This window comes from Aulonocara sp. 'chitande type north' Nkhata Bay, linkage group LG23, assembly GCF_057382095.1.
Source record: "Aulonocara sp. 'chitande type north' Nkhata Bay isolate Kocher_YH1m ecotype deep benthic linkage group LG23, A_spYH_male_GT1.1, whole genome shotgun sequence".
Classification (NCBI taxonomy): domain Eukaryota; kingdom Metazoa; phylum Chordata; class Actinopteri; order Cichliformes; family Cichlidae; genus Aulonocara; species Aulonocara sp. 'chitande type north' Nkhata Bay.
In genome coordinates, this window is record NC_141365.1 from 50531006 (window position 1) to 50603094 (window position 72089).

Below are 72089 nucleotides of genomic sequence, written 5' to 3' on the forward strand. Positions count from 1 at the left end.
CCATCTGCCCTGAACAATGTGAACCATGATTCATCCGTGAAGCGCACACCTCTCCAACGTGCCAGACGCCATCGAATGTGAGCATTTGCCCACACAAGTCTGTTACGGCGACGAGCTGGAGTCAGGTCAAGACCCCGATGAGGACGACGGGCATGCAGTTGAGCGTCCCTGAGACGGTTTCTGACAGTTTGTGCAGAAACTGTTTGGTTGTGCAAACCAATTGTTCCAGCAGCTGTCTGGGTGGCTGGTCTCAGACGATCTTGGAGGTGAACCTGCTGGATGTGGAGGTCCTGGGCTGGTGTGGTTACACGAGGTCTGCGGTTGTGAGGCCGGTTGGATGTGCTGCCATATTCTCTGAAACGCCTGTGGAGACGGCTTATGGTTGAGAAATGAACATTCAATGCACGGGCGACAGATCTGGTTGACATTCCTGCTGTCAGCATGCCAATTGCACGCTCCCTCATTGCTTGTGGCATCTGTGGCATTTTGCTGTGAGACAAAACTGCACATTCCAGGGTGGCCTTTTGTTGTGGGCAGTCTGAGGTACACCTGTGCACTACTCATGATGTCAGATCAGCATCCTGATGTGGCACACCTGTGAGGTGGGATGGATTATCTCAATATAGCAGATGTGCCCACTACCACACATTTGGACTGATTTGTGACCACTGTTTGGGAGGGATGGTTATATTGTGTATCTGGAATGAATTTTAGGTCTCTACGTCCATGCCATGGGGAATGGGAGCAAAAACAAAAGTGTTGCGTTTATATTTTTGTTGAGTGTAATTTTGTAGTATATTAATATAGAAGGTCTAGTTACATGTGCATAAAAATAGATAGTAGAACTGTCTACTTTTTACTTTCGTACTTTGAGGACATTTCAGAGCCTGTAATTATTCACTTTTGCTCGAGTAAAGAACTTGAATCAGTACTTCAACGTTCAGCATTGGGGCCGGTTAATACTTGGATGGGAAACCTCCTGGAAATACCAGGTGCTGTAAGCTTTTTCACTTCGACACACAAACTGCAGAGGGCGCTGCTGATATCTATTGTAGCTGGAGACACAGTTCAGTAAGACATGGTCAGACTGTATCAGTCCTTACTACAAACCAGGAAGGCAACAAATATTTTTTTCACAGTACTGTAAAACAACACAGAGTTACACACATTGTGTGGTATCATCGTAATAGTTACTAATTGTGTTGAGCAGGTGTTCATTTTCAAATTAATGTCAGCAGATTTTTGCTAATTTACTGTATAGAGTAGGTAATAGATAGCCATGCAGTGATACAAGCAATCCAAAACTACATGAAACACATGACATTAGACATAATAGGCCTTCCTCATTGGAGACGTGTTGACTTCTTAGTCACATGATTAGCAACAATGATCATGCTGATCTGTGTGTGCCTGTGAGCTGTTGGCAAAACTTATTGTTGCTGCTGTTTCCTTTTTACCCTCTTTTTTCTAAGTTAATCAGAAAAAAGTTTTTAGCCATAATTTTCTTTATTACTCCATTTACATAAATTCTTTTTATTTATTTATTTTTTTGTATTTTCCAGAATTATATATTTTTTTTAATTATAAGGTTAACCAGCAACACTGAGAAAGCAAGAACAACACTCAGTTGAATTATGACAGTGACTCACAAACTTATTTTAAAGGCGACAACTAGGTTAAAAAAGAAGGACCAGTTCTAGAGGTCATGGCACAAAGTCCACAAATCTAAGTTTATTGTCAGGCTGCGAGTCACACATGTGAAGGAAAAAGGCAACGCAAACAACTCAGTCAAGGGGAAGTTAAAAGTTGGAGCAAAGATGGATTCGTTCACCAAGAAAGTGAAGAAAAGTAAATCTCACAAACAAACAAAAAAAACCCATCACTGCCAACAAGATAAGTTACAAAGAGCTCCCACGATCAGTTTCTTAACTGCCTATCTATTGGAGCCTATGTGTTTAACCACTGTTACAGAGTGAGAGGGTACATCCTGCTCATGCTGAAAGTCGGTCACCAAAAATAATAATATGCTCTCACATCCACACATACACCAATTATTTCACATAAAATATAAATGTGTTTGTAAAAATGTTAAACATATACAGATATCTCTAACTATAATATTGCCATGACTGAATACTGAATGTCCCAAAAGCCCACAGTAAGACTCTACTTCAACTAATAAATCACTAAGATAACATAAGAAGGAAATTCAATATGTCCACAGGATCCGCTGTGTGAAAACAGCGAGCTGTAAATGAAAAGAAAAAGCTTCAAAACTTCAGAAAGAAGTTTGACATATTTTACAGGAACCTCACATATAATCCCCAAAATATTATGACTTTTGAACTTGTTGCTATCTGTGACATCATGCTAGGAAGTCTTGATATGCAGGGAAACTCAAAAAAAAGTATGATACAGAGGGGCAGTCACACTTTACTATATGAAGAGATCAAGACTAAGCTTACAGTCAATTAATGCATGAATCAGTGGTTTGGAACTGGTTTGGGGAAAGTTTAACATTTTCCCCAAACCAGTTCCTCATTTTTTAACTCCTCCAACCACTGCATGGCCAACATTAAGTACGGTTTCAGCAGGTACTATCAGAAAAAATAATGGATTAAACTCCTCAGCTTCATCTCTGGCTTCATTTTCATATCCGGCCTGAATCTTGCGTCTTTCTTCCTCCAGTTCTCTCTCACACTTCATCTTTAACTTCTTCATCTCCCATTCTCTCTCATCCATCTCTCTCTTTCTCTCCTCATTCATCTCCTCTCTCTCCCTCTTCCTCTCCTCCTGTCTCTCCTTCCTCTCCCTCTCTCTCTCAGCCTGGAGTTGTCTTTTGTATTTCTGCATCTCTTTCTCATATCTTTCCCGTATTTCTCTCTCCATTTTCACTTTTTCTGTCTGTATTTCTTCTTCTTTCTCTTTCAGGATGCGTTGTTTGTCCTCTTCAATCGCCCTCTTAGCCTTTTGGAACATCTCGTTGGTGTAGTGGCTTCCTCTGTTCTTCTGGACTATCTCTCTGATCTTCTGGATCAGCTCAGTAACCTGAGAGTGCTCCTTCAATTTATTGTTGAAGATGTGGTACTGACCGTTACATCTGGCCACGAGTTCCTGAAGGTCTGAGCTTCCTTCTAAGAACTCTTCAATAGTGGTGCCTTCAAGTTGGTCCCCATGGGTAAAGAGAACCATGCTGTATTTGTCTGCTGCGTGGCCAAAGATTTTTTGAATCCTTTGCACCGTCTGTTTTTCCTCTTCAGTGAATCTGCCCAGTCTGATGACCACCAAGAAGATATGGGGTCCTGGAGAAGCATAGGAGATGCACTGGCATATACACTCAACAAAAATATAAACGCAACACCTTTGTTACTGCTCCCATTCCCCATGGGATGGACGTAGAGACCTAAAATTCATTCCAGATACACAATATAACCATCCCTCCCAAACAGTGGTCACAAATCAGTCCAAATGTGTGGTAGTGGGCACATCTGCTATATTGAGATAATCCATCCCACCTCACAGGTGTGCCACATCAGGATGCTGATCTGACATCATGAGTAGTGCACAGGTGTACCTCAGACTGCCCACAACAAAAGGCCACCCTGGAATGTGCAGTTTTGTCTCACAGCAAAATGCCACAGATGCCACAAGCAATGAGGGAGCGTGCAATTGGCATGCTGACAGCAGGAATGTCAACCAGATCTGTCGCCCGTGCATTGAATATTCATTTCTCAACCATAAGCCGTCTCCACAGGCGTTTCAGAGAATATGGCAGCACATCCAACCGGCCTCACAACCGCAGACCTCGTGTAACCACACCAGCCAAGGACCTCCACATCCAGCAGGTTCACCTCCAAGATCGTCTGAGACCAGCCACCCAGACAGCTGCTGGAACAATTGGTTTGCACAACCAAACAATTTCTGCACAAACTGTCAGAAACCGTCTCAGGGACGCTCAACTGCATGCCCGTCGTCCTCATCGGGGTCTTGACCTGACTCCAGCTCGTCGCCGTAACAGACTTGTGTGGGCAAATGCTCACATTCGATGGCGTCTGGCACGTTGGAGAGGTGTGCGCTTCACGGATGAATCATGGTTCACATTGTTCAGGGCAGATGGCAGCTGAGAATGTCCCAGTTCTTGCATGGCCAGCATACTCACCGGACATGTCACCCATTGAGCATGTTCGGGATGTGCTTGACCGGCGTATACGACAGCGTGTACCAGTTCCCACGAATATCCAACAACCTCGCACAGCCATTGAAGTGGAGTGGACCAACATTCCACAGGCCACAATTGACAATCTGATAGACTCCATGCGACGATGTGTTGCACTGCATGAGGCAAATGGTGGTCACACCAGATACTGACCGGTTCTGGGTCCCCAGACCCCCAATAGCGCAAAAAACTGCACATTCCAGGGTGGCCTTTTGTTGTGGGCAGTCTGAGGTACACCTGTGCACTACTCATGGTGTCAGATCAGCATCCTGATGTGGCACACCTGTGAGGTGGGATGGATTATCTCAATATAGCAGATGTGCCCACTACCACACATTTGGACTGATTTGTGACCACTGTTTGGGAGGGATGGTTATATTGTGTATCTGGAATGAATTTTAGGTCTCTACGTCCATGCCATGGGGAATGGGAGCAGTAACAAAGGTGTTGCGTTTATATTTTTGTTCAGTGTAATATCAGTACATGAGAATACAAATGTTAAATGCTGTTACTCTTTGTGGATTAAACTCAACAAGATGTAACCTGATGTTTCACAGCTATCTTGGCTGAGTTCCATTCCCTACACTAAAGGTATACTGTAAACTGTTTAAAGTTGGTATAATGACTGAGTTCAGTGAATGACTCTAAGCATCATCATTTTAAATGTAAATGAATTAATAATTAGAATAATTAAAATAACGTGTAAGCACTGGCGCATTAGCATTAAACCTTGTGAACTGACTGTGTGTGTACGGCTCATTTCCTATTTAAATAGCATCTCCTACAGTCCACAGATATAACCTCTCTTCTTTCTCTCCTGTCCTGTCTTTTCTTACATCTTTCTGGGTGAAGTTAGCTCTTTTTCTTTTCTCTCCCTTTGACCCCTTTGACATACAGCAGCTGGACCTTTAGCTAGTGTTGTGGATAGGCGTAGCTTTGGGTCACGTGGTGTCGGTGATTGCTATATCACCTGTTCACGTCCTGAGGGAATTTTTGTGAACGAGTGGGTGATGGGGGAAGTCGACTTTTGCTGACCGCTCAAGCTTAGAATGTTTTTGATCACTGTTTTTCTACGGATTTTAAGGATTTGATAACAAATAAAGGAGTTTTAACCTGGAACTTTGACTTACGTTTTAAACAGCGGGCGCGTCAACATTATTCCCCTATTCAGCTGCTCGGCGACTCAAAGGCTTGACAGTCGCCAATATTTGTCAGCAAAAAGTGCGACGGCAATGGAGCCTCCCGCAATCAGCGCTGAATAAACGCCGACGCGAGCCCACACACCGCCGCCACTACACCCATAAAAGCGGCTAGTCTGACAGATAAGGAGAAGACGACGGTGGTATGTAAACTGTGTTTTTGTGCTGCGTGTTGTTTGTTTGAACGCAGTTTGGATTCTGACCATACGAAGATGTTTTTGTGACACGCCCACCGCTACGTTTGCTGTTGGATTTGGTGTGTGTGTGTGTGTGTGTGTGTGTGTGTGTGTGTGTTGTGGCTCGTGGCTCGTGGCTCTGCAGGCGTTCAACTGAGTTTGAAGGAATCGCTGTTGCCTTTGTTTTGGATTTTGGCATGCTGCTTATGTTGAATGCTTAAAATGAGTGGATCGCAGGCTGCATCTGTTGTTGGAAAAACTGAAAAGGATAAAAGATTAATTTCCCTCACTGAGAAAGCTCTTGCAAACAAAATTGAAACCATCCAAACAGATTGGAAAAGGCATGTAAACAAAATGAAAAGTGTTATTATGTCTCTTAAAGAGCAAAGATGATAAAAATCATTCACGAGTCAAATCACAGTTTGTTGAGTTAACACACCTGTTTAAGGATGCCAGTGCATTGCATGAATCTTTACTTTCTCTAATCTCATTTGATGAGAAAGATAAACAAAATACATGGTTCTCAAGCATCGCTAAATACAATAAAGGGTTTATGGAGGATGTTAACATATGGCTTTCTGAAACTGATAAATGTTCGGGGAGGCCATCACCTGACAAAGCACAGTTACAGGAAACTTCCCTGGGAGGAGAAATGGAGGTTCGAGAGCACACTGGAAAAGAACCTCAATCATCTCTTAATCCTCAGAATGATGTTAATGGTGACGTGTTGCCATCCGACAGTGTGTCAAATCAAGGCAGCTCAAGAGTATCATCTACTTCATCTGCACATCTCAGGGCAGAAGCTGAAATGGCCGCCTTGCTTGCACGTCAACATATGCTGAAAGAAAAACACTCTCTTGAAGAACAAGAGGAACAATTGAGGAGAAAGAAAGAACAACTTCAGCTTGAAGCAGATATAGCTGCAACTGTTGCAAAGGTGAACGTGCTGAGAACTGGATCCACTATGCGGAGCGTCGCTCCACGGAAATCTAATGGAATGGAATCATATTTTAAAACAAAGGGAAACAGCCTTGAAATTCTTAATGCGGATGCAGAGACTTTTGTTCCACAGACGCTTACAAAAGGAAATGCAATCACTGGGAATGCAGAGCTTCAAGTAAAAACAGTGCAACAGAATATGAAAAGTTCAAAAAAAGCGCCCCTCGACAGCCAAACCCATCTGTTCTCTGATTGGATTGTTACATTTGTGATTGACATGACATTGACCAATCAGATGAAGGGAAGAAAAATAGGGTCAAAATCCGTACTTGTAACTTGCAGGGTTGTTTTTTTTTTTGTTTGTTTTTTTTTTAAGTCCACACACAAATCTTTTTTACAAGTACAAAATATTTATGACCACATTTTGAGCCCATATGATATTCACTGCACATGCCCATATTAACCTTAACCAGAGGGTTTAAAAACGGCTTCTGCCGTGGCCTGGTGGACAAGAAATTGGTTAAGGGTTCCCCGAGCTTTCACGCCCCTCATGTTCTTCATGTGCCCACCACTAGAAGCATGCCTATGGAAAAAGTGCGCCGGCACACAGTGCAGTGCGCTTTATAGGTGTTATCGTGCACTTTTCCAGCCAGGTGTTTTCCTTTTCCCATTCCTCCCTGTACTTTTGCAGCCTTTTTTTTTTTTTTTTCTTTCTCTGAGGGGAACAAACATCCATCCATCCATCCATCTTCATCCGCTTATCCGAGGTCGGGTCGCGGGGGTAGCAGCCTAAGCAAAGAGGTCCAGACCTCCCTCTCCCCAGCCACCTCCTCCAGCTTGTCCGGGGGAATACCAAGGCGTTCCCAGGCCAGCCGAGAGATATAATCTCTCCAGCGTGTCCTGGGTCTGCCCCGGGGCCTCCTCCCGGTGGGACATGCCTGGAACACCTCGCCCAGGAGGCGCCCAGGGGGCATCCTTGCCAGATGCCCGAACCACCTCAGCTGGCTCCTTTCGATGTGGAGCAGCAGCTGCTCTACTCTAAGCCCCTCCCGGATGGCCGAACTTCTCACCCTATCTCTAAGGGAGAGGCCAGCCACCCTTCGGAGGAAGCTCATTTCCGCCGCTTGTATCCGCGATCTCGTTCTTTCGGTCACTACCCACAGCTCGTGGCCATAGGTGAGGGTAGGGACGTAGATCGACCGGTAAATTGAGAGCTTCGCTTTTACACTCAGCTCCCTCTTCACCACGACTGACCGGTGCAGCGTCCGCATTACTGCAGCCGCAGCCCCAATCCGTCTGTCGATCTCCAGCTCCCTTCTCCCATCACTCGCGAACAAGACCCCGAGATACTTGAACTCCTCCACTTGGGGCAGGAACTCATCCCCGACCCGGAGTGGGCACTCCACCCTTTTCCGGCTGAGAACCATGGCCTCAGATTTGGAGGTGCTGATCCTCATTCCCGCTGCGTCACACTCGGCTGCGAACCGCTCCAGTGCGAGCTGGAGGCCCTCACCCGATGAAGCCAACAGAACCACATCATCCGCAAAAATCAGAGATGAGATTCTGAGGCCACCAAAGCGAAAGCCCTCCGCCACTTGGCTGCGCCTAGAAATCCTGTCCATAAAAATTATGAACAGAACCGGAGACAAAGGGCAGCCCTGGCGGAGCCCATCACCCACCGGGAACGAGTCCGACTTATTGCCGGCAATGCGAACCAAGCTCTTGCAACGGTTGTATAGGGATTGAATGGCCCGTAGCAATGGGCCAGACACCCCATACTCGCGCAACACCTCCCACAGGACGCCCCGAGGGACACGGTCGAATGCCTTCTCCAGGTCCACAAAACACATGTAGACTGGTTGGGCAAACTCCCATGCACCCTCAAGTATCCTCGAGAGGACAAAGAGCTGGTCCAGTGTTCCGCGACCAGGACGAAAACCGCATTGTTCCTCCTGTATCCGAGGTTCGACTAGCGGACGAACCCTCCTCTCCAGCACCCTGGCATAGACTTTCCCGGGGAGGCTGAGGAGTGTGATCCCCCTGTAGTTGGAACACACCCTCCGGTCCCCCTTCTTGAAGATGGGGACCACCACCCCGGTCTGCCAGTCCACAGGTACTGCCCCTGATCTCCACGCAACATTGCAGAGACGTGTCAACCAAGACAGCCCTACAACGTCCAGAGCCTTCAGGAACTCGGGGCGGACCTCATCGACACCAGGGGCTCTGCCACCAAGGAGTTGTTTAACTGCCTCAGTGACCTCGCCCCCGGAAATTGGTGGGTCACACCCCTCATCCCCAGACTCTGCTTCCTCCCCGGAAGACGTGTCAGTGGGATTAAGGAGGTCCTCGAAGTATTCCTTCCACCGCCCGACAATTTTCTCAGTCGACGTCAACAGCGCTCCGCCAGCACTATACACAGTGCAGGTAGAGCACCGCTTTCCCCTCCTGAGACGCCTGACGGTTTGCCAGAATCTCTTCGAGGCAGTCCGAAAGTCTTTTTCCATGGCCTCTCCGAACTCCTCCCACACCCGAGTTTTTGCTTCAGCCACTGCCCGAGCCGCATTCCGCTTGGCCTGTCGATACCTGTCGGCTGCCTCCGGAGTCCCACAGGCTAACCAAGCCCGATAGGCCTCCTTCTTCAGCCTGGTGGCTCCCTTCACCTCTGGTGTCCACCATTTGGTTCGGGGATTACCACCACGGCAGGCACCAACCACCTTGCGGCCGCAGCTCAATGCAGCAGCTTCGGCAATGGAGACGCTGAACATGGTCCATTCGGACTCAATGTCCCCAGTCTCCCTCGGAATGCTGTTGAAGCTCTGCCGGAGGTGTGCGTTGAAGATCTCGCGGACTGGGGCCTCTGCTAGACGTTCCCAGCACACCCTCACTACGCGTTTAGGTGCACCAGGTCTGTCCAGCGTCCTCCCCCGCCACCTGATCCAACTCACCACCAGGTGGTGATCAGTTGACAGCTCAGCCCCTCTCTTTACCCGAGTGTCCAGAACATATGGTCGCAGGTCTGGTGATACGATTACAAAATCGATCATCGACCTACGGCCTAGAGCATCCTGGTGCCACGTGCACTTATGGACACTCTTATGTTCGAACAGGGTGTTCGTTATGGCCAAACTGTGATTAGCACAGAAGTCCAATAACAAAGCACCGCTCGGGTTCAGATCAGGGAGGCCGTTCCTCCCAATCACGCCCCTCCAGGTCTCGCTGTCGTTACCCACGTGAGCATTGAAGTCTCCCAGCAGGACAACAGAGTCTCCAGGTGGAGCACCTTCCAGCACCCCCCCCAGGGACTCTAAGAAGGCTGGGTACTCCGAACTGCCACTCGGCGCATAAGCGCAGATGACAGTCAGGACCCGTTCCCCGACCCTAAGGCGCAGGGAACAAGCCCTCTCGTCCACCGGGAAAAACCCCAACGTACCGGCAGCAAGCCGAGGGGATATAAGAATACCCACCCCAGCCCGCCGCCTCTCACCAGGGGCAACTCCAGACTGAGACAGAGTCCAGCCCCTCTCCAGGAGACTGGTTCCAGAGCCCAGACAATGCGTAGAGGTGAGCCCAACTATATCTAGCCGGTACCTCTCAACCTCACGCACCAACTCAGGCTCCTTCCCCACCAGAGAGGTGACATTCCATGTCCCTATTGCCAGTCTTGGCAGCCGGGGGTCGGTCCGCCAGGGCCTCCGCTCCTGGCCGCCACCCGGCTCACAATGCACCCGACCCCTATGGCGCCTCCTGCGGGTGGTGGGCCTGCGGGAGGATGGGCCCATGTCTCCTCTTCGGGCTGTGCCCGGCCGGGCCCCATGGACTAAGGCCCGGCCACCAGACGCTCGCCCTCGGGCACCCTCCCCGGGCCTGGCTCCAGGGCGGGGCCCCGGTAACCCTATCCCGGGCAGGGTAAACTGTTCCCTCGATATTCTTTTCATGGGGGTCTTCTGAATCGCTCTTTGTCTGGTCCCTCACCCAGGACCAGTTTGCCATGGGAGACCCTACCAGGGGGCAAAAGCCCCCAGACAACATAGCCCCTGGGATCCCTGGGACACACAAACCCCTCCACCACGATAAGGTAGCGATTCAAGGAGGAGAGGGAACAAACATTTTGGCCCAATATGAGCCGATTTTTGATTCGTGCGACCGATTTGGTGATCGGCCCGATTTTGGCCTTCATCGTGTGTCGTGTAGTATACGTGGGGTAACGAGAAGCGATTACCACCTCACGACCAGCTCCCGATCATCAATCGCTCGTGAGGGTGTCACCGCAGCCGCTCACACTGCTCACGCGCAAACACGTAAACGTCGGTGAAAAAGACGGAGCAGCACAGCAGTGCAGCGTGTGATCTGGACACGATTGATGGAGGCACAACTTGTAGAACTTTGGAAAGCTCATCCGAGCCTTTTCGATGTGGCATCACAAAATTATCACGACCACAACAACCGTGAAAATAGTTGGATTTACACTGCTGCTCAATCACAGCTGCCTGATCAATGTTTTTCATTAGCAATTTAGCAAAGTTGATGGTGGTGGTGTGTCTGTGTGAGTGAAAGGCAGAGAGAGCGAGCGACAGATTTTCTGTTATAACCTTCATTTTATGGAGGCACAGTGTGAGCACTCAGGTCGCATCAGAGCATCGGGCCGTATAGTGTGAGACCTGCATCGTGACCTACGAACTTCTAACCCCTGCGAGTCAATCGTGCAGTTTGAACAGGAGCTGAATAACGCGACTGAAAAAATCGCACAGTGTCTGCCCAGCTTTAGGTGTACTGTCGTCCGAGACTTGCACCGCAGTGTCGGCGTTTGTTCCCCTGTTGGCCATGCTTCTTGTTGTGGTCATCTGTTGTCTTCCGGTATTTTCTCTGTAAGCGACCTTTCCTCGACCAATGAGATGAGCAGTAATCTGAGTTGTCATACTCGAATTGTCATAAGTGTGCTGACAGCTCATTGGTCACAAAGCAGGAGAGGGGCTGGGAATTATGTTTTCAAACAAAGCGTTAATTCCATTAAAAGTTATAGACTACTTTTGATTCTCACTGTATTACGGGACAAAGTGCGTCCCTTATTAGCTCAATACGGGACGTGTGCTTTTGTTTCTAAATACGGGACGATTCCGTTTTTTAAGGGACGGTTGGCAACCCTAGTTGTAGTATTCCGCATTATAGCTGCTCACCACTGACTTGAACCTGTTAAAATTTTAAAAAAAAGTAAAATTATTGTAACAATTACAGGGAGTGCACAATTATTTGGCAAGTCAATCAATCAATCAATCAAAGCTTTATTCGTCACATGCAGGTTGCCCTGCAGTGAAATAGGACCCCCCCCGACCTTACACATATAGCACAAACATTACATGGGGATACAGGTCAGAGATTGGTAGAATCAGAAAAAAAAACATTGAAATGTACACTACACTGGGGAAAGTACAAGAGGAAAAAAAGAGACCCCTACTCATGCTATGCTTCCATGGTAGGACAGCATGAGAACAGGAAACAAAAAAAACTCCTCTGCACAAGAAGCACATAAATGTCCACAGCACAACATTGTGAAGACATGACAAGCCACAGGGGTGGGTGGGGGTTAAGGAGTAATCCGAAGCGAACACAGCAGCCACCCTGCACAGCGCTACCATTCCAGCGCGGCACACAGACCCGCCGTGCTGCCCCTTCAGGAAACAAGCATCGAAGGCGTTTGGAAGGGAGGGGGGATGAGTGTGTGCTTATCAGTGTATGTGTGTGCGTGTCCAGAGTTCAGCGGAGACAGTGTCCTTCGCTCTATCAGGCTAAGTAAACAGTCTGCCAGCCAACCCAGGTGGCCTTCATGGGACGGGAAGAATAGTCATCACACAGTCGTTATCAGGGAGTTGTTTTGGTGGGCTCCAGCCTTGGGCCTGCAGCTGGCGCCGTGGTGTCCGAATGTTGAATATTGTTAATAAGTTGTATTTTTGAGGAATAATGTTATTATTGAACAACAACCATGTTCTCAATGAGCCCAAAAAACTCATTAATATCAAAGCTGAATGTTTTTGGTAGTTTTTAGTTTTAGCTATTTTAGGGGGATATCTGTGTGTGCAGGTGACTATTACTGTGCATAATTATTAGGCAACTTAACAAAAAACAAATATATACCCATTTCAATTATTTATTTTTACCAGTGAAACCAATATAACATCTCCACATTCACAAATATACATTTCTGACATTCAAAAACAAAACAAAAACAAATCAGCGACCAATATAGCCACCTTTCTTTGCAAGGACACTCAAAAGCCTGCCATCCATGGATTCTGTCAGTGTTTTGATCTGTTCACCATCAACATTGCGTGCAGCAGCAACCACAGCCTCCCAGACACTGTTCAGAGAGGTGTACTGTTTTCCCTCCTTGTAAATCTCACATTTGATGGACCACAGGTTCTCAACGGGGTTCAGATCAGGTGAACAAGGAGGCCATGTCATTAGTTTTTCTTCTTTTATACCCTTTCTTGCCAGCCACGCTGTGGAGTACTTGGACGCGTGTGATGGAGCATTGTCCTGCATGGAAATCATGTTTTTCTTGAAGGATGCAGACTTCTTCCTGTACCACTGCTTGAAGAAGGTGTCTTCCAGAAACTGGCAGTAGGACTGGGAGTTGAGCTTGACTCCATCCTCAACCCGAAAAGGCCCCACAAGCTCATCTTTGATGATACCAGCCCAAACCAGTACTCCACCCCCACCTTGCTGGCGTCTGAGTCGGACTGGAGCTCTCTGCCCTTTACCAATCCAGCCACGGGCCCATCCATCTGGCCCATCAAGACTCACTCTCATTTCATCAGTCCATAAAACCTTAGAAAAATCAGTCTTGAGATATTTCTTGGCCCAGTCTTGACGTTTCAGCTTGTGTCTTCTTCAGTGGTGGTCGTCTTTCAGCCTTTCTTACCTTGGCCATGTCTCTGAGTATTGCACACCTTGTGCTTTTGGGCACTCCAGTGATGTTGCAGCTCTGAAATATGGCCAAACTGGTGGCAAGTGGCATCTTGGCAGCTGCACGCTTGACTTTTCTCAGTTCATGGGCAGTTATTTTGCGCCTTGGTTCTTCCACACGCTTCTTGCGACCCTGTTGACTATTTTGAATGAAACGCTTGATTATTTGATGATCACGCTTCAGAAGCATTGCAATTTTGAGACTGCTGCATCCCTCTGCAAGATATCTCACTATTTTTGACTTTTCTGAGCCTGTCAAGTCCTCCTTTTGACCCATTTTGCCAAAGGAAAGGACGTTGCCTAATAATTATGCACACCTGATATAGGGTGTTGATGTCATTAGACCACACCCCTTCTCATTACAGAGATGCACATCACCTAATATGCTTAATTGGTAGTAGGCTTTCGAGCCTATACAGCTTGGAGTAAGACAACATGCATGAAGAGGATGATGTGGACAAAATACTCATTTGCCTAATAATTCTGCACTCCCTGTATTGTTCACAGGTTCATTCAATGGGTTGTTCAGTGGCTTATTTAGTGAGTGTCGTTCAGTGGGTGTCGTTCAGTAGCCCATTCACTGAACGACCCATTCAGTCGGATACCAATTCATTTTCTATGGCGGCAACTTTTGACCGGGAAGTTTTTCAAAAGTGATTTCTTACACTTACCAAACAGACCCTATATAAGGGGATCAGTGCTCAGCTCAGTCATTCTGGCCGTGAAACTCAGAGTAGCAGTGTCTCTGGATTTTTGACCACAGCGTCTTGGTTAACTAAGACACACAACCTTTTTATCTGCTCTCTTTAAAGACTGTATTTACAGTACAGGTAATATTTTTGCATATTCTTAACTGTTGCAAATTGCTATTTCCTGTTCTTACTTACTTGATTTTAATGTGTTTTACTTACATGATTACACTGTTTTTGCCTTTCCTGGTTTAACAGTTTTTTAATTACATTGTTTCACTTTTTTTTCTTTTTTTTCTTTTTTAACTTACCTGATTATACTTTCTGTTCTTTCCAGAACACAACAGCCATGGAGGACGTTGGTGTTGAAAATATGAAGGGTTTGGCGGATGCTTTCGCCAGATCTAAAAGCGTTGAGGATTTCCTCCTGGACCCCAACATTTTCATTCCATTGCAGGCAACGACAGTTGAGGATCCCACGAGACTTGTTCAGAGTAAATTTGATTATGACGGAGTGGTGGTTGAACTAAAAAAAACTTGAAAGGCCTGCATATACCCTTTTCTAGGTTGAACATGGCACCCTTCAAAATGCACCAGTTGAAAAACTCCTGGCACACCATAAAGAAACACTTTGACCTTAGTAAGGTGTCTGTGGAGGGCTTAAAAGTGCTGCGAAAGGTAAGAGGCTTTGATTTTGCCTACCTGGACGGGGGATTCAAGTTAGAAGCTATAGTAATTCCCAAGTCCCTTGTGGTGGTGGACAGAGTCTGTAAAATGCCTGACTATTTACCAAGGCACACGGTGGACCTTGTTAATGGCATCTTAACAAAATTTGTTGAGTTGCTCAAAGACCTTCCACTGGAAGACCTGACCAGACCCACGCTGCAGAAGACCATCATTCAAAACAAAGGGAGCATGAACGTATTGAGCAGGATCGAACGTTCATGCTCTCCAAACTTGATGAAGCGAAGAGGATGTTGCCGGAGCATCCAACATTGGAAGTCCGGTTCTTTGTCTACAAATTTTGACAAAAGACAAGGAACCCCTTTCATTTGAGGGAAATAGCTAACCCTGATGATGTTGTGCGGTGTTCTCTGTACGTGGCCTGCAACTTAATACTACTGGACCCTCACACCACACTTTTCTGGTCAAGAGCAGGACTGGAAAGGATGTTTAGACCCAGAGCTAGGCTCTTCACGTGCATGTCCATGCATGAGTGTGTTAACGTGCAGACAGAACTCGACCAGCACCCACCGGACATCTTGCCAGCTTTGGCAGAGATTGTCACTCGGCCTAATGTCACCTTCTGGCAAGTTTATGTGGACAGCCCACACACTCATTATATGTCCACATTCCGGCACCCCATTAGCGGCTTGATCGTCACTGGTGGCCTCGGCCACCCAAATTACGTCACAGGCGGTGACCACCAGAGCTGAGGACTACTACATCCACATGATGGACTTGGCCAGGAAGGTAATTATAACCAGAGAATAGAGATCGTGAAGGGGATGGAAGGGAAGGAACTGGCAGACTTTACAGACGTTTTTTCATGCTCATTCTTCAACTTGAGGAAATTGCATAAGTGCCTGATGGACTTCCCCCTCGTTGTCCCCTTTAAACGGGAACAGCCAAGCGTGAATGAGATACTGTCTCGCTGTCTAAAGTATATGGCTGACCAGCTCCGGCAACTCGGGGAGAAGCACATAGGCAAAGGCGGCTTTCTCCCAGTGTGGAAGGCATTCAAGCTGGAGCTTGCGCTGGAGGAGGCATTATACGGGCACCCCTTGTACAAAATGGACAGACAGTACTCGGCAGCACTGGGGACCAGCTCGCTGCATGAGTTCAGTGCAACCAACATGAGGGGCTTCATGGGCCTGGGTGCAGCAACTGGTGCAGCTATTGAGGACTGCCCACCACCTCTGGCACACTGGATAAGGGACACACTCCAGATGAAAAGAATCGAGAGGCTATTTGCTCTCACATTGACTCTCAAGTGCAAGTCTTCCGTGCTGGGACCTGAACTTGTAAAGCTGCTGCTGAAAGACCTCTTCAGGAGGAATGACGCCATCTTCATCTCAGAGTTGCAAGGGGAAAAATGCCCAGAGAATCTCAAGGGACACATTAATCTGGCTGCACTGACGGAGAACCTGGCCACCAGAGACTCCTTCCCGACCCCATTCACCTTTGCCCGGGCGAGGAAGCTTGTTGAAAGGCAAGGCAAGAATGTACAAGAATGCCTGAGAGCAGGATTCCTTGAGCTGAAGATCAGGTGGTTCCCGGACATTAAGTACCGTGATATAAAGGGAACAAGGAGGGCTTCTTGGAACTTGATGGATTATGTAGAGATGCATAATGACGGCAGGGAGCCTTCCATCGAGTCCCAAGCCATGGCCATAGTAGGGGATGTGGCCATGGACTGTGCTACGCCAGGACCCTTGAAAGGTACAGAGAGCATGGAATGCAATGGCTGCCCCAAGTGATGAAGAGGATTCCGGGGAAGATTGAAAAGCACATGCGGAACAAGGTCTTGGTGCTGGTCAGCTCAGTGGGACTTATCATGAATAAGGATTTTGTGTCCTATGAGAAACTGAAGGACCAACTCCTGGAGCTGAAGATGACACAGGCAGAGCTCCAAAAGTACAAGATACTTTTAACATCAGTCTGTGAAAAAGTTTTCGGCTTCACTCTCTATAAGCTCCACTACGATATCCTTTATCGAATGGGGAACCCAAAACCCCATACGGAGAAAAAGTTGCCTCCAGATCTCCCCCTGGTGATGGAGGAAGAGGATGCGCCTGTACTAGAAGAGGATGAGGAACCTGTCCTATTGCAGATGAGAGCTGTGTACATGCCCGCTCAAACCAGCAGACACTGGACACAGCAGGAAAAGGGATTTATCAACCTTGATCCAACAATCTCCACTGGCGTGGCATACAAGGAGTATGTTGGACAATGCAAAGCAGCAAGACTACCTGCAAGGTCGTACAAGGGCTTTGGGAGAAAGCGAAGAGACCTTCTCAGGGATGCATAGGCATACAAGTTGATTTCCTTTTCTAATCATGTCCTTTTTTCTTTTTTTTTGACTTTATGCTTAGAACTAACAGAGTAGGACATTTTTGTTTCTTTTGTATCCACTTTAAGACAAGTGTGAATTTGATTTCTGTTGTAGTTGATCTTGAAGAAGTGTGATCTCAGTTATGTTGTTCACAGGTTCCACTGTAAATACAGGTTCAGTTCAGTTCAGTTCATTTTTATTTCAAACATTTCAAACATGTGCCTTCACAATCATTACAAAATATCATTCCATTATTTGTTTGAAAAGGAGTAGGCTGAAGTATTTACTTATTTGTCCCTACCCCCTCAAGTTTTACCTCTCATTCATTTAATTTTTTTTTTTTGTCTTAAATTAAACAAACAACATATGAAACATATAAACATATGAAGTAAAACAAAACATAACATACATAAATCAAAAACAAGAAATTAGCAAGCCCCACCACAGTATAGTTTCTTTCATATGAAAAATACAGAATGTGTATATTTGCAGATACACAAGTTATGGAAAAACAACAAAACAAAACAAAAAAAAAGAACCACAACACCATTACCAGCTACATTACCGTCCTGGGTTAACCCCGTTTTCTTCATTCTTATACTTATTTAAAATTAGGTTTTTATATTTTACTTTAAACTGTTTTATGTTTTGACTGTCTTTTATTTCTTCTGTTAGACTGTTCCATAATTTAACTCCTGCAATTGAGATTGACATAGTTCTTAAAGTTGTTCTAGCACTTTGTATTTTTAAATTCCACTTCCCTCTTAAGTTATACCCACCTTCTCTTTCTATGAACAATTTACAGATTTCTTTGGGAAGCAATTTATTTCTGACTTTATACATTATTTGCGCTGTTTTAAGCTTCACCAAGTCTTGGAATTTAATAGCTTGCATTTTGACAAAGAGTGCATTTGTATGGTCCCTGTACCCTACATTATTTATTAATCTAATGGCCCTTTTCTGTATTATAGTTATTGTTTGTGTGTTACTTTTGTATGTGTTTCCCCAGACCTCTACACAGTAGCTCATATATGGCAGTAGTAAAGCACAGTATAAAATGTGCAGTGCTTTCTGATCCAACATATGCTTTGCTTTCCCCAGGACGGCAATGCCCCGTGCCAATTTCCCCCGAACATAAGTAATGTGTGGCTTCCAACAGAGCTTGTGGTCAATGATCACCCCAAGAAATTTTATTTCATTTACTCTTTCTAAATATACATTGTCAACACATATTTCTACTTCGATGTTTTTCTTTTGGTTTCCAAACAACATAAATTTGGTTTTATCGAGATTCAATGATAATTTATTTATATCAAACCACTTCTTTAATATCGTTAATTCCTGTGTGATCATTTCCAAAACCTGTGGCAACTCCACACCTGAACACAGTATATTTGTGTCATCTGCAAATATTACAAACTTTAAAATCTCCGATACTCTGCAGATATCATTTAAGTACATAATAAACATTTTTGGACCCAGTACTGAACCTTGAGGTACTCCACAAGCTATATCCATCAAATTAGATTTATATTCATTTATTTGTACATATTGTTGCCTATTCCCTACATAGCTTTTTAACCATTCCAAAACCACTCCCCTAAACCCGTACTTTTCCAGTTTTTTTTAATAGAATTTCATGATTAACAGTATCGAACGCCTTCTTTAGATCTAAGAAAACTCCGAGCGCATACCTCTTATTATCCATACATTCCGTTATCTTTTCCATTAAATCTATCAGTGCCAAAGCTGTTGATCTGTTGCTTCTGAACCCATACTGACTATCTGTCATTAATTCATATTTTTCCACAAAACTGTCAAATCTTTTTATGAAGAGTTTTTCCAGTATCTTAGAGAACTGGGAGAGTATTGACACTGGTCTATAGTTTGTAAAATGATGTCTTTCACCGGTTTTGTAAATGGGAATAACTTTAGCAACTTTCATTTTTTGTGGAAAAACTCCTTTTTGAAACGACAAGTTGAATATATATTTTAATGGTTTTACGATACCATCAATAACTGTCTTTACCGTTACCATATCAATATCATTCCAGTCTGTACTGGTTTTGTTCTTAAGTCCTCTAACCATGTCATAAATCTCTTTCTCTTCCACTGCTCTTAAAAACATTGAGCTACTATTCCTTTCAATATTTTCACCAGTGTCCCTTTCTATTCCATCAACCTTTATTTCTTCTGCCAGTTTTGGCCCTATGTTTACGAAGAATTCATTAAAGCCATTTACTATCTCCTCCATGTTATTAATACTTCTTGTCCCTTCTATAAAGTACCCAGGGTAATCATTATTCCTTGATTCATTTTTGATTATTCTGTTTAATACATTCCATATATCTCTTGTGTTATCTTTATTGTGTTCTAACCTTTTAATGTAATACTCTCTTTTACAGGATCTCATTATATTAGTTAATTTATTTTTGTAAGTTTTATACTTCATTTCAGTTTCTATTGTTCTCTTTTTTATGAATTCTCGATATAGGGTATTCTTTTTTTTTTTGCTGGCATTTTGTAGTCCTTTTGTCATCCATGGTCTTCCTGCATAGTTGTGTTTCCTATTGATTTCAATTACTGGGCAGTTTTTATCAAGTAATGTGTTAAATGTTCTTAAAAATCCTTCGTAAGCTTTATTAACTTCTGTTTGTTCATACACAATATTCCAATCTTGCTTTAAAAGTTCATTTCTAAGACAATTTAAGGTCTTCTCTGTTCTTATTCTTTTGTAAATAATCTTATGTCCATCGTTGTTCACTTTATAATGGCAATTATACGATGCAAAGACTGGTAAATGGTCACTTATATCATTGATTAACAGCCCACTTTTTATCTTTCCTTCTATTATATTTGTAAATATATTATCTAATAGAGTTGCACAATGAGATGTTATTCTGGTCGGTCTTGTTATCAGTGGAAATAAACCGATGCTGTACATGGAATCAATAAATTCTTCTGTACTCTTATTATGATTTGGATTCAATAAGTCAATATTAAAGTCCCCACAAATAAACATTCTTTTCTGATTTATATTTGTAAATAAGTCTTCCATATTATCCTTAAATATCTCAATCTTAGATCCTGGTGTTCTATATATACAACTGACAATTAGGTTTTTCCTTTTTTCTATACTTATTTCCACTGATAAACATTCCATCACTCCATCAATAACAGTTGTCATTCTTCCCATTCTTTTGTACTTTAGGTTTTTATCAATGTAAAGTGCCACCCCACCTCCTTTCTTGTTGATCCTGTCTACATGAAGGAATTCATATCCATTTATTTTAAAGTCTTCTTCTTTTCCAGGAGTTATCCAGGTCTCCGATATGGCTATCACATTGAATGGCTGTTCAAACTGTGTTATGTAGTCTTTGATGGATTGAAAGTTTGCATATAAGCTTCGACTATTAAAGTGAACCATTGTTATACCCTGTTCTACCTTGAATTCCTTTTTAAGTTGCTCATTTGTATAATAATTGCATTCATTTGTCTTATTGTTAAAGAAATTACAATCAGGATCTATGTTGCTGTCATACATCAATGTCTTATTTTCAATATCTATATGAGTTGTTAGTTGAAAATTGTCAGACATCTGCGTTGGTTGTGCACTTGGACGGTCACATCATATTTAGCACTGCTTTGCATTTATCAGTTATATTTTTCTAGTTCAGTCATCTCTTTGATGACTAGAACCTTAGCCTGCTCTGGTGTTCCATTTAACTTAAAGAATATTTTACAGTCTGACGTCCAAGTTGACTGTATTTTCTTCTGTTTTCTTAATATTCTTGCTTGTCTTGCAATGTCTGCATTTTTCTTGATTAGGTGTTCATTTAAATAAACATTTGTACCTTTTAGCTTTCTTCCTTGCTTGAGCAGTTCTTTTTTCTGTTTTCTATTAACAAAACGAATGATAATGGCAGGTATTTGATTTTTTTCTCGGAAGAGGATGGCATCCCTCAATATTTTTACTGTCCATTTCTATACCTTTGCTTTTAAAGAAGGCCATTACCTGCTCTTCCAAAGAGCGTAGCTCTTGCTCGGGTGGCTCCCCTCTCTCTGCTGCTGCTACCCGTGCGTATGTCTGATGCTTGGTTTCCAGTCCTGTCACTATCACATCATTTACTCTTGAATATTGTTCCAGATCTGACACCCGTCCTTCCAGCATAGCAATCTTCTTGTCCTTTTCCTCGCTCTGCCTTCTTAGTTCTTTAATATCATCCATTAAATTGAGTATCAGTTTTTGTTGTTTTGAAATTGTTGTTATTTCTTCAGACATAAAGTTTAGGGATTTCTTTATGTCCTCCAGTTCCTCCTCATTAACGTTGCTCCTCTTAGGCGGCATCTTAACGCTCCTGGGCCTGGTGGAGCAGGAGGATCCTGGGCCTAGTGGCTGCTGGAAGAGCCTGGGCCTGGTGGCTGCTGGAGGATCCTGGGCCTGGTGGAGCAGGAGGATCCTGGGCCTAGTGGCTGCTGGAAGAGCCTGGGCCTGGTGGCTGCTGGAGGATCCTGGGCCTGGTGGAGCAGGAGGATCCTGGGCCTGGTGGCTGCTGGAAGAGCCTGGGCCTGGTGGCTGCTGGAAGAGCCTGGGCCTGGTGGCTGCTGGAAGAGCCTGGGCCTGGTGGCTGCTGGAGGATCCTGGGCCTGGTGGAGCAGGAGGATCCTGGGCCTAGTGGCTGCTGGAAGAGCCTGGGCCTTTTAGAATGGGGGCGTGTTAACAATCCTTTAAAACACAGATGTCAAACTCCAGGTATTTTAAGAAAAAAAAAAAAAAAAAACACCCCTCACATGGACTCTGCCTTGACCTGGCATGAGGGCTTACGTGCCCCTCTGGGATACAACCAAAGAGTCCAACAGCTGATCAGCGACCAGCTGAACCTCAAAGCTGTAACAGAGAAGTGTGAAGGACAGAGCAGTATACTTCCTGTCCCTCACGGCCTGGATGTTCAGCTGGTCGCTGATCAGCTGTTTCTCTCTCTGTCGGCATGTGCTGTGATGTTCACATCTCTGATGAAGTTTAGTGTCAGTACTGATATATGATCAGAATGATAAGATTCTGACTGTCTGAGGAAAAATTGCACCAAATCGAATCTGGACCTTGTGAATCGGAATCGAGTGGATTATAGAAATCAGTGACTAGCCTAGGCCCGACAGAAGTGGATATAACTGACTGTGGGTAATGAGAAAAGAGGAAAAGAACAATTGATAACTTTTTTAAGTTAAGGCCTGATCCATCTGAAATTCATAGCCAGTGCTCTGACAGGCAGCCATAAATCTTTAAACGCTGCTTTGGGTGCGCCCAAATTTTCTTAATGGTGCGCATAACAAAAAAAGTTAGGCGCACTCAGAGAGAGAAAGACAAAGTGACACTTGTTGTGCATTTAAAAACCAAACAGACAGAAAAACCAAAGACCAAGCTGTTCTTACACTGCCAACAAAAATGTGTTAAAAGGCATTACTCTTATTGTTTTGGATTATCTGGGGAAAGTAGTTTTGTGTACAAGGCTTTATCTATATTTTTGCCCCCATAACCTACCTACGAACACTCGGAACACAGACTTAGACTTCCGGACACAATGTGACAAACTGAACAACCATCCTCTGACTTTATCTCCACGAAGGAAAGTCCCAGAACGGCCAGGATCACACCCTCGGACTGGGGGTTGGATTCTGCATCCGTCGATGGGTCACTCAGCACCCATCAGTAAACCGAACAAAACTATTTGGTCTCATAGTAGGTCACCAACACCTGCCATGTGAGGGGTCTAACGACGCGGCAGGCCCTGCTGAGTACAGTGGTGGTCGAATCAGCCTGATCCGACACTCCTATCTCCAATTTCGAACTTTTTATTCGGTCAGATTTGGACCCATTTGAAAAAGTCCAGAACCGTTGGTGCTATCGACATGGGGTCTTCACCAGGGTGTCCGGAGGACCCCAAAATCCCCCCATAGACACCACTTTCATTCCTCTATCACGCTTACTTTTCCACTTATTCCAATTTTATTCGGTCAACTACTGGCTATTACCCCCTAACCTAACCCGAACCCCTAACCCTCAAACCCTAATTCATTTTTACCGAACATAAGTTAAAAAAGACGAATGGGAATTTACACAGCTGAGGGGAGAATATAAAAGGCTGAGCTCGCACAGGAGCTCATTTTCCACTCGGCACTCGATGAGAGCACATCTCTGCCTGTCCAACTATTGACAGCTAACCTAGCAAGGAGAAATTTTTTGGCAAACAGCTTTCCATGCCTTCAGAAAGGGACACCAGTGTGGACTTGGATGAACAGTTATTTAGTTTCAGGAGGCCCTATGGAAGCTTCACCAGCAGACGAACCAACGACAGCAAATGCCAGTCCTCCAAGTCGGGCAGATTTACACTTAAAGAACCCCATTTTGCTGTGTAAAAGAGAAAATTAGACTGTGTCTCAGCTGGTGGTGGAGCCAGACAGTCAGGCAAGTTCACGCTGCAAGGACCGTGCATGTCCCCCTGCCTTCAAAAGAGGGGGGAGTTGTCAGTCTTCACTCCCTAAATGTTCAGTATTCATAGCTCAAAGATTGTTTCATTTTGAGGAAGGGATAAAAGAAATTGAAGTACTAGTGAATATTGCACTAAATAACAAACGCACTCTTTGTATTGATAGACAGATGGGAATTTATTTTTATTTTGACTCAAACTGCTGACTGCTCTTGAAAAAGCCAGTGATCAGATCAGATCACATCACTAGAGTTATCAGCAGTGTTGGGCAAGTTACTTTGAAAAAGTAATTCAATTATAGTTACTAGTTACTACTTCAAAAAAATTACTGAGTTAGTAACTGAGTTACAATATTCTAAAAGTAATTAATTACTTGAAAAGTAACTATTGCGTTACTTTAAAAAAAAAGTTTAACCCTCTGGGGTCCAGGGTGTAATTGGCCATTTTTTACTACTTTTGATTTTCCCTCCACATTTTACATTTAAAAACTATTTCCTTTGCCTTGTTTGGTATCATCCTTTTCAGCACAACCTCACGTGCCTGGATTTACAGTTATGTTTTCATTTTGACATACTGTATTAACACAATTGATCCAGAGGATATCATCCTGATGCGGCCAGAACAATCGGTTTGACCCAACACGATGCATGCATTTGACCTGGACTTGTGTTGTTTGTATGTTTAGAATGATGTCTGGATACAAATCATCGTCATATCTGAAAATACACCATCTACCAATCAGCTCTGGACTTTCCCACTGGATTTCTTTTTCTGAATTTCCCCCACTGCCTGTCTGTGATACAGCTGTTTCTATCTTCTGGCCAAAAGTGAAACACTTGGTGTTGAAGCACTTGCAGTTAAACTGCTTCCATGTTGTGCACATGCAGCTTACATCATGAACCATCAGTTCTCCCGGAGCTACAGTAATGACCTGGTGAATTCTCATGGTTCCAGGAACAGCTGGTATCTGCTTTGGCATTTTCTTCATAGCTTCCTCAACATCTTCACTTTTCCCAAAGAACAGTTTCACACTTGTGTTTGTTTCAGAAAAGACCCTGAATAACTCTTCTGCATCTGGGATGTCATGCCCCTTTGCTACCATCATGTCAGCTGCTCTTTTTAAGGCTCCCCCGACACCATCTGGTGCTCCTTTTACATGACTGGCCTCGAAAAAAATCCAAGAACCAGCCTTGAATCCTCTTCTGTCCAGTTCTGTAGTGAAAAGGTAGAAGTTTCTTTGTTGTTTGTATCACGTACAGGCTTAAAAAGTGCAGCACAGACACTTGTGGATGTTGGCCTTGAAGGGAATCTAGCACAGGATTTAGGTGCTGCCATATTGCTGGAGGTCCTTTATGTCTACTGGGGGAGATGTTGCTAAAGCTCACAGGTTCTGAGAGTTTACCAACAGACAACACACCAGTATGAAAGGTGGCCTGCTGATGTGAAGCCCCAGAGTGGACCACCTGAACTTGAGAACTGTATTTACAGCTGTAGTTTTCTGAGAAGTCAACATGTATCAAAGCCACCTCACCTGACATGTTGTTCTTCAGGCATACTGCTGCTCGATATTAAAGTGATTCATTTTAAATTTCTTTACAAAGCTCTGGAAGAGCTCAATGAGGTCCTCTTGTGTGCCCTCCACAGATTTCTTGAGTGTCACCTTGACAGTTGCCTCCATCTCTCACGCTCACTCTGCAGGTATCTCTCCCTTCTTTCAGGATCAGCTTTAAGGCGTTCCCGATACTTCCTTTGCCCTTCTGCTGCTGTTGTTGGTGCCATCTTACTCGCATCCTTAACATGGAACATAAATCACATTCAGCATGCATGCAGTATAAGAATGGTGATTGAATATAATAATAATTAATTTAAATAATTGGATAACTTAACATCCAAAGTATTAAAATCTCAACCCCGTTACAATCAAAAACATAACAGGGTCGAGATTTTTGCACAAACTGGCCGCTGCTCAATATAGTGAATACCAGACAGAGCACATGGCATGCATGAAATTCAAAATCACCACATGTTCATGAACTAACAAAAAACTTTTTCATAAGTAATAGTTTTCTTTTTTTCATGTTACGGTACAATGGGATTTGGACAACAGGCTGTGTCGATAAATGAAGCAGAGGGAGCCTGACCATGCGTCACACATTTGACGAGTTAAGAGTGAGAATGTTGATAAGACATGAGGGGTGGAGAGACATGACCTCAAAAAGTGCTATAAAGAGTGGAATGTCACCACCCCTTTTCAGTTTGCCTGGTCCTGAAGAAAGATGTGACGTGGAATGGAAAGTTCAATAGACTAAATCTGCGATTTTGCTTATTTATGTGCGGTACACACTTTCTGCAAAGTCTTTACACAACTAGAAAGCTCTTGGAGCTTGGAGTCAATAGATCTTTGCAGCAGCAAACATGATTGAGGGGAAAAGGCCATTATCACAGCAAGTCGAGCGGGAACTGATGGGTCTGCATCCCAACATGAATTGGATTCAGAGTGTCTGTCCTCTCCAGTAAGGCCTGAAGTGCAGAAGGCAGCGTGCCCAGCCAGGGTGACGCCCAAACTGGAGAGCTGCCTGGAAGACAAGTGGATTTGCGACACATGACACTGAGCTCAACAAGACACTGGGCAAGCTGTGGCAGTGAGTACAACTCAGTTTCATCCAATGAACACCACATAATTTAATGGATTCTTTCTTATTACTATTTAACTGGCTTGGGTATAATTTTGCTGTTGCTGCTCCATAAGGCAACAAAAGTGTGAGAAAAAAACCAGGCTCTGCCTGTGAATCACTTTCTTTTCCTCCTTCCAACCTTTATGGCTGCGCATTCAAAACATTCATTAAAAGGACATTAGTGATGTGTGCTAGTGCACGTGTAGAGATGAGATTTATGGACTAAGCGCTGTTCTCTCATTGAATTAATGTACAATGAGTCATACATCATCTCTCAGTCTCCTCCAGCCCAATATCCATTTGTAGCATTTTTCAGAGGAACAGGAATGGGGAAAAGGAGGCGCAACATCAATTTGTCACCATGCAAACAGCCACAGCTCTCAGCCATATGTTGCCTTGAACAACCCGCACGCTGAGGCTGGAGACCGCGGAGGATGCTCTGTGAAGAGGGAGTTGAGTTGAAACCGGAGCCAATCATCCCGCCCTGTCTGCTGTGCCCACAGACAGCCTGGGTCTCTCGTGGGGCCCACCCAGCTGCCATGTACTCATTTGTCACACTGGGAGGAAGAGACCGCTGGTACACCAACCCTCCCATATCCTCCACGCATCCGTGCCTCGCCATTTGGTCGATACGGAGTCATCCGTTTAAAGGGTGTACTTATTGTACTTATTTTTGTGTGTACTTACCCCATTTTTCTTCTTTTTACTTACCAGATTCCACGAGCCATGGAGGATGTTGCTAGGGAGAACATGGATGGTTTGGCCACAGCATTTTCAAGTGCCTCCAGTGTTCCATATTTCCTGACTGACCCAGAGATCCTCATTCCTCTGCAGGCTAGTACTGTTGACAATGCTGGTGAGCAACTAGATGCTGACTTCGATTTTGATGGCATCGTAATCGAACCGAGATGGCTGGAAAGGTTGAAGCTGTTGTTCTCAAAGTTCAACCTTTCTCTCTACCGAATCCAACAGCTGCGGAATTCTTGGCATTTGATCAAGAAACATTTTGATCTAACCAAGTTTTCCAAGGAAGGCTTGGAAGTCCTACACAAGGTTCGAGGCATCGACCTTGTTGAGCTGGATGAAGGATTTAAATTGCATGTTGTTGCAATTCACCGATCCCTTGTTAGGGTTGACAAAGCCTGTCAGTCCCCACAGAAACCATTGATCTCATCAATGGTATGATGATCAACTTTGTGGAGAATCTTAAATTGTTCTGCTCGCTCTTCAGAAACTTGAATGTATGCCTGGTAGAATGCCCTGCATGGATTACAGCTTAGTTTGTAACTGTGTGCTTGGTGTGGCTGAAGAAATTGCTCATCAACTTTACTGTTGCGGTGAGGACCTGCAGATGGCGAGGCATTGCAACACTTTCCAATTAATGTGTTCTTGAGGAGGAAAAGTGTCTTCACTGGTGCTTTGCTAACACTGTCAATAAAGTCTTGATGTGTAAGGTGATATGGTGTGTTATGGAGAGATTGTGTCACTGCAGTCCGGGAGTTCACATCGTACTGCTGCTCTGCCCTGTGATGTCTGAAGTTTATCTGGCTCAGACGTTTAGGTTCAAGGTTCTTTGCTGTCCCTGCATTCCACCTGTGCTGCTCATCTGTACACACAAGCCCTGTCTTTCCACTGATCGCAGCATTCTGCACCTGTAACAAACATTAGTTTTTTTTCTCACTGTCAATACTCAAGATTTCAAATAATGAGGAAGTTTACACTAACAAAAGCAGTACACGGTCGGTGTCCTGCATGTTATAGATATGACCCTGGGTCAATTCACCTGAATCATATCCAAAACAGATATAAACACTGGCAAAGCCACCCATATTATCCATTTCATATTAATAGTCAGTTACTTTTTGATGCAGAAATATACATCCACAGTCTAATTTTTTTCAAAGTAGTGTGTGTGTGTGTGTGTGTGTGTGTGTACAAATATACATACAGTACATATATAAACAAACACAAACACAGGAGGTCGAGAAAGTGGCCTACACATCGGAAGGTTGGTGATTCACTCTGCTCCAGTCGCCAGGTATCCTTCATACCAAGACACTAACTCCAAGGTGCTCTCCGATGCATCCATCGGAGTTTGATTGTGTGTGAGCATTAAAAAGCACTTGCATAGGTAAATCTTAGAAAAAAGCGCTTGGGTGAATGAGGCAAGTTGTATAAAAGCACTTTGAGTGCTCAGAGTAGAAAAGCACCAGTTTATCCTTTAACTTAACTATAATGAAGCTTCTTCGTTTAAAATAAAAGGAATCAGGTTATAACAAAACAACTTTGAAGATTCCACAGAACTTCACAAACAAGTGTAAACACCATAAACAAAGTGTCCATCGTACTAAACTGATAATGAAGGAGTTTGAATTTTCTTAAGTTCATTCCTGAGAGTCAACTTTCCTCTAGTTTTTAGTCGCTAGCTAGCTTTAGTCAGACCAGTTAGCATCCAGTTTGATTCATTTCCAAAGTGCTCCTAAATGAAACAGAAGTCATGGTTTGACCCACCCTGTGCTTTTATGCAAGTGAACCAAATTGAAATGACTGCCTCTTTGTCTTTCTCATTTCATGAAACTCAGAGCAGCTTCTCTGGGTAAGCAGGTGATCAGGTTAAGAGGTGGTTCTCTGCCATCAAGGAGAATTCCAAGTAAGTGGGCATTCTCGTGTAATCTTAAAATCCAAAGCCTGTAGAATGGAGATGTTACTGTATTAAATCAGAAAGTACCGATAATTAATCTCCACAATGAAAATAAAATCAGAATTCTCCAAAATATTGCGACAACACTACTTTTGGTACAGCAGTTCTTGCATAGTATTTTACCTTTTTATAGCCATCATGACTTCTGTTTTTATATTCAGTCACTTACAGTGGGGCAAAAAAGTATTTAGTCAGCCACCGATTGTGCAAGTTCCCCCACTTAAAATGATGACAGAGGTCAGTAATTTGCACCAGAGGTACACTTCAACTGTGAGAGACAGAATGTGAAAAAAAATCCATGAATCCACATGGTAGGATTTGTAAAGAATTTATTCGTAAATCAGGGTGGAAAATAAGTATTTGGTCACCTCAAACAAGGAAAATCTCTGGCTCTCACAGACCTGTAACGTCTTCTGTAAGAAGCTTTTCTGTCCCCCACTCGTTACCTGTATGAATGGCACCTGTTTGAACTCATCATCTGTATAAAAGACACCTGTCCACAGCCTCAAACAGTCAGACTCCAAACTCCGCCATGGCCAAGACCAAAGAGCTTTCGAAGGACACCAGGAAAAGTATTGTAGACCTGCACCAGACTGGGAAGAGTGAATCTACAATAGGCAAGCAGCTTGGTGTGAAAAAATCAACTGTGGGAGCAATCATCAGAAAATGGAAGACATACAAGACCACTGATAATCTCCCTCGATCTGGGGCTCCACGCAAGATCTCATCCCGTGGGGTCAAAATGATCATGAGAACGGTGAGCAAAGATCCCAGAACCACACGGGGGGACCTGGTGAATGACCTGCAGAGAGCTGGGACCAAAGTAACAAAGGTCACCATCAGTAACACACTACAACGGCAGGGAATCAAATCCCGCAGTGCCAGACGTGTTCCGCTGCTGAAGCCAGTGCATGTCCAGGCCCGTCTGAAGTTTGCCAGAGAGCACATGGATGATACAGCAGAGGATTGGGAGAATGTCATGTGGTCAGATGAAACCAAAGTAGAACTTTTTGGTATAAACTCAACTCGTCGTGTTTGGAGGAAGAAGAATACTGAGTTGCATCCCAAGAACACCATACCTACTGTGAAGCATGGGGGTGGAAACATCATGCTATGGGGCTGTTTTTCTGCCAAGGGGACAGGACGACTGATCCGTGTTAAGGACAGAATGAATGGGGCCATGTATCGTGAGATTTTGAGCCAAAACCTCCTTCCATCAGTGAGAACTTTGAAGATGAAACGAGGCTGGGTCTTCCAACATGATCCAAAACACACCGCCCGGGCAACAAAGGAGTGGCTCCGTAAGAAGCATTTGAAAGTCCTGGAGTGGCCTAGCCAGTCTCCAGACCTCAACCCCATAGAAAATCTGTGGCGGGAGTTGAAAGTCCGTGTTGCTCGGCGACAGCCCCAAAACATCACTGCTCTCGAGAAGATCTGCATGGAGGAATGGGCCAAAATACCAGCTACTGTGTGTGCAAACCTGGTAAAGACCTATAGTAAACGTTTGACCTCTGTTATTGCCAACAAAGGTTATGTTACAAAGTATTGAGTTGTATTTTTGTTATTGACCAAATACTTATTTTCCACCCTGATTTACGAATAAATTCTTTACAAATCCTACCATGTGAATTCATGGATTTTTTTTTCACATTCTGTCTCTCACAGTTGAAGTGTACCTCTGGTGCAAATTACTGACCTCTGTCATCATTTTAAGTGGGGGAACTTGCACAATCGGTGGCTGACTAAATACTTTTTTGCCCCACTGTATTTCTTTTTTATACAGTTATCATTTTAAATTACCATGTGCAGTAGCCATATTGTTCAGACTACATGTTACGGAGTATAGCATGGTGGGAAAGGACGGAGAGAAACCCCCCCCCTAAGTTTTGTTGGTTTTGTTTTTGAGTTTGTTTTGGATTAATTGCATGTTTTTGTGTTTATTTACGGTTGTTGCACCTGTGTGGGAGGGGAGATTTTACTCTAGCCCAGCTGCCAGTGAGGCGGAGTTGAATACAGGGAGCGGCTGATTGGAGTTCCTCTTTATAAAGGGGAGAGGAAGCAGGAAGTGTTGGTGTTGTTTTTAGTAGGACCTCGGTGAAGCAGGAGAGCCCCGGAGATCCAGGACAAAGTGTGCGCATTTTTAATAGAAAGGATTCTTTTTTTAGCCTGGCCTGGTTTTTGCTTTTAACGAAACGGAGGACGTGGAAAGGAGGACGTATTCCTATGGAGCTGTGAGAGGACGTGCTGGAAAAGAGAGGACGTGCTGGAAAAGAGGAAAACGAGCACTAGACTGGAGACCTCCTGCGCCCCGATAAGAAGAACTGGACCAGCTCGGGGAAGTTTAACTGCCGGGAGGTAATGTGGAGACCCAGCCTCGAACAAAGTTAAAGCCTGAAAAGGTGGGTGGCAAACCTGTTTTAGGGAGCTGCAGGATTGATACGGTTGGTTGCGTGTTCGTGCAGTGACCCTCTCTCCCCTGTTTGTAACTAGGCGAAGAACTCGGACCGCGGTGGTCTTTGGGCTTTGGATCCCTGGCCGGGGTTGTCTTCAGCCGGTAGTTTGCCTAGAGGAAGAACAAATAAATTTTGTGTAACCCATTGCAGTGTGTGCGTGGTGGTTTGTTGCTGGTCCCTACTAGAATTCCTATTCTTTTTGCACGGAGGCTCTCTTAACAGACTTCCCGTAACATTTGGCGTTTGTCGACAGGATTTGTGACCAGTATACAAACCTACCTGCCTTAGACTGATTAATATGGCGGATGAGTTATCTGAAACCAGGAATATGGCGTCACCATTTTTTATCGGTGCGCCCTGGGTACCAAAATTTTGTGGGCTTAATACGAATTATGAAGATTGGGAGAGTCAAATTAGCGCAATGCTCCGTGCTCAAAAGTGGTCGATAGAACAGCAATGTGATTTTGTAATGAGTGCATTAGGAGGAGAATCACGACGTGAAATTCTTATTCTGGAACAAGCGGAGCGGGATACGCCAGATAAAATCTTTCTTCAGCTTAGAGAACTGTATGGGGACAAAACAGCCGTGGGTACCCTGCGTGCCATGTTTTATGAATGTAGACAAAGGACAGAAGAGCCTATTAGAAAGTTCACGTTACGCTTAAGGGAGTTGGGCCATCGCCTGCAGACAAAAGAGCCACAAGGGTTTCGGCGGGCTGACCTGCACCTGCGTGATCAGTTTGTCTTGGGTCTTAGGGAGGGTGAGATACAGCGTGATCTGCGGCGTTTATTAAGGCACGATCCTGACCTCTCATTTGAACAGGTGCGTAAAGAGGCTCTGCAATTGGAAGCGGATGCGCTGTATGGCGTACATGAAGACTCCGCTTGTGCTGTAGTAAGAGGGGATTTAAAGTGGCAGGATACTCTGAATTGGAGAGATAAGTTTAAAGTGGAGATCCTTGCAGAAATGAAGGAGCAAATTATGGATCTCAAAAATACTCTTCAGGAGGAGCTGAGGGAATTTGTCCGACCAGCACCAATGCCACGGACGTTTTCAGCTCCTAGAGGTGAGCGAGAAAGGTGGAACCTTAGTTCCCCTCAATATAGGGGAGGTGTTGAAGTGTCTGAGCCACCCCCGGTGACAAAGCAAACCCCACGGTTAGTGGAGCGACCACGGCACAAGTGGGATGAGCATGGGCAGCCTATTTGTAGTAGGTGTGGAGTTAGTGGACACATGGCAAGAGAGTGTCGGGGCACTTCATCTCAGATGGCTTTAAACGAGTAAATCCAGTCGCTATGGGCCAGGTGATTGGAAAGGATGATAGTGGTCCAACTCAGTTAAACCACCCTCAATTTTTAGGGGCATGCCGTCAAGTAGAAGTATTCATTGATGGTAAAGAAGTGACATTTTTGCTGGATACTGGGTCTAATGTAACATTAATGCCACAAGCCTGTTTTAGGAGATTGTTTGGTGAACAGGAGCCGGGGAAAGAGAGTGATCTTAATTGGCTAAAGCTGAAGGCCGCGAATGGATTGGCTATTCCTTACGTGGGCTATGTGTTAGCTGAAGTACAGGTGGGAGACATTACCCTGAAAGATATGGGAATTGTGATTTCAAAGGACGACCCCAATAATTCTAATGCATTACCTATATTAGGTATGAACATCATCGTTCCATGTTGGGATGTGTTTTTTTTTGAAACCTCAGACGCAGACCCAGACCTGGCCTGTTGGCTCGACTGTAGACGCTCAACAAGCGTGGGCATCTGCTTTTCAGGACTGTCAAAGAATTCAGGCAGCTGTCCCCGTACCACAAGTAGGGACCCTGCGACCCGCTTACCGCCACCCGGTGAAGATCCCTGAGCACAGTGAGCAGGTGATTTGGGCTAGGGCCCCACAGACACTGAGGAAAGGACAATGTATCTTGGTGGAGCCATTGGAAGGGCCTAGTACGGTTGCCGTTGCTCGATCGCTAGGAACTGTCTATAGAGGCCGGGTCCCCATCAAAGTAAGGAATCTCAATCCTTTTCCTATTACGTTACGACGTTATGAGGCCCTGGCTACATTCTCCACGGAAAATGTCGACATTCAGGAACCTTTTGAAGTCACGTTTGAGCAAACCAGGCCAGGCATCGTTGAAGTGGGCGTATCCCAGGTGAGCTCGGAACCATCTGGTAAAGCTCCTCACATTGAAGTTATGACACAAGGGCGGTCGAATCTATCTATGGAGGAGCAGGAAAAGTTAAATGGTCTCTTGAGGAAGTGGGGCGATGTGTTTGCTGCCGACGAAGAGGATTATGGCCACACAGATGTAATTACGCACTCTATTCCGACAGGTATGGCACCTCCTATTAGAGAGCGGTATAGGCCAATCCCCCCTAAAATGTATCAGGAAGTGCGAGAATTGCTGAATAATATGATTCGATCAGGGGTGGTGCGAGAGAGTACAAGTCCCTGGGCAGCACCCATTGTCCTGGTAAGGAAAAAGAATGGGGAATTGAGATTTTGTGTGGATTACCGCAAGTTGAATGCAGTGACACATAAAGACGCCCATCCATTACCTAGAATTGAAGAGACCTTGACGATGCTGACTAAATCAAAATACTACTCTACCCTTGATCTAGCAAGTGGGTATTGGCAAGTGAAAGTTTCTGAAGCTGACAGGGAAAAAACTGCATTTTGTACTCCTTTTGGCTTGTATGAGTTTGAAAGAATGCCTTTTGGATTGTGTAATGCTCCAGCAACATTTCAAAGGTTGATGCAGAGTTGTTTGGGAAGTCAAATCACAGAGTCCGCTTTTGTCTATCTGGACGATGTGATAGTATATTCACCGGATTTGGACAGCCACCTAGAACATCTGCAGGCAGTGTTTGCAAGATTGAAGAGCTATGGGCTGAAGTTGCGACCTGATAAATGTGTTCTTTTCCAGCAACAGGTGAAGTTCCTGGGTCACCTGGTGAACAGTGAGGGTGTGGCTCCGGACCCTGATAAGATTGCCGCTGTACAGAAGTGGCCGGCCCCGCAGACTATTCATCAGGTGCGTTCCTTCTTGGGCTTTGCCGGTTATTATCGGCGGTTCATTGCAGGGTTTGCGGGTGTTGCTAGGCCTCTTAACTCGCTGCTAGTGGGAGTACCGAAGAATAAAAAACAGAATATCCCCATAAATTGGGATGAGGATTGTCAGCAGTCCTTTGATCTTCTGAAGCAGAAATTGCTCGAGGCTCCTATTTTAGCTTTTGCTGATTTCAGATTACCCTTCCGGCTTTATACGGATGCCAGTAAAGTGGGCCTTGGTGCAGTACTGTCTCAAGTACAAGATGGGAAGGAATGTGTGATAGCCTATGCTAGCAGAAGCTTAGCACCCGCCGAAAGGGATGATGCAAACTATAGCTCCTTTAAACTGGAGCTGCTCGCTTTGAAGTGGGCGGTGACTGAGAAATTTAAAGATTATCTATGGGGGTCTCTGTTCACAGTTTATACTGATAATAATCCATTGGTCCATTTATCGACTGCAAAAGTGGGCGCAGTGGAACAACGGTGGGTAGCCCAGCTCGCAAATTATCAATTTGATATTAAGTATCGGCCTGGCCAGGAAAATGTGAATGCTGATGTTCTGTCTAGAATGCCATTGCAGGTGCAACCCCAGGATTTGGTGCCTCCACAGAGTGTGGACGAAAAAGCATGGGTTCAGGCTGTGAACATCGATTGGGATCCAGGATGCTGGCAAGGCTTACAAGAGCAGGACCCCACGCTGCATAGAGTGAGATACTACATGGCCCGAGGAAAGATGCCATCTGGGGAGGAAAGACGCCAGGAGCCTACTGCAGTCTTAAACTACATGAAACAATGGTCACGGCTGGAGTTGTTGGAGGGTGTTCTGGTCCGCAGGGGGGTGGATTCCAACACCTGTGAGGCGTACTACCAAATCCTTGTTCCTTTGGAGGAACAGCAACCAACATGGAAGGCTTTCCATGAAAGGAATGGTCATTTGGGGGTGGCAAAGATACTTTCGATGCTGCGCCGTAGTTTTTATTGGCTTCAAATGGAGAAGAGAGTGCGGGACTGGACAACATCCTGTGAACGGTGTGTACGTCATAAAGGTCGTGGTGACGGTCGGGCCCCACTTAGTCCTGTTCTTACACACGCACCTCTCCAAACCGTGGCAGTTGATTTCCTGACATTAGGTAGACCGGCAGACTCATACCAGTACATTTTGGTCGCCACTGATTTGTTTACAAAGTATGCTTGGGCAATACCTACCAGGGACCAGACCGCTGCAACTACAGCGAAGATGTTGTTGAGACATATTATTCAGCCAATTGGATGCCCAGAACAACTGCACTCGGATCAAGGTGCTAATTTCGAGTCCGCCCTCATAAAGGAGCTCTGTCAGTATTATAATTGTCGGAAAAGTCGAACTACTGCCTATCATCCTCAGGGAAATGGGGCCTGTGAACGTTTCAATCAGACATTAATAAATATGCTGTCCACCCTAGAGGAAGAGAGGCGGACTCGGTGGGTACAATGTTTGCCCGAACTGCTCCAGGCTTATAATAACTCTGTCCATGCGTCTACAGGTTACACCCCCCATTACCTGATGTTTGGATGGAATGCTCGTCTGCCAGGCGAGCTGTTTATGGGGACGAAGAGACCCATGGAGTCAACCACGACGCAGGAGTGGGTGAGGAGACATCATGAGCGCTTGAGGCTGGCATACCAGATGGTGGAAAAGAGCAGCCAGAAGGCTGCAGGCCGGATGAAGGACAGGTATGATGTTGGGGCTAGGGCAGCACCATTGCTCCCGGGGGAAAGGGTTCTAGTCCATACGACAAGAAGGGACGGACAGGGCAAACTGGCAGCACACTGGGAGGAAGAGATCCAAATTGTAGTTGGCCAGCCAAACCCTATGAACCCAGTCTACAGAGTTCGGCCAGAAGGTAAAGATGGGCCTGTTAGAGTGGTCCATCGTAATCGCCTGCGCATATGTACTTTCTTGCCTTCCGTCAATGATAAAACAGGAGGTGGCGCCTTAGAACCAGGAACGGCAGCTGCGCATGATATAGCGACAGCCTCAGACCAGTGGTTACTTCTATGGAGTATGGCACAGCAGATGCCAGGGCCAGGTCACTATCCGTCCTCCAACAAGTCCGCCCCTGCAACTCAGGAGGGTTTAAGGAGATCTGCCCGTGAAAATCTCGGGAAGCCCCCACCTCGATATACTTAGTAGAGTGCCCGAGGACGGGCTAGGAAAAAGTTGGGGTGGGTGTTACGGAGTATAGCATGGTGGGAAAGGACGGAGAGAAACCCCCCCCCCTAAGTTTTGTTGGTTTTGTTTTTGAGTTTGTTTTGGATTAATTGCATGTTTTTGTGTTTATTTACGGTTGTTGCACCTGTGTGGGAGGGGAGATTTTACTCTAGCCCAGCTGCCAGTGAGGCGGAGTTGAATACAGGGAGCGGCTGATTGGAGTTCCTCTTTATAAAGGGGAGAGGAAGCAGGAAGTGTTGGTGTTGTTTTTAGTAGGACCTCGGTGAAGCAGGAGAGCCCCGGAGATCCAGGACAAAGTGTGCGCATTTTTAATAGAAAGGATTCTTTTTTTAGCCTGGCCTGGTTTTTGCTTTTAACGAAACGGAGGACGTGGAAAGGAGGACGTATTCCTATGGAGCTGTGAGAGGACGTGCTGGAAAAGAGAGGACGTGCTGGAAAAGAGAGGACGTGCTGGAAAAGAGGAAAACGAGCACTAGACTGGAGACCTCCTGCGCCCCGATAAGAAGAACTGGACCAGCTCGGGGAAGTTTAACTGCCGGGAGGTAATGTGGAGACCCAGCCTCGAACAAAGTTAAAGCCTGAAAAGGTGGGTGGCAAACCTGTTTTAGGGAGCTGCAGGATTGATACGGTTGGTTGCGTGTTCGTGCAGTGACCCTCTCTCCCCTGTTTGTAACTAGGCGAAGAACTCGGACCGCGGTGGTCTTTGGGCTTTGGATCCCTGGCCGGGGTTGTCTTCAGCCGGTAGTTTGCCTAGAGGAAGAACAAATAAATTTTGTGTAACCCATTGCAGTGTGTGCGTGGTGGTTTGTTGCTGGTCCCTACTAGAATTCCTATTCTTTTTGCACGGAGGCTCTCTTAACAGACTTCCCCTAACATACATGTTATTATTATCGTTGGGGGATTGCAAGAGTGAAATAGTTTGTAGAGTTATATTAAAATGTGAGAAGACTAATGGAATACTATGTACATTTCATAACTTAGAACTAGAGCTTTTAGTATTTTAGTATTTATAATCAAGTGTGTGTGAGTGGGGGGTGGAGCAATTTGCCCCTATAAGTACAACCAACAGAGCAGGATCAGTGGTGAGAAACTTGGACTTCTGGATGCTAATTTCTCTCTCCTAATGATGACTCTCCTGCACACTGTCCTTGCTCTGGTCCTCAGCTGGACAGGTCTCTGTTCAGTCCTGTACATTTTCAGTACTGGACTGGTTGCTGTGGTTGCACTTTGGACTGCAAGGCTGCTGCTGCGTCACACCTGGTACTCTCACAGGTTGTCCTGTTTCAGCAAACCACAGACACGTTCATGGCTGTTGGACCATCTTGGGAAGGTACGACAAACAGACATCCTCCTTTTTTATGAACTATTTTAAATATTTGTAATCTCTACATGATGCAGCTATAGGTTTCACAGTTAAACAGAATGTACTTTTTGTTGCTATGTTACTATTTCTCTTTGATTGCTATAATCAGCACCAATCTTTAAGTCTTGTTTTGTGATAAAACATTTTAGATGCAGAGCACAGAAGAAGGCCTCCAGCGGTTGGATGACCTGGTGCAGACATACAAACACTCCTGCTACTAGTTCCTCGGCCCTTTCTACCATCTGGTCAGACTCTTTCACCCTGACTACGTCAAACCTCTGCTTATAAAACACCAACAGTCAGTCTGTATTACACCACATTTCCAAAGCTTTTGGTGTTTGCTTACATTGTTCATCATTTACTTCCTTCAGCCAGCATCACAGTGAAAGATGAATTAATTTCTCACCGCCTGCGCCCATGGCTGGGTGAGTGAAATATTTTAGTTTTCCTCATACGTTGCAGAGTTTACTGGAATTAAATCTTTCCCAGTATTGATTTTGTTCTAAAAGCCAAACGACAGTGCTCCTAACTACAAGTCTTTTTTTTTTTTTTGGTTTCAGGACACAGTCTGTTGATCAGTAATGGAGTGGTGTGGTCCCGCGAGAGACGACTGCTCACTCCAGCTTTTCATTTTGATATATTGAGGAGCTACATTGCTGTATTTAACTCCTCATCTAAAATCATGCATGTAAGATACACACAATCACGCATGCAGTAATGCACACAAAGCTGATCGCATGACAGTTTGAGTTTATCCCTCAGCTCATCGTCATACCTCCAAGCGGGCAATGTGGACAACCAAGTTTGTGAATGCGATAACTTGAGACGTAGGCTACATGGAGTTTTGAAATCGATACCATAGGTGCATCTACTAAAAAGCTCAGACAAGTTCGATTCTCAGTGACCTCGGCCTCAAAGTCAGGGGTCACAGGTCAAGTTTTCTGAAAATGTTAAATTAAGTCACATCGGGTTATGAAGTTGATAGGATTAGTGTATACAGGGGTACCACCGGTCGCAAACAAGACAAGCAAACATTGTTAAAACTGGTACAACCATCAGAAAAATACGTTTTTCAATTATTTTCAGATTCTAAATTAGTCATTCGGGTTTTAATTGCAGTAAGAGCACACAGAACACAGTAACAGCCACCTTAAGATGCTTTACTGTTAGTTAAACAACTTACAGTATTAAAAAAACCCCAGCAGTAATCAAGTGAACTGCTATGAGCAAGCACATTCTGGTGGTCGGAAGGAAAAAGTTACATTTAGCAGGAAGAAACTTTCAGCAGAATAAGACTCATCAATGTGATGCCTGTTATTCATATTTCTTTTGGTGAAGAGTAACACACCCTCTACAAAACTACTACATCATTTTCTGTAGTGATTTCCAGAGTTTTAGTGCACCACACCTTTTAGCAGCCACTCTTTCAAGAAGATCAAATGTTTCCTTATCAGCAATTTTCATAGGATACACCGACGTTTTCACATGCTTTCAAACTGCTGTCATTTAAAACAATACACAAACAGTGGCACTGATGAGATGTTTATATCTTTTATTAATAATAATAATAATAACTTAGATTTGTACAGATCGAGTAAAGACGAGTGGAAAAAAAAAGACTGTTTACTTTAGATTCACGAAAGTGCAGAATGTGTTGAAGCATGGTAATATTAACATTACATGGAGGGGTGTTGTTTGTTTTTTTGTTTGTTTTGTGTGTGTGTGTGGGGGGGGGGGGAACTAATAGACTAGGGTATTTTATTCATTCGTTTTTATTTATTCTCAGTTTAAAAAAAATTCCTTAAATTATCGAGGAGGCTGAACACGCAAACGCACAATCTACATCTACACTGACTGCACAGAACTTAGCTGATCTTTAAAATTCATATGTATAACATATGTTACCATATTTGAGATCAAATCATAGTGTTCACTGTTTGTCCAATAACATCTTAAACCGATCCTGAACAGTTCAGCTGCTTTAAGTTGAAGACTTGGACTGCATGAATCACCCCCCAAATGTGATTTTCTTTCCATGCTTATGCTGATATCTTTATCCTGTTAATCCCTCCTTGTTTCTGTTTTCAGGACAAGTGGTGTCGACTTGTAATCTGGAGATGTTTGACCACATCACTCTGCTGACTCTGGACAGTTTACTAAAATGTGCCTTCAGCTATGACAGCAACTGTCAGGAGTGAGAACAGCCACTGATTTCAACTGATATCTTTCATTTTTGTTGTAGTTGTCAGTTTCTAAGAAGATTGTCCCTCCAGGTCTTCCAGTGAGTACGTATCAGCCATATTGGAGCTCAGTGACCTTGTAACACATCGGCGAGAAAACATTTTTCACCACTGGGACCAGATTTACTGGAAGACTCAGCAGGGGAAGCGATTCAAACAAGCCTTAAAGACTGTACACAAGTAATAATCTGACCTTCTGACATTTCTGTAGCTGAGTTACACAAGTTACATAGCTTTTACGGAGCTTCGAGTTGTTGTAGCGCTGACCCTGCTCAGGTTTCGACTGATCCCAGGGGTCAAGCCTGAACTCGGGAGCAGCTCGGGGAGAGTGCGCCGTCTTCCCCAACTCGCCCTGCGTGCAGAGGGAGGCCTGTGGCTGCAGCTGGAGCCTCTTAACAGAGTCACACAAAAGGAGTAGTCAGAGGAATGAGTTACTAAAATAATATTGTAACTGCATTTAAGAGTTAAAAAAAGATCAGCCAGATCTTAACAGGTAAAAAGTTATTATGAGTCTTAATGTTAATGGAATTACCTTTTAAAAAACATATTATGTCTTATTGTAATTACAATTATACTTTTAATTACAGATGTTATCAAATGCAACCAGATTGATCAAAGATTCCATATAAAATCATGTGTAATAAGTGGATATAAACCATGTTACATTTAATATTAGCTTAGCTTTGCCTGTGCCACAAACACTTGCTTCTTTAAGGTCCACCTGTTGATCCTCCTGAAGCTGTGCATGTCTGCAGCTACCAGAAAGTCTTGTTAGAAGCTGCTGATTGATTATTTATTTATGAAGTCCCCTTGTATTTTTCACCATACTGGGAATGCTTATGTTGTGTTCAATAAAGACACAGAAATTCCTGATTACATGTGTTGTTTTCCTCCAATGCCATGGACGGCCAGTCATTCATCCTCAGCTCATCCCAACTAGCAGACCTTTTGTTACTTGCCCAATGCTGTTCGTCTTATGTAGGGGTGGACTGCCTTTTTGTTCATCGTTTTCTCATGTTTTTCTTAGGGAGGCAGGTTGCTGTCATTTGGTTTAATCTTTTAGAGTAGGTAAGTTTGTTAAATCCCTGAGACAGGCTCCTTTCTTTGTTGTTGTTTTGGCATTGGGTGCACCCTGAAGTTATAATCAGCTCCTTCCTTTGTGTCAAATAATCTTACAAAACAACTCATTGTAAATAACTGGAAAAATTTGATAATGATTTATGTGATGTAGCTGCTTGGGGTCTGATGAGGATGGTTGTGGTCTGGCCACCCCTAGACGGGCCGTCACAAGAGTTTTATTTTAATAACCGATGCATCCACAGGTGTATTCATATATGAATGACAAAGATATTCTTTAATGTCTCCAAACTTATTTTGCATATAGCGCTGCTGTTACCTTGTTGCCCTCACAAGATCTCCTGCTAGTTTCTTTTTTGTTTGTTTTTTTTTATAAGGAGACTCATCATGTTGTTAATTCTCAGAGTCCGCACAGCAGCACGTTCCCTGGTTATGCTGGGTTGTTTTCTTGTATTTAGGATTAAACTGATATCTTTGCAGGAACCTGTCAACCCATCCAAGTGCCACCCAGGCCCAATGCTGCTTAGCTTCAGAGAGCATGAGGTTGAACGTGTTCAGGGTGTCATGGATGTAAACAACATTCTTGATCAGAAACTGACTTTTTACACAACTTGGTAAATAACTTGAAATAAAAAGTAAAGATACTTGTATTTCACTTTTAGATTCAAATTTGTTTTGAACCTTGTGCTCATACTTTTTATTCTGTTTTATTCTAATGTTCATCTGATGTCTTATGGACGAAACTCATGAAATTACTAACTGAAGCTGCTTTCCTGTGAGGAAGATGGTGACACCCACATCATGAATAAACTAAAGTAAGCATCTCTACACATTTGTCCTCTTGAACGCTGTGCATGTCTGATCTGAAGCTACCGGAAAGGTTCGTTTGAAGGTGTTGTTGGTCGTCTATATGGTGTGTTAACTAAATCCTTATTATGTGTGTGGTGTTTGTTTAAGCACTTTGTCTTTTTTCAGATGTCCTTTTTGATAAAGCTCATAGTTAGTGTTGGATCAGGTGACCCTGACCCATTTCTTAATTATGCTGCAAAAGGCAATGCTTTGGTGGGCTTTGCATGATGAGTTTTTCCTTCCCATTGTCACCTAGAGCTTCTCATAGGGAGTCATCTGATTTGGGGGGTTTTCTCTGTAATATTGTCGATTCTTTACAGCATAAAGCACCTTGATGTAACCATGGTTGTGAATTGGTGGTATGTAAAGAAAACTGAAACACAGGAGGCTGTGACAAGTAGCAAGTGAGATGACAAATTATTACTGCCAAGTGCAAAAAAAAAAAAAAAAATAACGCATATAGTACAGTTCAATGCACAATTGTACATAGGACATTCAGTCTAGTAGGGTCTTATTTATAACAACAGTTATTTGCAAGTACACAAGATCTCATTGACCAACAGAGGGAGCCAAATTCCAAAGACCCTACAATAGCAAAGAGAAAAAACCAACAACCAGAGGACTCCCTGTTAGCAAGCACTTGGCGATAGTGGGAAGGGAAAACTCTCTTTTAACAGGAAGAAACCTCCGGCAGAACCAGACCTAGCCATTTTCTTCAGGGTATTTCTATTGTACAGCAGCAGAAATACGTTGAGCTCGTCCTTGTTGCTGATAACCGCGCGGTAAAATTAATCTTCTTTTCTAACTTTTTCATTTTTTCCCCTTGGTTTGCAAAATTATATTTTTATAAGATAAACTGCTGAGAAGCAGGATGAGAAATTTGTCTTGTGGTGTTTCAGTATGTGAAGATGAACAGGGATCAAAAGAAGATGAGACAGAATATTTGAGATTGTCAACATGGTGAGTCTGTTTTTTTGCTATTTCTATACAGATTCCATACCAATACAGACACACTGTACTACATACTGTTCTGCAGTAGTTGCTAGCAGTTGGAGTATAATGTTACATCCCCAATGTTGTCTTCTTCAGGTCTACAAACCTCTGAGGACCTTTATTGCTCTGGTGGGGTTGGAGATATGGACGAATGGTGACCTGATCTCTGTGACCCCCCCAGCAGGAGCAAACCTGGATGCTTTCATGAAGTGGAAGTGCCATTGGTGAGGGAAGGAAGACAGGATAAAAAACACACTGGGTAAAAAGACACTGTCTTCCAATTAAGCAAGAATTACTTTGTTTTTGTAAGTGTAAGTTTTTGTAAGTGTGTGCATATTAAAGACAGCTGCTCTAGTTGATTGACTCACTCAGTTAGGATGTTCCTAATGTAGTGCTTCTACATTAACATTTGCCATCTCGCTGTTTCCCTATCAGAGCCAACAGTAGCCAAGTCTCGATCTAGCAATAACAACTGCATCTCTTCTTTTGTTAATAAAGAAATATTTTTTCTGTTCTCACTTTATTCTGTATTCTGTCAAGTTAGCCCTTGCCTTTTTACCATTTCAACTATAAATCTTGAGTGGGAGAGGGAGATTGCCTGGGAATGCCAGTTGCTGTGAACTTTTCCCTTCTCTATGCAAACGGCAGAGGGCGCTCCTGCCATTCAATGAAGAAGCTGCACCTGGAAATACTTGATAACGATGAGAGCTCTTAAAACCTTGATTTAAAAGTTAAAAGTGACAGTTTAAACAACTCAGGTATTTTCTAGTAGACATCTGGGTTTGTGACTGTGACATGATGCTGTAAGTAGATTATTAGCATTCACAGTTTCTTTGTTCATAAACTCATAGAGATGCCCACGATGGTGGTAACTGGCAGTGTAACACTATCGTTTTAATTCAAAGTACAACACTATGATCTGACTTTCATCTTTGATTTGCTTTTACATTGGATTAGCAGGGTGCTAACTACAGCTGTCTGATATAATGCATAGCTTTAATAATAATGATGATAATAATGTACCGTAACTCTCAGCCACCACAAGTAGCCACCACTACACTCCTCTCTCCTCCTGAACCAAAATGGCAACAAGTCAGGTCTGAATGCAAAAGCAGATGACAATATGTCTTCTCTATTTTCTGCTTTCTAACTATTTTTAAATGTGAATACAGTTTAGTAGTTCTGCGTGTCTGTAACTGTTTATTTACAAGGATGTGATTAAGTAATATAGCAAGCATGTCTTTGTAAATAGACATAAAAACTGGAAAGTACACAAACAAATATTTGTACGTGCTGTAAAGAAAGTAGGTCTAGAAAGTAGGTGCATTTCCTTCATTTGCAGCCACATTGCTGTGACTCTGCTGGTGTGGTTTTTGTGTGTGTCACATAAAGGCTCAGAGTACAGACATGAAGTGGACAGGAAATGTGGTTGCTAAGCTATGTGTGCTAGTGTGAGTGGTAACCAGGGCAGTAGTACAAGTTGTGTAGCATAAAAGGGGCTGACACAGAGAAATCGGGGTTCATTTAACCTCTTTCTAATTTTCTGCTTTCGGATGAGCCTCAGCTGCACACAGGTCAGTCTGTGAACTATTTTGATTTTAACAAAAGTTTGCATTCGTGTAACTTTTTGCTCAAGTGTAATAAAATTTACGGAGATCTTTAGACCTACTTAAACATCATTTAATCTCCTTGCATCCTGATATTATTATTATTATTTTATTTTTTATTTATTCATTTATGTATTTATGTATTTATTGGGGGGGGAGGGATAAAAACTCCTCTGTTCTAACATTCGTCTGCATGTTCCAATTTAATCAACCTCTCTTCACCATGATGGGAATCAGAGCACTGGGACTGAAATACCTGCTAATTTAGTGTTAAACCTAGTTCAATAACTACACCAGCTTTAGTGTTGCCATCAGATACCAGTGTTTGGATACTGATACCAGCAGCACATATACACACTGAAACACTCAAAGTAAAGGACTGTGTTGTTATTGTTGTAAATCTTGTAGGTAGAGGCTCTTAGGTAGTTATTCCCATTCAGTCAGAGGTGTCATCATCTGTATGTGTCAGGTGTTCTGTCTGTCAGAAAACTCTTCAGCATTTGTTCTTCAAAGAGCTCCAAGCCAGCAGTAATCGGTCTAGGCCCTTTGGTCACGTCTACATCGGTATCCACATCAGATTTGGGGTTTCATCATCTTAAAATGCAAATGAAGAAAAAGTTGTGTTTGACTCATTATTTAAGTTCATAGGATTTTGAGGTGAAATTTCTGTGTCAAAATGAAGACCTGATCAAATTTATGGGACATTAAACAGGTTTCCATACTTTTGTTGTGATACTATAATAAATGTATTTAATAAAATGCACTTTGAAATAATATCCTCTAAATGCTAAATAAAAATCCTTTTAATCTGTTTGAATCTACTCTACAGACAATAAAGACAGGAAGACAACAGGAACCCCTCATATTCTAGTCTCAGTGCATTTGCATATCTGATAAACATGATGTGGTTTCTGTGATTAGGTCGATTTTGCTAAAGCTTAATATCTGAAATGTCTCCATTGATTTGTGTCCAGTTTGACACAGAATTAATTCACTGTAACCATTCACCACATTCAGGGAAATTCACTGACTGAAGATATCTTTACCAGCTGGTGCTGCAGACGACCACCTTGTGCCCAAACCAGCAACCAACTCACAAGTCAAGGTGAGTCTGCTGTCAGTAAAGCAAAAACTACGATAATTTTGAGAAGTGTGGCAAACAAAATTGTGGTTGTTTCTAATGTAACACTAACAGTCGAAAGAGTAGGGTAAGTCTATGCAGTATTATTTTCATTATTTTACACATATTTTTCTGTGAGTATTGTTTTATTGTACCTGTAATCTAAAAGCTTTTAGAAAAATAACCACAAAGTTCATTTTCCAGATTAGATTACTACAAATGGTTTTTATCTTGGTCTTAAGCTTTTTAAGTAGGTTTTATATGATTGTTGAATTACATCAACGAAACCAAAACAGTACAGAGGAGAGACTCCTTTAAATATTCTCTGTTTTCCTTCCCCAGGGAATCATGAGGGTTCAGAGTGCCTGTTTGCTGTTGCTGCTGCTCTGTGCTGCTGTGCTCTCGCAAACTTACAATGATTTCAAAAAGAAACACATCCTTCCAGAAAACGGCTCTCGTAAATGTGATGATATGATGAAAAACGTTAATGGCATTAATCAGTGCAAGCGAATTAATACGTTTATCAACCAGAAAGCAGAAAAGGTTAAGGCTTTGTGTAAAGGTAAAAAAAATGAATACATCACCCACAAGTTTGATGTTATTGACTGTAAGATGAAAAGTGTGAAGCCTTGTAAATACAAGTCTCTAGCACTCAAAGGAAAGAAGAAGAAGGTAAAATGTGAAAATGGCCTACCAGTACATCTTGAGCAGGGCATATATGACAATTTTGATTATGACAGTGAAAATTAAAGATTGTTGTGCTTTTTTCAGTTTTCTTTGTAATGCTGTACGATCTTTACCTCCCAGTATAAAGCGCATTGACACAACTGCTGTTGTGATCTGGCGCTGTTTAAATAAATCTGAATGGAACCGAACAAAGAATTTTACCTGTGCCACAAACCCTTTAATGTTGCCATTGCTATATTTTGATTATTTGTCTTCGATTGTTTCATTGTTTATTCATGCATTTTTCTGGACTTTTTTGTGTAACCTTTATGGGTTACACGTGTTAAAAATGTATTTGCAAGTGATGAAATTTGCTAATGAGTATTTTTGAGTTTTATCTGCATATTTCTGAAAAATAAACCACATTCACATTTTGCTTTAAAGCACAAAATGAGCGAGTACTTCTCTGAGGACCGTCTCCAGACATCGGTTCTCTCTATGCATGTCTGCAGCTACCTGAAAGGCTTCTCTGATGTTGTTTTTTGATCATTCGAAATCCGCTTGTGTGATAAATAAAGAGGCAGAAAAACCTTCTTGTGTGTGTGTGTGTGTGTGTGTGTGTGTGTGTGTGTGTGTGTGTGTGTGTGTGTGTGTGTGTGTGTGTCTTGTAACCAGTTAAAAGGTTCACATACTTTTCGTGCGATTGTGCTAAAGAACAAAAAAATATACATACTGATCAAATAATATAAAATGAGTACTTGCTACATGCTATTCTTCCTTAAAGTGCTTTCTGTATTCTGAAAAAGAGAGACGTGATTTTCATTAAGCTATCAAAACATGTCTTCACAACTGTTCAGTAAAAACTACATTTACCTTATGAAAGGCACATTTGAGCTTGCGCTCAATAGCACGACACGAGTGTTGAACTCAGCATTTCTGACCCATGTCAGGGGCTGCAGCGATGCATCAGGTTGTGATGAGCTACCAACAGAGATCTTGACAGAATGACTGTTTAGCATCATTGCTTCACTTTTTGTCAAGAATAAAGCCTTTAAGCTATGATTCTGGTATGACTCAGATCATGAGCAGGTAAACACAAGTATGTACAGCATACTTCCATGCTCCAAACAAAAAGGACACTCTATCATATTTAAGAGGAGCTGATTATACAGATTCCAAATTGTAAGTAATTGGAGTGGATGATAATTTAGCTCCACTCTCTAACTGAATGACTTTCCGGACTTTGAAGTCCACTGGAACACGTCAATCAGAGAAATAAACGCTGTGACAATCCTGCTACATAATGAAATAGAATTTATCATTAAATTACAGGATATTTGGAAATAAAAAGGGTTTTCCACTCTCTTTTATTGTTTCCTATATCCCCATTTTTATTTAATTAATATAATTTACTGTATTATTGCATGTGGTGATCAATTTTACCCATATTTACCATAGTAAGGCCTTACTTGAGGGTTGTTGGAAGTAGTTTAGCAGATGAAGTCATAGTGTGTAATAGTGTGTGGTGTCAGTGCAAACATGCAGTCTTTAGGAGTGAGTCAGCACATTTTCTCACACCATGCATCACCTGTGACCATCATTCTGATTTGATTAGCATTTTCTGTCATTGCATGTACCGTCACCATATTATTATATTATTACAGTATATTCTTTAATTGCCATGTAGTGTTTCTGACATTGTTTTCTTATTTGCTCTGAATCAGGTCTGTTTTGCCTCTGGGGTCTCTGAAATGTAAAACCTGCTGGTAAATATATTTGTCTTCACACCTACACAACACTTTTTTTAAAGTGTTAAATGGAACACGTGAATGTGTATATTTTTTTATTTTTTCCGATCAGCTCTCGTAAACCTTCCTGCTAACCAAGCAGTCATTCTCATGCACCGATCACAAAATCCTAACTCAAATCAAAACGGCTCAGTCAGAACAGAACAAACACGTAAAGACGTGAATGACATGAGCTGCCTGTGTGAGATTTAAAATGAATGATGGCAATCATGGTTAGAAGGAACACATGGTAAACATTTTAAAAAGGCACAAAGCCTTATATCATATTAAATCAAATGCAATGCAATGACTTCTAAAATTTTCATATCAATACTAGGATCTATTTCGCTCTTAAAAAGTGTTAGTTGTACAGAGTTTTGTGTAAGGATGCATCACCCGGCTGCAGTGAGTCATTAGGTGCTTACTTGTGGTCATGAAAGGAAGAATGTGGTTAGACATGTCTTTGCTAAACTGGCGTAACGCACCACAAGTAAACCTTCTGTCCAGCCACAGTGTGATGCTGTGAGAGCACACTTCTTATGAGACATTTTGCATTCTCATGCAGTGTTTTCCACTCTAAGATTTTTACAGATGTTGATCAGAGGCCTCGAGTTAATTTACGTAAACAAGTTTCTGATGAATAAATCAAAGTCATCCGAACACGCGTCTTTGTGTCAGGAATCATTTTTAACTAAAAATGACATTTTATATAAACAGTGGATTAAAAATTTGATAAATATTTACCAGAAATTTTTTCTATCCCTGTTGGACGTCAGTTTCTGTGCGGAATGTAAGATCATATTACCTAAAACTACAAGGTGTCTCGAGATGGAAATGTTTGCACTGAAGCAGTTTATTTTTGTTCTACATTTTCAAAATCTAATGGTTAATTAATAAATTCCTACTCGGTGTTTTTGCATTTATTTGTCAGTTTTGTCCTTTTTAGGTGTAATTTTGATGTATTTGGACTTTATTTGAGAGTTTGTTTCAGTTTCTATATTTGTCATCTGTTTTGGGTTCAGCTATTCATTTTCACAATTAAAGAGTTTCGTTCATTTGAATAAAATATATTTATTTTTTGATTTTGAGAACCTGTTTATATATATGGCCTACATTCTTCCCTGCAGCTTCCTGAGCAGCGGCGACCTCTGCAGCTTGTAAAGAGAAGTGAAAAAACAGGCCTAGCACAATTTCACTTGTGTAGGCAGGCGTATTCAGGGTGGGACATATACCATAGTTTACCTTAACAAATGTAACTTTTAGATGATGCAGACCCCTGTCACTGTAACACTGATGCACATCTCTGTAAAAGAATTCACCTCTGAATATTGAAGTTGCAGTTAATAACTTTACTAGTTTGCTGTATCATATCACAATAGAAAGAATCTCAAGAACTGTAATGTTTGTCATCTATAATGACTGTCAAATAAAGTCTATCAGAATCAAGGTGACAGTTTCTTTTCCATTTGTTGTGACTGTGTGTCAGTCATACTGACCTAAAAATAGATCAGCAACAAAACATTTCTAAACCACTGACACTGGATTGACTGGAAGACACAGCAGGTGCTCTGATTTGACCTTTTTGTAGTCAAGTAACACGAATCATGTAGGAATCTGACTTTGATTTTCACCTTTTGGCCGTAATAAACTGTAGAAAAATAAACATTAGATTATCATAGTTTTGTAAATTTAGGGTCTGTGTGATATTACATTGACCAACAGAGGGAGACAGATCACAGTCTGAGCTCATCCAAACACCACAAGGCAGGAAAGATTTTGTTGACGTCATACATCTGTTTGGAATATCAGCAGCATACCATGTAAGTAAATAATGAAAGGTAAATGCAAAAGTAAAAAAAATAGATTTAGATTTTAATGGTGTTTGGCTGTACCAACATGCCTTTTCCTTTTAAAGGGAGTCCAGTCATCCTTTCATTACTATATATAAAGTAATGGAAAGAAAACCCCAGACCCTGCTCTCCTGTACAGGCTGGAAGGACAAGGAAGGACATCCCATGGTGCTGCCAGGGGAATCACTCAAGGTCAGAGCAAATGTTATTTATTTTTTCAAGGATCGTACACACAGTAAGTTAACCTCACAGTAGTAAAAGATGGCTTGTCCCAGATTTAAAGATTAGTTAATTTCCGCCTGCAAGTCCTTGGCAGAGAAAAATGCTATTGAAATACAGTTGAAATCTGTGACAGACACCCTCTTTTTCCTTGATATATTAGGGAGTTGAGTTGTAGGTTTGAAAGTGTTTTTTTTGTAATTTAGTTAGTTTAATGGGATTTTGTTTAGACTGGGGCCATTTTGTTTATGTTAGCTTTGGCTCTCCTTGAAGTTAATGTACGCTTTCAGTAAAACAGCTTTGCATTTAACCAGTTCAAACTAACTAAACTGTCTGTCACAGTTTACTAACCTGGTTAGTAATGGTGAAAAGCTGCCTGGAAAAGTCAGCTAGCAGGTTGTTAATGCATCAAGTCTAAAAACAGCACATTAATACATTTAGATCCCGAAGGCTGCTCCAAAAACGATCAGATTGTATTTTACATTTTTGTTCAGTTCAAATCATCTTGGTTTTTCTCAAAGAAATCTACTACATCATGTATATTATTTTTATGTCATGTGTAATTTCCATTGCAGGAAATTAATTTCCTAATTAATAAATTTTAATCAGAGTTAAATTAAGAAGGGACAGCAGTAAAAACTCCAAAGCAGCGATGTCATCAATACACTGCACTTCCAATTGTAGAACGATTGCACTGGGTTCTTGGGAAGTCTGGACTGCTGTGTGAACTTATGAAGTCTGGACTAGCGAGAACTTGCGTACATGAGTATTTAGAAACGGCCTAACAGTCTGCAGTCTATGAACTCACCTCGTGTAATGCCAGCTAACAATGTAAGCTCCTTAATTAACAGTAACAAAAATCACACAGCATAGTACATTGAAGGTACTGACTTTTCATCCCATCCCATTTTTCTTATGAAGTGGTGTTGTAAATGCATTCCTGCCCGTGCACTGCTGGCTCTGGGTCCATTGTGTAACTGACCTCACCCCCATTAACAGGACGCTTACATTACAGCCTCTTTTTGCATGTTTTGTTTGGGTTTCCAGAAATCAGAATCAGAGAAACTCTATTCATCCCAGATGGAAATTGAGTAAATAAAAAACTATAATTAAAAAAAGGGTTCCAGGTTGTACTCAAACCCGGGCTGGCAGCTAAACCTGCACCCAACGGTGCCAAATCATCAAAATTGGATAAGGATAGAGAGGGGATAGCATAATATTTGAAACTGGAAATGACTGCCGTGAAATCTATTTATTTCAACAGAGTAACTGTATTGTGATTACCACTTATTTAAACAGTAACTGTAACAGAATACAGTCATATTTTGAATTGTAAATACAAAACGCCGGTACATGTATTCCGTTACTCCCCAGTGAAGGTCAAAATTTGACAGCTTTCATGCTTTGTGCAAAAATGAACATTGCTGCGATTTCTTTTTTCCAGTGGAAATTTAGTGAGGTTTATTTTTTTTGTGTTTCATGAGGATAAATATGCACTCCAGAACTGTTCGTAGGTGTGCCTGCAATAAGAATAGTCATGCATGCTGTTTTGCTATTGAAATTCTGTTGTCACTCCCTTTTAATACAGATAGAGTTGTGGTCAGAAGTTTACATACACTTACTATAGGCATTTACCAAATATTGGTGGAGGTGCATGTATATATTTGAGGCTGTATGTAGACTTTTGAACCTGTGTGGATGAGTCCAAAATAAATTCCAACTTGTCCCCCCAAGTCTTGCTTTCTTAAAGTCATTAAAGGTGTATGCTGCACAATCATTCCACCCTGGAAAAAGAATCGTTCCAAGAAATCATCAAAAGCCCAAAATTACCATGGCATTCATGCCCATGACGAGAGGATAAAAACTTCTAACCAGAACTGTACATGTCAGTGAACTGCAGCATTGGAGAATTCTGGTAAGTTAATCTCAACATTTCTGAAATTCTTCAATATAAAATTATGAATATTATTTTTTAAAAGCCCCCCAAAATAGCACAGACAAGAGGGACAGAGCATTTTTTTTCTTTAGATTTTAACATCATATAAGAATTTGTGAACCCTGAGATTGAGAAATAAAGAGACAACTTTTCTGCAACAAATCTTCTGCAGCATTAAATTGGATGAAAGAAGTTTATTCTGGTTTCTTACATGTGATCAACTCAAATCCTTACAATTCCTCTTCATGTTTGTCAGAAGACAGTCAGTGATTATCAACACATTTTAAGAAATTCTTTGAACAAGTAGTTAAGACAACACAACAGTTTCAAACTGGAATCAACTGCTGAGTCTTCTCCTAAGCGCTACCAGCCTCAAGGTGTACAGGTAGAAATTTATTCTTGGATTTGTCTTTTTCACATAGTATCCTCTTCTTCTCATTAGGTTTTTCTTGTGTGTATGAACAAGGTTCCATTATATCTTTTGTCACACAGTCAAACCAATTATATGGTAAGTTAACAAATTGCTTTTTAGATACAGCTTTACACATGTCCTGAAATATTTTGTCGTCACGTTCGTCGATGAAAGTATTTTTTCCCTTGCACTTTCCTGGAGTTTTCTTTTCCAGTGCATTGACATCTTTCATCAAAGTGTCACAATCTTTTTTACCATTTGCCTTCACAAGCGTGTGTTTCACTATGAATTTGTCATAATTTTGTGAGAACACAGCAGTGGAGAGCAGCAGCAGCAGTAAACAGGTGCACTGAACCATCATGATTCCCTGGTGAAGAAAAGCAGCAAAAACATTTACATTAGTCTGTTTTATTTTAGTTTTAGTGGAGCAGTTGACAGTAGTTTATTTGATTTTACTTAATTCAATAATCATTAAAAACATGCAGCACATTGCTCTGAAAAATCTACTTTGTGGATCTTTGTCAACCAACAAGATTTTAAACAGAACAATACGTGACTTTTAAATACTTTTATATTCAAATATTATTTGTATTTGGTTAATGCTCTGTAATTACTCTGAATAAACATCCTGCTCTGGCTTTCATAGCTTTCCAAGTAATCCAAACTTTTCCACGTTAGGACACCTACCTTAATCTTTTGATTGACTGATGAGTGGTGGGTTAACTGGCAGTCAGTCGTCTGAAACACCAGTAGACGAAGATGTCTTCAGGAAGAGAAATTCTCTGAAGCTGGTAAATGGATACTGTGGATTCATTATATAGTGTCTGCATGAAAGGTCATCATCTGATAGCCTCTACATTTTGCATGAAAAATAAAGTTTATCTCAACAGAAATCATTAGAGGCAGCCCTGCATGTATGATATGTAGGTTATACAAAATTTGCCTACTCACATAATCTAGATCGGGATAGCATGGGACTAAGTCCATATCTGGACAGTGGAAGTCAGTTATATTCACAGACAGCTCTGCATTTAATGTACGAAGCTAATTTATTTGATACAAAAGGCAACTGAGCTATAACATTATGAATTACTCTTGTGATCCCAGTATATCTGTATTGTCCTGTCATTGTTTTAAACCTTTACGCATTTAGGGGATATTATTTAATCATTATGTACATTTTGGTGCTTGAATTTAATACAGTAACACAAAACTGAATCCTATATTGGCCATGTGATCTGATATTCATTTGACAAAAATGTCAAAACATATAATTTGCTAAAGCAAACTAACTCATAAATGTCATGTGATCCAGGAATTTAAAGCATTTTTCTTTTATAGTCAGATCACATGGAGGTACAGTACAAAAGTTATGCTGTTCCTTACTCAGTGAACTGTTATGTAAATTAGACCTCACAAAACGAGCTAACTGCAACATCTTTGTTCATACACAAATTTCTCCACAGTACTTTTCTTTATTCAAATCAGAAGCAGACATCCGTATTATTAGCATATTCTGAGAACCATTTCCCTGTTGTAATCTCATATTAAACTTTAGCTCTATGTTGTAGTGGGAGCTCTGTGTCTTTTGCTGAAGTGTTTAGCAAGAATACAGCTCAACCATATCCAGGTGGGATTTAAAAAAGTTTATTTCAACAGAAATCAATAGAGGGTGTAAACTTTCTGTAAACTATATCACACTTCTTCACCTTGAAGTTGCACAGTTGCTTATACCCTGCAGAAATCTGTTTCGATGTCAGCAAAAGACAGCACACACACTGGACCTGGAGGATACTTTTACCTGGAGAAAGCAAAAACACAATTTTTAACAGGTGATATTTGATCCTATCTCCATATATATAATAAGTTATCTCCAGTTATTTTTCACAACTTAAGACTTGTAGAGCTCGGTGTAACAGCTGTATAATGACCAGTGTTGTTTAAGTTAGTTGAAAAAAGTAATTAGTTACTTATTACTAATTACTTCTCCAAAAAAGTAATCCCGTTACATCACTGATCACTTATTCTCAAAAGTAATTAGTTACTTATTACTTAGTTTCTATTTAAAAACATGATACACAACCTGAACACTTAAAGCAATAGATCTTTCAGCCCAATTTTTTTCTGCAATATCCATCATATAAAATTGAATTAAATGAAAAAGTCTCTTTTTAAAAATTGTTATGTTAGTTTTAATCTTTTAACTTTATGCACATTGCATTAAGCATAAATTAAATTACATGCAGCAGTCTTTGACTTGAAGATATTTGTTTAACATTTAAACCTATTTTCTGCATATTCCAGCATTTTTTTTTTTATACTCGCTCTTTCAGATAGATGCAAGTAAAACACAGCAAAAAATAAATAAAATCAAAGACTCGGTGGCACTGTCACTGTAAGTTCTGTCGCTCTTAAATCTATTTTCACCTGTTTAGGCAGGAGTGGCGCCAGTGGAGGTTTACCCGGTGCTGCAGCAGTCATGTCAGTGGAAAGATCCAGGGGTTTCTCTTTGAATTTCACATTACCGTGGCAGTGTGCTAGGTGCTTGCTCAGATTTGAAGTTTCATTTTTTGCCATGGAAAGAAGTTTTGAGTGTACAGCAGATGCTGTTTTTTTTATGGAATAAAACTTGAAGTAATATACTTCCATGCTTTTAACGCTACATGGTCATACTCTCTCCCGCACTCCATATTATCCATTGTTGATCTGTTGCTGCCACGGGCATTGGATGGGAGACCGCCTGGGAATACCAGGTGCCGTAAGCTTTTGCACTTCAACACACAAATGACAGTTTAAATGTTGAAACGGATGTGAGGCACTCTTTAAGCTCATTTTCCAATAGGATGGTTAGTGAGTCTTGCGCAAAGAGCTCTTCCGCTCATGTAGTAATGTCAAATTCTTCAAGCGTTACATCAATATCACTGTACATGCACAGAGCACCTGTAGATGTTTTTGTGCAAAGACTCACAATTGTTTATGACGTGAATATTGCAGCATTAAGTATGCATTATAACTGTGTTGTCATGTGCAGCTATTAAAAAAAGTAGAAACTAATCAATATCCTTCACTCTAAATTGTTTTTTAAATCCCAATAAATGGGTTACAGTATCTACATGAACCCCGTTGTCGAGGAAGCCTCTCACTTATGGCCATACCAGCCTGTTCTCATCTGATCTCTGAAGCTGAGCAGGGGCGGTCCTGCATAGTAGCGTCACCTTCACCTTGCTCCGTGTTAGAAACTCCATGATATCGTGTTCCCTGCTCAGGGTAGCACACTGATGCGCATTTATTCAGTACTCTTCGGGACCGCAGTCGGCAGCCAATAAGAGTTCAAACTGGTTGCACATGGGTGTCAGGTTGACACTGCGCCCGCTGCAAACTACAAGGTTAACAAGTTCCTCTCGACTGAGGCCAGACGGACTAGCCACAGAGATTTTGTACATTTACAGAATAAATAAGTTTGTGTATTTCCTAAATATTTGGTTGTTGTTGTTTTTTTGTTTTGCACAAAAGCGAAATGCAATGAGGAGCGTTGTCATGAAGCTTTTCCTGAAGCTGCCTCCACTGAGTGAGCAGCGGCGCCCTCTGCAGTTTGTGTGTGGAAGTGCAAAAGCTTACAGCACCTGGTATTCCCAGGCGGTCTCCCATCCAAGTACTGACCAGGCCCGACCCTGCTTAGCTTCCGAGATCAGACGAGAGCGGGCGTGTTTAGGATCCTTCCATCGTATTATACAAGGTGGGGTGGCGGAACCTATTCAAGGTACCATAAGGCAAGTGGTGAGGCACTCCCCTGGACAGGCACCACCACATTTGCATCTTTGGTCCAGTTGGCCAATTAGGATCGATCTCTCTCTCTCTCTCTCTCTCTCTCTCTCTCTCTCTCTCTCTCTCTCTCTCTCTCTCTCTCTCTCTCTATATATATATATATATATATATATATATATATATATATATATATATATATATATATATATATATACTGAACAAAAATATAAACGCAACACTTTTGTTACACAATACACAATACACAATATAACCATCCCTCCCAAACAGTGGTCACAAATCAGTCCAAATGTGTGGTAGTGGGCACATCTGCTATATTGAGATAATCCATCCCACCTCACAGGTGTGCCACATCAGGATGCTGATCTGACATCATGAGTAGTGCACAGGTGTACCTCAGACTGCCCACAACAAAAGGCCACCCTGGAATGTGCAGTTTTTTGCGCTATTGGGGGTCTGGGGACCCAGAACCGGTCAGTATCTGGTGTGACCACCATTTGCCTCATGCAGTGCAACACATCGTCGCATGGAGTCTATCAGATTGTCAATTGTGGCCTGTGGAATGTTGGTCCACTCCACTTCAATGGCTGTGCGAGGTTGTTGGATATTCGTGGGAACTGGTACACGCTGTCGTATACGCCGGTCAAGCACATCCCGAACATGCTCAATGGGTGACATGTCCGGTGAGTATGCTGGCCATGCAAGAACTGGGACATTCTCAGCTGCCATCTGCCCTGAACAATGTGAACCATGATATATATATATATATATATATATATATATATATATATATATATATATATATATATATATATATATATAAAAAACAAAAAAAACCACCCAGCACGCCCCTGCAGGCGGTTTATCCTTCAAGCTCGGGTCCTCTACCAGAGGCCTGGGAGCTTGAGGGTCCTGCGCAGTATCTTAGCTGTTCCCAGGACTGCGCTCTTCTGGACAGAGATCTCCGATGTTGTTCCCGGGATCTGCTGGAGCCACTCGCCTAGCTTGGGAGTCACCGCACCTAGTGCTCCGATTACCACGGGGACCACTGTTACCTTCACCCTCCACATCCTCTCGAGCTCTTCTCTGAGCCCTTGGCATTTGCAGCTGGATAGCGTAGTGTTTAGACTACACGCCTTTGGAACACAGGATCGCAAGTTCGATTCCTGCCTGGGGCGTCTGTATCCAGTAAGGGTCCTAAGGCTAGACCCCCTATGCTAAGCAAGCCTACCGCAGACATGAGCGAGACAGATAAATATGAAGGCATGCCGGCTCGGACATCGCCCAGATCAACAAGGTCCTCGTCAGGTGTTGAGGAACCAGGGCACCCTGACGAAAAGTGGGCTACTGGAATAAGAAGGCATCGGTGGGCAAGGGACGAAAACAGGGCGCTGTTGGAATGCTACTATGCAAGTAACCCCGGCGGAAGGGGCTACATGAATAGGATGATGGATATATATATATATAAATATGTGTGTTAGGTTAAGCACGACTAGCAGTAATCGCCTTGATTAACAAAGTAGTTGTTCAAACATCAAGATTTCATTGTGCTTTCCTGAAGTTTTTAACTTGTGTAGAACTAATTAAAACAAATTTCACTCTAAATACTTCAAGTCAATGCAAGTATACTACGTTGATCCAACATAATCTGATTACATTAAACCACCAAATACAAAATGTGTTGGTTTGACATGGTCAAAAATGGTTTATTGTACTTGGTTAAATCACGTGGAAAAAGGTGCCATGATTAAATTGTGTTCATCCAACAACAGATTGGATGAACACAGCTCTAAAAGATCTATCACCTCTGGTTTTAAAATATGTTTGAGGGACTACCAACAGCCTTTGATTAGAAGATCTCAGGCTGCGAGAGGGAGCGTGGGGTTCTAAAAGATCAGAAATGTATGCAGGGGCATCACAATTCAAAGCTTTAAAAGTCATTAACAAGATTTTAAAATGAATTCTAGCCAGTGATGAACGTAACACTGGTGTAATGTGCTCTCTTTTTCGTGTCTAAGTTAAAAGCCTTGCAGCAGCATTCTGGACTAACTGGAGACGGTCAAGATTCCTTTTGCTCAAACAAAGAAAAAGGCTGTTATAATAATCTAAGCGAGATGAAATAAAAGCATGAATAACCATTTCTAACTCAGATTTAGACAGCAAAGTTTGCAGTTTGGAGATGTTTCTTAGCTGAAAAAGGCAGTTCCTAATTAACTGGCGACAGTGTTGTTCTAGGGACATGGCAGAATCAAACATCACACCAAAGGTACCTGAGGCTCAGGTGAACAGATGAGCCGAGAGAACCAAGATGCTGTTTGATTAGAGATATCTGGTTGTCGAGGGCAATAATTAATGTTTCTGACTTCTCAGAATTCAACTGAGGTATCTCATTGGCTGCTGCAGGTCGTGTGGTTATCCAGAGGCGAGCAGAGGGAAGTAAGTTCCCCCTGTTGAGGTTCGTCTGCAGCACATCTACTGAGGTGGACTCTCTAGGGTCAGTTAAGATCTCAGTATTGTGGAAGTCCAGAGGAAGCTGACACTCATCCAGGCCATCAAAGATTAATATAACCTTAAAGTCTTCAAATCTGCAGATTCCTGCTTTTTTGGTTTCAGTGAAGAAATGATTAACAAATCCCACCAAGCTGAAATGTTCTTCTTTCAGCACATTAAGTTCTCTGAAGGTGATTGGAAATGTGAATTTGATGTCCTGATTGGCTTAATCTTCTGCCCAGTCCAGAGTAAACTGAGTCACTCTCCAACTCTCCTATATCTCTCCCCCACCTGCAGAGTGAACTCCTAGAGAGCAGAGACCCCTGCAAGGATGTAAAAACCTCCCCACCAGCTGAAGAGGCCCCTAGTTCTGCCGATGCACCAGAGACCCCTGTGCCAAGGCTGTGCATGCACCCACCCAAAACCCGGCGATACACCAACCAGAAACCAAGCCCCCAAGGCTCAGCCAGAGCCCCCGCCCAGAGGCAGAGCACCCCCAGAACCCCAACAGTAGTTCTTTAATATTAGTGGAGAAATCATAAACTCTTAAAGTCACCATGTTTCACATTTGACTCAGTTTTCCTGTTAATACTCCATCTACATCTACATCTTTAGTTTCAGTGTCTGAACTATGAACATTTTTGGGTCTGTAGTGTTACAACTGATAATTTACCCTCGCACCCACGCATGCCTCGTGAGCTAAACGTGTATTCACTAGAGTCACCCAAGTTCTGCTGACATGTTATTCTCTCAGTGAATTTGAGTATCTCACATGAACATAGTACTCATCTTAACTTTATTCAAATTAAAGCACTCACCTTCCAGGTATTGAGACTGATAATAGCATACAGTCAATAGCTGAGCATAATAAAGTGTTACTCTTCCCACTAAAAAATGTTCAGAGAGAGAACAAAAGGGAGAGATCGAGATGCAACTAATTAATGCTTGAATATAAAATGCATCATTTCAAGGTTCCCAAGATCAGTCCTCCTAACTAGTCTAATCACAAAATTATCAAAGGAGACGGTTGTTTGTGATCGTGGCTCAAGAGTTCGGTGGTCGCCTTGTAATCAGAAGGTTGCCGGTTCGAGCCCCGGCTTGGACAGTCTCGGTCGTTGTGACCTTGGGCAAGACACTTCACCCGTTACCTACTGGTGGTGGTCAGAGGGCCCGGTGGCGCCAGTGTCTGGCAGCCTCGCCTCTGTCAGTGCGCCCCAGGGTGGCTGTGGCTACAGTGTAGCTGCCATCACCAGTGGGTGGATGACTGGTTGTGTAAAGCGCTTTGGGTCCTTAGGGACTAGAAATAGCGCTATACAAATACAGGCCATTTACATTTAATCCCTCTTGGATACGTGTAAATGTGTCAATAACAGGAACTATAATAGCATGTGTAAAAAGTTGTAGAAAGCTTTTTTTGTTTTTCAAAATGATCTGAAAAACTGACTGTGAACTGATGTCACTTGAGTTTTTAATGCTAAAATGAAAAATGTGAAAATTAAAAATTGTCTGTGGAGTTATGAGGACTGAACTTACCAGGCCTCGGTAGTCAGCTCCTCCCTCTTTAAAGCAGATTACAAACAGGCTGGATAAGACATGATGTCTGCCACTGGTCCTGTTGCATTATACTTGATGTGGGTTACTGAAATAAGAAACATCACAGGTTCTGCTGTATGGTTGTGTAACATATTTGTTATTGATACTGAGTGAAAAAAAACTGTTATAGTAGACCATTTCTACATTCCAGATGTTATTATCAGAGTAACGTGTTCCGATTACTTTTTTCAAACAAAGAGTAATGTAAGGGATTACTTTTGCAAAAAAGTAATTGAATTACTGTTACTTTCCCGTAAGCATGCTGCATTACTGCTTTACTAAACTGTCATAATTTTGTTTGTGAGTGTGTCTCATGATAATGACATAAATACGTGCGATGCCCGTGGCAGCAACAGATCAACAATGGATAATATGGAGTGCGGGAGAGAGTATGACCATGTAGCGTTAAAAGCATGGAAGTATATTACTTCAAGTTTTATTCCATAAAAAAAACAGCATCTGCTGTACACTCAAAACTTCTTTCCATGGCAAAAAATGAAACTTCAAATCTGAGCAAGCACCTAGCACACTGCCACGGTAATGTGAAATTCAAAGAGAAACCCCTGGATCTTTCCACTGACATGACTGCTGCAGCACCGGGTAAACCTCCACTGGCGCCACTCCTGCCTAAACAGGTGAAAATAGATTTAAGAGCGACAGAACTTACAGTGACAGTGCCACCGAGTCTTTGATTTTATTTATTTTTTGCTGTGTTTTACTTGCATCTATCTGAAAGAGCGAGTATAAAAAAAAAAATGCTGGAATATGCAGAAAATAGGTTTAAATGTTAAACAAATATCTTCAAGTCAAAGACTGCTGCATGTAATTTAATTTATGCTTAATGCAATGTGCATAAAGTTAAAAGATTAAAACTAACATAACAATTTTTAAAAAGAGACTTTTTCATTTAATTCAATTTTATATGATGGATATTGCAGAAAAAAATTGGGCTGAAAGATCTATTGCTTTAAGTGTTCAGGTTGTGTATCATGTTTTTAAATAGAAACTAAGTAATAAGTAACTAATTACTTTTGAGAATAAGTGATCAGTGATGTAACGGGATTACTTTTTTGGAGAAGTAATTAGTAATAAGTAACTAATTACTTTTTTCAACTAACTTAAACAACACTGGTCATTATACAGCTGTTACACCGAGCTCTACAAGTCTTAAGTTGTGAAAAATAACTGGAGATAACTTATTATATATATGGAGATAGGATCAAATATCACCTGTTAAAAATTGTGTTTTTGCTTTCTCCAGGTAAAAGTATCCTCCAGGTCCAGTGTGTGTGCTGTCTTTTGCTGACATCGAAACAGATTTCTGCAGGGTATAAGCAACTGTGCAACTTCAAGGTGAAGAAGTGTGATATAGTTTACAGAAAGTTTACACCCTCTATTGATTTCTGTTGAAATAAACTTTTTTAAATCCCACCTGGATATGGTTGAGCTGTATTCTTGCTAAACACTTCAGCAAAAGACACAGAGCTCCCACTACAACATAGAGCTAAAGTTTAATATGAGATTACAACAGGGAAATGGTTCTCAGAATATGCTAATAATACGGATGTCTGCTTCTGATTTGAATAAAGAAAAGTACTGTGGAGAAATTTGTGTATGAACAAAGATGTTGCAGTTAGCTCGTTTTGTGAGGTCTAATTTACATAACAGTTCACTGAGTAAGGAACAGCATAACTTTTGTACTGTACCTCCATGTGATCTGACTATAAAAGAAAAATGCTTTAAATTCCTGGATCACATGACATTTATGAGTTAGTTTGCTTTAGCAAATTATATGTTTTGACATTTTTGTCAAATGAATATCAGATCACATGGCCAATATAGGATTCAGTTTTGTGTTACTGTATTAAATTCAAGCACCAAAATGTACATAATGATTAAATAATATCCCCTAAATGCGTAAAGGTTTAAAACAATGACAGGACAATACAGATATACTGGGATCACAAGAGTAATTCATAATGTTATAGCTCAGTTGCCTTTTGTATCAAATAAATTAGCTTCGTACATTAAATGCAGAGCTGTCTGTGAATATAACTGACTTCCACTGTCCAGATATGGACTTAGTCCCATGCTATCCCGATCTAGATTATGTGAGTAGGCAAATTTTGTATAACCTACATATCATACATGCAGGGCTGCCTCTAATGATTTCTGTTGAGATAAACTTTATTTTTCATGCAAAATGTAGAGGCTATCAGATGATGACCTTTCATGCAGACACTATATAATGAATCCACAGTATCCATTTACCAGCTTCAGAGAATTTCTCTTCCTGAAGACATCTTCGTCTACTGGTGTTTCAGACGACTGACTGCCAGTTAACCCACCACTCATCAGTCAATCAAAAGATTAAGGTAGGTGTCCTAACGTGGAAAAGTTTGGATTACTTGGAAAGCTATGAAAGCCAGAGCAGGATGTTTATTCAGAGTAATTACAGAGCATTAACCAAATACAAATAATATTTGAATATAAAAGTATTTAAAAGTCACGTATTGTTCTGTTTAAAATCTTGTTGGTTGACAAAGATCCACAAAGTAGATTTTTCAGAGCAATGTGCTGCATGTTTTTAATGATTATTGAATTAAGTAAAATCAAATAAACTACTGTCAACTGCTCCACTAAAACTAAAATAAAACAGACTAATGTAAATGTTTTTGCTGCTTTTCTTCACCAGGGAATCATGATGGTTCAGTGCACCTGTTTACTGCTGCTGCTGCTCTCCACTGCTGTGTTCTCACAAAATTATGACAAATTCATAGTGAAACACACGCTTGTGAAGGCAAATGGTAAAAAAGATTGTGACACTTTGATGAAAGATGTCAATGCACTGGAAAAGAAAACTCCAGGAAAGTGCAAGGGAAAAAATACTTTCATCGACGAACGTGACGACAAAATATTTCAGGACATGTGTAAAGCTGTATCTAAAAAGCAATTTGTTAACTTACCATATAATTGGTTTGACTGTGTGACAAAAGATATAATGGAACCTTGTTCATACACACAAGAAAAACCTAATGAGAAGAAGAGGATACTATGTGAAAAAGACAAATCCAAGAATAAATTTCTACCTGTACACCTTGAGGCTGGTAGCGCTTAGGAGAAGACTCAGCAGTTGATTCCAGTTTGAAACTGTTGTGTTGTCTTAACTACTTGTTCAAAGAATTTCTTAAAATGTGTTGATAATCACTGACTGTCTTCTGACAAACATGAAGAGGAATTGTAAGGATTTGAGTTGATCACATGTAAGAAACCAGAATAAACTTCTTTCATCCAATTTAATGCTGCAGAAGATTTGTTGCAGAAAAGTTGTCTCTTTATTTCTCAATCTCAGGGTTCACAAATTCTTATATGATGTTAAAATCTAAAGAAAAAAAATGCTCTGTCCCTCTTGTCTGTGCTATTTTGGGGGGCTTTTAAAAAATAATATTCATAATTTTATATTGAAGAATTTCAGAAATGTTGAGATTAACTTACCAGAATTCTCCAATGCTGCAGTTCACTGACATGTACAGTTCTGGTTAGAAGTTTTTATCCTCTCGTCATGGGCATGAATGCCATGGTAATTTTGGGCTTTTGATGATTTCTTGGAACGATTCTTTTTCCAGGGTGGAATGATTGTGCAGCATACACCTTTAATGACTTTAAGAAAGCAAGACTTGGGGGGACAAGTTGGAATTTATTTTGGACTCATCCACACAGGTTCAAAAGTCTACATACAGCCTCAAATATATACATGCACCTCCACCAATATTTGGTAAATGCCTATAGTAAGTGTATGTAAACTTCTGACCACAACTCTATCTGTATTAAAAGGGAGTGACAACAGAATTTCAATAGCAAAACAGCATGCATGACTATTCTTATTGCAGGCACACCTACGAACAGTTCTGGAGTGCATATTTATCCTCATGAAACACAAAAAAAATAAACCTCACTAAATTTCCACTGGAAAAAAGAAATCGCAGCAATGTTCATTTTTGCACAAAGCATGAAAGCTGTCAAATTTTGACCTTCACTGGGGAGTAACGGAATACATGTACCGGCGTTTTGTATTTACAATTCAAAATATGACTGTATTCTGTTACAGTTACTGTTTAAATAAGTGGTAATCACAATACAGTTACTCTGTTGAAATAAATAGATTTCACGGCAGTCATTTCCAGTTTCAAATATTATGCTATCCCCTCTCTATCCTTATCCAATTTTGATGATTTGGCACCGTTGGGTGCAGGTTTAGCTGCCAGCCCGGGTTTGAGTACAACCTGGAACCCTTTTTTTAATTATAGTTTTTTATTTACTCAATTTCCATCTGGGATGAATAGAGTTTCTCTGATTCTGATTTCTGGAAACCCAAACAAAACATGCAAAAAGAGGCTGTAATGTAAGCGTCCTGTTAATGGGGGTGAGGTCAGTTACACAATGGACCCAGAGCCAGCAGTGCACGGGCAGGAATGCATTTACAACACCACTTCATAAGAAAAATGGGATGGGATGAAAAGTCAGTACCTTCAATGTACTATGCTGTGTGATTTTTGTTACTGTTAATTAAGGAGCTTACATTGTTAGCTGGCATTACACGAGGTGAGTTCATAGACTGCAGACTGTTAGGCCGTTTCTAAATACTCATGTACGCAAGTTCTCGCTAGTCCAGACTTCATAAGTTCACACAGCAGTCCAGACTTCCCAAGAACCCAGTGCAATCGTTCTACAATTGGAAGTGCAGTGTATTGATGACATCGCTGCTTTGGAGTTTTTACTGCTGTCCCTTCTTAATTTAACTCTGATTAAAATTTATTAATTAGGAAATTAATTTCCTGCAATGGAAATTACACATGACATAAAAATAATATACATGATGTAGTAGATTTCTTTGAGAAAAACCAAGATGATTTGAACTGAACAAAAATGTAAAATACAATCTGATCGTTTTTGGAGCAGCCTTCGGGATCTAAATGTATTAATATGCTGTTTTTAGACTTGATGCATTAACAACCTGCTAGCTGACTTTTCCAGGCAGCTTTTCACCATTACTAACCAGGTTAGTAAACTGTGACAGACAGTTTAGTTAGTTTGAACTGGTTAAATGCAAAGCTGTTATACTGAAAGCGTACATTAACTTCAAGGAGAGCCAAAGCTAACATAAACAAAATGGCCCCAGTCTAAACAAAATCCCATTAAACTAACTACACTGAACAAAAATATAAACGCAACACTTTTGTTTTTGCTCCCATTCCCCATGGGATGGACGTAGAGACCTAAAATTCATTCCAGATACACAATATAACCATCCCTCCCAAACAGTGGTCACAAATCAGTCCAAATGTGTGGTAGTGGGCACATCTGCTATATTGAGATAATCCATCCCACCTCACAGGTGTGCCACATCAGGATGCTGATCTGACATCATGAGTAGTGCACAGGTGTACCTCAGACTGCCCACAACAAAAGGCCACCCTGGAATGTGCAGTTTTGTCTCACAGCAAAATGCCACAGATGCCACAAGCAATGAGGGAGCGTGCAATTGGCATGCTGACAGCAGGAATGTCAACCAGATCTGTCGCCCGTGCATTGAATGTTCATTTCTCAACCATAAGCCGTCTCCACAGGCGTTTCAGAGAATATGGCAGCACATCCAACCGGCCTCACAACCGCAGACCTCGTGTAACCACACCAGCCCAGGACCTCCACATCCAGCAGGTTCACCTCCAAGATCGTCTGAGACCAGCCACCCAGACAGCTGCTGGAACAATTGGTTTGCACAACCAAACAATTTCTGCACAAACTGTCAGAAACCGTCTCAGGGACGCTCAACTGCATGCCCGTCGTCCTCATCGGGGTCTTGACCTGACTCCAGCTCGTCGCCGTAACAGACTTGTGTGGGCAAATGCTCACATTCGATGGCGTCTGGCACGTTGGAGAGGTGTGCGCTTCACGGATGAATCATGGTTCACATTGTTCAGGGCAGATGGCAGCTGAGAATGTCCCAGTTCTTGCATGGCCAGCATACTCACCGGACATGTCACCCATTGAGCATGTTCGGGATGTGCTTGACCGGCGTATACGACAGCGTGTACCAGTTCCCACGAATATCCAACAACCTCGCACAGCCATTGAAGTGGAGCGGACCAACATTCCACAGGCCACAATTGACAATCTGATAGACTCCATGCGACGATGTGTTGCACTGCATGAGGCAAATGGTGGTCACACCAGATACTGACCGGTTCTGGGTCCCCAGACCCCCAATAGCGCAAAAAACTGCACATTCCAGGGTGGCCTTTTGTTGTGGGCAGTCTGAGGTACACCTGTGCACTACTCATGATGTCAGATCAGCATCCTGATGTGGCACACCTGTGAGGTGGGATGGATTATCTCAATATAGCAGATGTGCCCACTACCACACATTTGGACTGATTTGTGACCACTGTTTGGGAGGGATGGTTATATTGTGTATCTGGAATGAATTTTAGGTCTCTACGTCCATCCCATGGGGAATGGGAGCAAAAACAAAAGTGTTGCGTTTATATTTTTGTTCAGTATATATATATATATATATATATATATATATATATATATATATATATATATATATATATATATATATATATATATATATATATATATATATATATATATATATATATATATATATATATATGCGCGTCTGGCAGCACAAATGAACCAGCTGCTAGTTAACGAAAGACACCCGGAATGGCTAACTGAAGGCCGGACGGTCCTGATCCCCAAGGACCCCAAGAAGGGACCGGTCCCCTCCAACTACCGACCAATAACCTGCCTCAGTACTACATGGAAGCTCCTGTCAGGCATCATATCGGCTAAGATGAACAGGCACATGGGTCAATACATGAGCGGGACACAGAAAGGAATTGGCAAGAATACCAGAGGTGCAAAACACCAGCTACTGGTAGACAGAACAATCAGCCGAGACTGCAAGACCAGACTGACCAACCTGTGCACTGCCTGGATTGATTACAAGAAGGCCTATGACTCAATGCCCCACAGCTGGATACTGGAATGCCTAGAATTGTACAAGATCAATGGGACCCTAAGAGCCTTCATCAGGAACTCAATGGGGATGTGGCGTACAACACTAGAGGCCAACTCCAAGCCCATAGCACAAGTTACCATCAAGTGCGGGATCTACCAAGGAGATGCTCTGTCCCCACTGCTGTTCTGCATAGGCCTGAACCCCCTCAGTGAGATCATTAACAAGACTGGCTACGGATACCGACTACGGAACGGAGCAGTTGTCAGCCACCTCCTGTACATGGATGACATCAAGCTGTATGCCAAGAGTGAACGAGACATCGATTCACTGATCCACACTACCAGGCTATACAGCAATGACATTGGAATGTCGTTCGGACTGGAGAAGTGTAGTCGGATGGTAACAAAGAGAGGGAAGGTAGTCAGAACTGAGGGGATTGAACTACCAGAAGGCAACATTGCAGACATAGAGGACAGTTACAAGTACCTGGGGATCCCGCAGGCAAATGGGAACCATGAAGAGGCCGCTAGAAAGGCTGCAACCACCAAGTACCTGCAGAGGGTCAGGCAAGTCCTGAGGAGTCAGCTGAATGGTAAGAACAAGATCCGGGCCATCAACACATACGCCCTGCCCGTGATCAGGTACCCTGCTGGGGTAATAAGCTGGCCAAAGGAGGAGATAGAAGCCACTGACATAAAGACAAGAAAGCTCCTGACCATGCATGGAGGGTTTCACCCCAAGTCCAGCACCCTGAGGCTGTACGCTAAGCGGAAGGAAGGGGGCCGGGGACTGGTGAGTGTCAGCACCACAGTCCAGGATGAGACAAGGAACATCCAAGAATACATTGGGAAGATGGCCCCAACTGACCGAGTGCTCAGTGAATACCTCAGGCAGCAGAAACCCAAGAAAGAGGAGGGAGACGAGGAACCATCATGGAAGGACAGGCCCCTGCACGGTATGTACCACCGGCAGATAGAGGAGGTGGCTGATATCCAGAAATCCTACCAGTGGCTGGACAAAGCTGGACTGAAAGACAGCACAGAGGCACTAATCATGGCAGCACAAGAACAAGCTCTGAGCACAAGATCCATAGAGGCTGGGGTCTATCACACCAGGCAAGACCCCAGGTGCAGGCTGTGTAAAGATGCCCCAGAGACTATCCAGCACATAACAGCAGGGTGCAAGATGCTAGCAGGCAAGGCATACATGGAACGCCATAACCAAGTGGCCGGCATAGTGTACAGGAACATCTGTGCCGAGTATAACCTGGAAGTCCCGAGGTCAAAATGGGAGATGCCCCCAAGGGTGGTGGAGAATGACCGAGCTAAGATCCTGTGGGACTTCCAGATACAGACGGACAAAATGGTGGTGGCTAACCAACCGGACATAGTGGTGGTAGACAAACAGAAGAAGACGGCCGTAGTGATCGATGTAGCGGTTCCGAATGACAGCAATATCAGGAAGAAGGAACACGAGAAGCTGGAGAAATACCAAGGGCTCAGAGAAGAGCTCGAGAGGATGTGGAGGGTGAAGGTAACGGTGGTCCCCGTGGTAATCGGAGCACTAGGTGCGGTGACTCCCAAGATAGGCGAGTGGCTCCAGCAGATCCCGGGAACAACATCGGAGATCTCTGTCCAGAAGAGCGCAGTCCTGGGAACAGCTAAGATACTGCGCAGGACCCTCAAGCTCCCAGGCCTCTGGTAGAGGACCCGAGCTTGAAGGATAAACCGCCCGCAGGGGCGTGCTGGGTGTTATATATATATATATATATATATATATATATATATATATATATATATATATATATATATATATATATATATATATATATATATATATATATATATATATATATATATATATATATATGGTGCCTGTCCAGGGGAGTGCCTCACCACTTGCCTTATGGTACCTTGAATAGGTTCCGCCACCCCACCTTGAATAATACGATGGAAGGATCCTAAACACGCCCGATCTTGTCTGATCTCGGAAGCTAAGCAGGGTCGGGCCTGGTCAGTACTTGGATGGGAGACCGCCTGGGAATACCAGGTGCTGTAAGCTTTTGCACTTCCACACACAAACTGCAGAGGGCGCCGCTGCTCACTCAGTGGAGGCAGCTTCAGGAAAAGCTTCATGACAACGCTCCTCATTGCATTTCGCTTTTGTGCAAAACAAAAAAACAACAACAACAAAATATTTAGGAAATACACAAACTTATTTATTCTGTAAATGTACAAAATCTCTGTGGCTAGTCCGTCTGGCCTCAGTCGAGACGAACTTGTTAACCTTGTAGTTTGCAGCGGGCGCAGTGTCAACCTGACACCCATGTGCAACCAGTTTGAACTCTTATTGGCTGCCGACTGCGGTCCCGAAGAGCACTGAATAAATGCGCATCAGTGTGCTACCCTGAGCAGGGAACACGATATCATGGAGTTTCTAACACGGAGCAAGGTGAAGGTGACGCTACTATGCAGGACCGCCCCTGCTCAGCTTCAGAGATCAGATGAGAACAGGCTGGTATGGCCATAAGTGAGAGGCTTCCTCGACAACGGGGGTCATGTAGATACTGTAACCCATTTATTGGGATTTAAAAAACAATTTAGAGTGAAGGATATTGATTAGTTTCTACTTTTTTAATAGCTGCACATGACAACACAGTTATAATGCATACTTAATGCTGCAATATTCACGTCATAAACAATTGTGAGTCTTTGCACAAAAACATCTACAGGTGCTCTGTGCATGTACAGAGATATTGATGTAACGCTTGAAGAATTTGACATTACTACATGAGCGGAAGAGCTCTTTGCGCAAGACTCACTAACCATCCTATTGGAAAATGAGCTTAAAGAGTGCCTCACATCCGTTTCAACATTTAAACTGTCATTTGTGTGTTGAAGTGCAAAAGCTTACGGCACCTGGTATTCCCAGGCGGTCTCCCATCCAAGTACTGACCAGGCCCGACCCAGCTTGGCTTCCGCGATCAGACGAGATCGGGCGTGTTCAGGGTGGTGTGGTGGTTTACTCATTTGTGCCAGTGGGTGGCTGTAGCTCAGGAGGAAGAGCTCGGGACCACCAGTGTGTCTGCAACTGGCCTTGTGCTGGCGCATGTTTGGATTACCTCTGGCAAACCTGATCGGGGCCACCATAGGGCCGTCATTCTTTGCAGTATGTGGGCCATGTGTAAGCACATTGTGTGGGCGGGATCGGGGCCATACCAATTTTGCTATGTGGGTAGCAACAAAAACATGAAGTGAATGTTTTCTATGTGACTATCAGTCTCTCACATTGTTATAGAGGATTTTTCCTCCAGTTTTCTTTACCACTTTGGTCAGTTCCTTGAAGTTTGTGAGCACTGGTTTATGCACAGCTCTCTTAAGGTCTCATCACAGCGTTTCAGTCAGGTTGAGGTGTGGACTGACTGGGCTATTGAAACACTTTTCTTGCAGCCATTCTGTAATAGATTTGCTGCTGTGTTTGGGATCATTGTCCTCTTGTGTGAACTGTTTTAAACAAGCTTTGGGTGTCTGCCAGATGGCTTCACATTTGACACTAGAATAATTTGCTATAGAGTGGAGCTCATGGTCGAATCAATACTGCAAAGTGTTTAAACAATTCTGACATTTAAAATTAATTACTTACCATTTGGTCAGAAGTATCAAATGGTAGACATGTACAAGTTCAGAAACAAAGTGTTACATAACACATTTAATAACACTTTTATGTAGCGTGATAACATCTAGAATTATTGCAATAATACAAGGATTTCTTCTGCTCTCAGAACAGTTTCCATTGTTCACAGCTTTGGAACAAGGTGCATCAGCACTCTGCAGCACTCATAAGGTGTTAAGTTGTGGTTATCAAGAATTCTCTGGTAAACACATCATTGTTAATCCTTGAGTATCTCACAGAGAGCACACCTCTGGGTGAGAAATAATTTAAACTGTAACTCAGCAATATGTTTTTATGCTATTTATATTATATTATTAGATTTATATTATATTATATTAATTTATTTTACCTCAGCTGTGTGAATCAAATCCAGCTGAATATTCTCAGAACATATTCCACAATGAAAGAAGAACGTTTTTAAAGTAAATGTTGCCTTTTGTGTTAATAAGTCAAAGATGAGGATTTAGAGTAACACTGACATAAACGTTTTCTGTCGCTGAAGGTCAGTTTCTGTGTTAGATTGTAAACTAGCTCCTCTTGTCTCCCTATTGCTTATCCATTATTATCTACTTGATTTTTAAGTTTTAA

At 42.4% G+C, this 72089-nt stretch overlaps 1 long non-coding RNA gene and 6 pseudogenes across 1 annotated transcript; 3 read left to right on the forward strand and 4 right to left on the reverse strand.

Annotated features, from left to right (window-relative positions):
• Nucleotides 1–2436: 2436 nt before the first annotated feature.
• LOC147302974 (GTPase IMAP family member 7-like) lies at nucleotides 2437–6283 on the reverse strand (annotated as a pseudogene).
• An 8202-nt stretch (nucleotides 6284–14485) lies between these two features.
• On the forward strand, nucleotides 14486–17382 carry LOC147302975 (uncharacterized; annotated as a pseudogene).
• Nucleotides 17383–18895: 1513 nt separating this feature from the next.
• Nucleotides 18896–21656, reverse strand: LOC147302976 (uncharacterized; annotated as a pseudogene).
• A 2595-nt stretch (nucleotides 21657–24251) lies between these two features.
• On the reverse strand, nucleotides 24252–25397 carry LOC147302977 (uncharacterized; annotated as a pseudogene).
• A 12540-nt stretch (nucleotides 25398–37937) lies between these two features.
• On the forward strand, nucleotides 37938–41288 carry LOC147302978 (cytochrome P450 4F3-like; annotated as a pseudogene).
• Nucleotides 41289–44824: 3536 nt separating this feature from the next.
• LOC147302979 (uncharacterized) lies at nucleotides 44825–47290 on the forward strand. The gene is made up of 3 exons (XR_015127309.1): nucleotides 44825–44910; nucleotides 45961–46048; nucleotides 46406–47290. It is a non-coding gene; the product is annotated as an uncharacterized LOC147302979 (long non-coding RNA).
• Nucleotides 47291–70735: 23445 nt separating this feature from the next.
• LOC147302980 (5S ribosomal RNA) lies at nucleotides 70736–70854 on the reverse strand (annotated as a pseudogene).
• Nucleotides 70855–72089: the final 1235 nt, after the last annotated feature.